The sequence below is a fragment of the Salvelinus fontinalis genome, chromosome 32 (genome assembly GCF_029448725.1).
Source record: "Salvelinus fontinalis isolate EN_2023a chromosome 32, ASM2944872v1, whole genome shotgun sequence".
In the NCBI taxonomy this organism is placed as follows: Eukaryota; Metazoa; Chordata; class Actinopteri; order Salmoniformes; family Salmonidae; genus Salvelinus; species Salvelinus fontinalis.
Genome location: NC_074696.1, coordinates 10,116,295 through 10,187,958, shown reverse-complemented (window position 1 = coordinate 10,187,958; position 71,664 = coordinate 10,116,295). Strand labels below are relative to the sequence as shown.

Below are 71,664 nucleotides of genomic sequence, written 5' to 3'. Positions count from 1 at the left end.
CTATCTTCCTGGTGACTCTCAAAAAACTTGGCTTGACCAGAAACCTAAGGGCTCTTTTAATATGTAACCAGTGGAACCATTGCAGAAATATTGCACAGAAAAAGTATTTAGTTGACACAGCTTCTAAAATGGAGTATTACATCAAGCATTTCATTAATGCAAAACCACTCATGTCATCTGTAGATTGGAATGTCCACAGTGCAAGGTGTTCTACATTGGACGGACAAAGAGATGCCTTCAAGATCGCTTGGCGGAACACAAGTACACAATACAGGTAGGCAATGAAGACTACCCCATGGCAAGACACTACAAGTCCTTACACCATGGCAACCCTGCCTCCCTACAAGCTATGGGTATTGATCATGTTCCGGCCTCAATTAGAAAAGGGGACTGTCTTAAACAGTTAAACCAAAGGGAAAGTTTTTGGATTTACAAACTACAGGCCACTAAGTATCCTGGTTTAAATGAAGATATGGCTTTACAAACTACAGGCCACTAAGTACCCTGGTTTAAATGAAGATATGGCTTTACAAACTACAGGCCACTAAGTACCCTGGTTTAAATGAAGATATGGCTTTACAATCTACAGGCCACTAAGTACCCTGGTTTAAATGAAGATATGGATTTACAAACTACAGGCCACTAAGTACCCTGGTTTAAATGGAGATATGGATTTACAAACTACAGGCCACTAAGTACCCTGGTTTAAATGGAGATATGGATTTACAAACTACAGGCCACTAAGTACCCTGGTTTAAATGAAGATTTCTCACCTTTCCTGTAAGGTCGTGATAGGTCCATTTGCTGTCATCTAGTGGACATTTTGCTCAATTGCCCTCAGCTATGTTTACACTGTTGTTGTTCATGTTTTGCTGTGTTCTAGTGTACTATGGAATATATTGCTTTCTTATTCTTGACACTTCTCCCAGTCATATTTAAGGTTAGAACTACCATTCTAGGCATTCTGATACTATTAGCTTGGAGTTGTATTTTTATGATAACATAGCTACAATATTTCACTTTTTAATGTGTATAGTATTGCTTACTAGGTGTGTCCAATCAATTTTGTAACCCTGACCCTGACCTTAGAGATCCTTATTTATTCTCTATGTTTTGTTAGGTCATGGTGTGACTCGGGTGGGAGAATCTATGTTTTCTATTTCTTTGTTGTTTTTGCCTAGTGTGGTTCCCAATCAGAGGCAGCTGTCTATCGTTGTCTCTGATTGGGGATCATGTATAAGTTGTCATTTTCCGTTTGGGTTTTGTGGGGTGTTATTTTCTGTTTAGTGTCTGTGCCTGACGGAACTGTTCCCGTTCGTTTTTGAATTAGTTATTTTTGTTTGTGTATTTCTTGAAAATAAATCTCATGAACACTTTCCACGCTGTGCTTTGGTCCACTCTTCCTTCCACCGACGAGAGTTACACTCCCTCTTCAAATCAGGGCCAATTGGAAAAGCTGTTCAAAAGAGGACATTGTATTATTTCTTTGTACTCCCTGACGAAGGCCATGCAGCCGAAACGCGTCAGATTTGTTCAACTTTGTTTCTATTGAACATGCCATACTAATAAAGGCATTTTAATGATTTATATGAAGAGTGCCTTGGTCCTCCTTTCTTTTTGATGACCAATTCACACCTTTTACCAAAGAGCACCTTCTATCTACCAAAATATACTATTGTGTACCTTAGTAACGCTTCCCTTCCTCCCCTTTCTATCAGGTTAGTAGGGTTGTAAAATTCCCTGTTTTACCCCAAAAAACCTGGTTGGAATATTCCAGGGAATAGAACATCTGGAATCTTCCAACGAGGGTTTCAGGACGTCAGTCAGCCTGTCTTTTGATTTACATTCCAAACTGAACTGTGATCAGTGAACGATAGTGTGACGTGTGATAGAAGCAACAACAGGTTTGTTTGTTTTACTGCTGGACTGGCTGACGTCGTCCGTGCTAAGCAACACCAGGCCCTGCCATCTTTATTGTTTTGTTTCCCGTTGTCCCCTGGTTCTATTACACTGATGTCATAAACAAGTCCTTGTTCTGACTTGTGGTTTTAACAATAAGCTGTCTGTTTGTGTTTTCCAGTGATCGGTGCATTTCCAGGCAGATTTTGGTGGGGTCATCAGATTCCAGCCTATTGAGTGAATGTGTAATGGTTATCGCGGACACCATTACGCTTACTCGGGGTGACTGCCGACACCATTATGCTGGCTCGGGGTGACTGCCAACACCATTACACTGACTCAGGGTGACTGCTGACACCATAACACTGACTCAGGGTGACTGCCGACACCATAACACTGACTCAGGGTGACTGCTGACACCATCACACTGACTCAGGGTGACTGCTGACACCATTACACTGACTCAGGGTGACTGCTGACACAATTGCACTGACTCGGGGTGACTGCTGACATCACTACACTGACTCAGGGTGACTGCTGACATCACTACACTGACTCAGGGTGACTGCTGACACCATTACACTAACTCTGGGTGACTGCTGACACCATTACACTGACTCGGATGACTGCTGACACCATTACACTGACTCAGGGTGACTGCTGACACCTTTACGCTGACTCGGGTGACTGCTGACACCATTACACTGACTCGGGGTGACTGCTGACACCTTTACGCTGACTCCTGACACCATTACACTGACTCAGGGTGACTGCTGACACCATTATGCTGGCTCAGGGTGACTGATGACACATTACGCTGACTCAGGGTGACTGCTGACACCATTACGCTGACTCAGGGTGACTGCTGACACCATTACGCTGACTCAGGGTGACTGCTGACACCATTACGCTGACTCAGGGTGACTGCTGACATCACTACACTGACTCAGGGTGACTGCTGACACAGTTACACTAACTCAGGGTGACTGCTGACACCATTACGCTGACACCATTACGCTGAATCATGGTGACTGATGACACCATTACGCGGACTCAGGGTGACTGCTGACACCATTACGCTGACTCAGGGTGACTGCTGACACCATTACGCTGACTTAAGGGTGACTGCTGACACCATTACGCTGACACCATTACGCTGACTCAGGGTGACTGCTGACACCATTACGCGGACTCAGGGTGACTGCTGACACCATTACACTAACTCAGGGTGACTGCTGACACCATTACACTGACTCGGATGACTGCTGACACCATTACACTGACTCGGGGTGACTGCTGACACCATTACGCTGACTCGGGTGACTGCTGACACCATTACACTGACTCAGGGTGACTGCTGACACCATTATGCTGACTCAGGGTGACTGATGACACATTACACTGACTCAGGGTGACTGCTGACACCATTACGCTGACTCAGGGTGACTGCTGACACCATTACGCTGACACCATTACGCTGACTCATGGTGGCTGATGACACCATTACGCGGACTCAGGGTGACTGCTGACACCATTACGCTGACTCAGGGTGACTGCGGACACCATTACGCTGACTCAGGGTGACTGCTGACACCATTACGCTGACTTAGGGTGACTGTGGACACCATTACGCTGACTCAGGGTGACTGCTGACACCATTACGCTGACTCAGGGTGACTGCTGACACCATTACGCTGACTCAGGGTGACTGCTGACACCATTACACTGACTCAGGGTGACTGATGACACCATTACGCGGACTCAGGGTGACTGCTGACACCATTATGCTGACTCAGGGTGACTGCTGACACCATTACGCTGACTCAGGGTGACTGCTGACACCATTACGCTGACTCAGGGTGACTGCTGACACCATTACGCTGACTCAGGGTGACTGCGGACACCATTACGCTGACTTAGGGGGACTCACATTCATAAGTCAAACCCATTGAATTGTTTACAACACAACAATGACTCATCAGAGTCCCTCTGGTGCTCACATGTCTTTCAGAGGAACACACACTTTAAGCCTGTTGTGTTGTGAGAGCATTGATGTTTGTTTTCTCTCCCTGTCTCACTAGAATATGTCCCAAAAAGTGCCCACACTTCCTCGCTCTTACTTTGTATTTTCCCTTTGTTTAACTAAGCATGTCAGTTAAGAACAAATTGTTATTTTCAGTGACAGCCTAGGAACAGTGGGTTAACTGCCTTGTGGGTTAGTGGGTTAACTGCCTAACTGCCGTCCCTACGCTCTAACCGATAGGCTACCTGCCGTCCCTACGCTCTAACCACTATGCTACCTGCCGTCCCTACGCTCTAACCAATAGGCTACCTGCCGCCCCTACTCTATAACCAATAGGCTACCTGCCGTCCCTACGCTCTAACCACTAGGCTACCTGCCGTCCCTACGCTCTAACCACTAGGCTACCTGCCGTCCCTACGCTCTAACCAATAGGCTTCCTGCCGTCCCTACGCTCTAACCAATAGGCTACCTGCCGTCCCTACGCTCTAACCAATAGGCTTCCTGCCGTCCCTACGCTCTAACCAATAGGCTACCTGCCGTCCCTACGCTCTAACCAATAGGATACCTGCCGTCCCTACGCTCTAACCACTAGGCTACCTGCCGTCCCTACGCTCTAACCACTAGGCTACCTGCCGGCCCTACACTCTAACCACTAGGCTACCTGCCGTCCCTACGCTCTAACCACTAGGCTACCTGCCACCCCTACGCTCTAACCACTAGGCTACCTGCGGTCCCTACGCTCTAACCACTAGGCTACCTGCCTTCCCTACGCTCTAACCACTAGGCTACCTGCCGTCCCTACGTTCTAACCACTATGCTACCTGCCGTCCCTACGCTCTAACCAATAGGCTACCTGCGGTCCCTACACTCTAACTAATAGGCTACCTGCCGTCCCTACGCTCTAACCAATAGGCTTCCTGCCGTCCCTACGCTCTAACCAATAGGCTACCTGCCGTCCCTACGCTCTAGCCAATAGGATACCTGCCGTCCCTACGCTCTAACCACTAGGCTACCTGCCGTCCCTACGCTCTAACCACTAGGCTACCTGCCGTCCCTACGCTCTAACCACTAGGCTACCTGCCGTCCCTACGCTCTAACCACTAGGCTACCTGCCGTCCCTACGCTCTAACCACTAGGCTACCTGCCGTCCCTACGCTCTAACCACTATGCTACCTGCCGTCCCTACGTTCTAACCACTATGCTAGCTGCCGTCCCTACGCTCTAACCAATAGGCTACCTGCCGTCCCTACGCTCTAACCACTATGCTACCTGCCGTCCCTACGTTCTAACCACTATGCTACCTGCCGTCCCTACGCTCTAACCAATAGGCTACCTGCCGCCCCTACGCTATAACCAATAGGCTACCTGCCGTCCCTACGCTCTAACCAATAGGCTTCCTGCCGTCCCTACGCTCTAACCAATAGGCTACCTGCCGTCCCTACGCTCTAGCCAATAGGATACCTGCCGTCCCTACGCTCTAACCACTAGGCTACCTGCCGTCCCTACGCTCTAACCACTAGGCTACCTGCCGTCCCTACGCTCTAACCACTAGACTACCTGCCGTCCCTACGCTCTAACCACTAGGCTACCTGCCGTCCCTACACTCTAACCACTAGGCTACCTGCCGTCCCTACGCTCTAACCACTATGCTACCTGCCGTCCCTACGTTCTAACCACTATGCTAGCTGCCGTCCCTACGCTCTAACCAATAGGCTACCTGCCGTCCCTACGCTCTAACCACTATGCTACCTGCCGTCCCTACGTTCTAACCACTATGCTACCTGCCGTCCCTACGCTCTAACCAATAGGCTACCTGCCGCCCCTACGCTATAACCAATAGGCTACCTGCCGTCCCTACGCTCTAACCACTAGGCTACCTGCCGTCCCTACGCTCTAACCACTAGGCTACCTGCCGTCCCTACGCTCTAACCAATAGGCTTCCTGCCGTCCCTACGCTCTAACCAATAGGCTACCTGCCGTCCCTACGCTCTAACCAATAGGCTACCTGCCGTCCCTACGCTCTAACCACTAGGCTACCTGCCGTCCCTACGCTCTAACCACTAGGCTACCTGCCGTCCCTATGCTCTAACCACTAGGCTACCTGCCGTCCCTACACTCTAACCACTAGGCTACCTGCCGTCCCTATGCTCTAACCACTAGGCTACCTGCCGTCCCTACACTCTAACCACTAGGCTACCTGCCGTCCCTACACTCTAACCACTAGGCTACCTGCCGTCCCTACGCTGTAACCACTAGGCTACCTGCCGTCCCTACGCTCTAACCACTAGGCTACCTGCCGTCCCTACGCTCTAACCACTAGGCTACCTGCCGTCCCTAAGCTCTAACCACTAGACTACCTTGCCAAGTTGTGTCCCTTATAAATATGCCCCAACAGAGGCAGTTATACCCCAACATTATTTTTGAAACAGGAAGTGACATCTTCTTGATTGCCAGGAACATGATGCTTGGCACAGAACTGACTGGGCAGCTGCCTTTCAAACAGGTAGATATAACATCTAGTCTAGACTAACTGCACCAGCGACAACAGGTTTTGATATTAACGACAACAGGTTCTGATATTAAAGACAACAAGGTCTGAATCACTGCCCCCTCTTCTTACCCTCTCTATCTCTCCCCTCTTTCTCTCTCTCCCTCTCTCCCCTCTTTCTCTCTCTCTATCTCTCTCTCCATCTCTCTCTCCCCTCTCTATCTATCTCTCTCTCCCCTCTTTCTCTCTATCTCTCTCTCCCCTCTCCATATCTATCTCTCTCTCCCCTCTTTCTCTCTCTCCCCTCTTTCTCTCTCTCCCCTCTTTCTCTCTCTCCCCTCTTTCTTTAGCCCAGCAGCATACCACCCTGCATACCACTGCTGGCTTGCTTCTGAAGCTAAGCAGGGTTGGTCCTGGTCAGTCCCTGGATGGGAGACCAGATGCTGCTGGAAGTGGTGTTGGAGGGCCAGTAGGAGGCACTCTTTCCTCTGGTCTAAAAGATATCCCAATGCCCCAGGGCAGTGATTGGGGACACTGTCCTGTATAGGGTGCTGTCTTTCGGATGGGACGTTAAACGGGTGTCCTGACTCTCTGAGGTCATTAAAGATCCCATGGCACTTATCGTAAGAGTAGGGGTGTTAACCCCGGTGTCCTGGCTAAATTCCCAATCTGGCCCTCAAACCATCATGGTCACCTAATAATCCCCAGTTTACAATTGGCTCATTCATCCCCCTCCTCTCCCCTGTAACTATTCCCCAGGTCGTTGCTGCAAATGAGAACGTGTTCTCAGTCAACTTACCTGGTAAAATAACGGTAAAATAAAAATAAATAAAATTCTCTCTCTCCCCTCTTTCTCTCCCCTCTCTATATCTATCTCTCTCCCCTCTCTATGTCTATCTCTCTCCCCTCTTTCTCTCTCTCCCCTCTTTCTCTCCCCTCTCTATATCTATCTCTCTCTCCCCTCTTTCTCTCCCCTCTCTATATCTATCTCTCTCTCCCCTCTTTCTCTCTCGCTCGCCATCTCTCTCCCAGGTGCTCCTCCACTCACTGGTGAGGGATAAGCATGGCAGGAAGATGAGTAAATGTCATCGGCCGTTTAGACGTCATCAGACCTGTCCAGCCAGCCAGCCTAGTCAGACCTGCCCAGCCAGTCAGCCAGCCTAGTCAGACCCGCCCAGCCAGCCAGCCTGGAGATATACAACTTTTTTATGAGTAGCAGAACAATTTATTACAGGGAAGATCAGCAGAGTACTAAATCCTGGCGATGCTGGAAGGACACTACTGTCATAGTATTGATAATCTTGTTCTGGGCTGTAAAAACAACAGGGGGAGAAGGGAGAAGATGGAGGATGTCATGCAGCTGTGAACTTTCCAGTGAAACCTCTAAATTTCAACTTGGCAAACAACCCGTAGTGGAGCTACACAAATTACAAAATGACTTAATCTCACTCTTTCTCTGTCTCTGTCTCTGTCTCTGTCTCTGTCTCTGTCTCAGTCTCTCTCTGTCTCTGTCTCTGTCTCTCTCTGTCTCTCTCTGTCTCTCTCTGTCTCTCTCTGTCTCTCTCTGTCTCTCTCTGTCTCTGTCTCTGTCTCTGTCTCTGTCTCTGTCTCTGTCTCTCTCTCTCTGTCTCTCTGTCTCTGTCTCTGTCTCTGTCTCTGTCTCTCTGTCTCTGTCTCTCTCTGTCTCTGTCTGTCTCTGTCTCTGTCTCTGTCTCTGTCTCTCTCTCTCTCTCCTTCTCAGTGGTTCCAAGAGAAAGTGAAGGAGGCAAACCTTGCCATGGAAGCACAGGTCAGCCATCTTACAAGGCCCAGGGTGAGCTCCTCCCTGCCTGATCTTACAAGGCCCAGGTTACAAGGCCCAGGTTACAAGGCCCAGGTTACAAGGCCCAGGTTACAAGGCCCAGGTTACAAGGCCCAGGTTACAAGGCCCAGGTTACAAGGCCCAGGTTACACGGCCCAGGTTACACGGCCCAGGTTACACGGCCCAGGTTACACGGCCCAGGTTACACGTCCCAGGTTACACGTCCCAGGTTACAAGGCCCAGGGTTAGCTCCTCCCTGTCTTATCTTACAAGGCCCAGGTTACAAGGCCCAGGTTACAAGGCCCAGGTTACACGGCCCAGGTTACACGGCCCAGGTTACACGGCCCAGGTTACAAGGCCCAGGTTACAAGGCCCAGGTTACAAGGCCCAGGTTACAAGGCCCAGGTTACAAGGCCCAGGTTACACGGCCCAGGTTACACGGCCCAGGTTACACGTCCCAGGGTTAGCTCCTCCCTGCCTCTCTCCAGGCTGTTATCTGATGACTCTTTCTGAAGGAGTTGGACAATAGCATGAGCTCCATGATAATGACAAAGCAATTTGTACCTGGGGGAGTTTTTATGTTTCCATAGCTACAATATCACAGTCTCTCATGTTAATGGTTCTGTCTGTCTCTCTCTCTCTCTGTCTATCTGTCCGTCCGTCTGTCAGGCGAGGACATCAGTCTGTCTGTGTTCCAGTGTTGAGCTGTAGACACTTCTGTAACAAGATGTGGCAGACAGTGAGATTCACATTGGATGTAGTGGAGGATAGAGGGGCTGAACAGGGAGCACTGGCACATGGATTAGATTTATACTGTACTGGAACACGAGTAGACATGACAATATTATATCCATATTCACGTCATATTGTCACTTAGTCATGCATTAATGGCAATGGGAAACTAAGTGAAAATGTGACTGAAAGTTAGGATTCGCCCAAGTCTAAAAATGCTGTTATAGCTGGAAATACATCTTAAATGGTTCTCTCTCTCTCCCTCTCATCCCCTACCTCTCGCTCCCTCTCCTCTCAATACAATTTAAAGGGTTTTATTGGCATGGGAAACATATGTTAACATTGCCAAAGCAAGTGAAGTAGATAATAAACAAAAGTGAAATAAACAATGAAAATGAACAGTAAACATTACGCTCACAGAAGTTCCAAAATAATACAGACATTACAAATGTCATATTATGTATATATACAGTGTTGTAACAATGTACAAATGGTTAAAGTACAAAAGGGAAAATAAATCAACATAAATATGGGTTGTATTTACAATGGTGTTTGTTCTTCACTGGTTGCCCTTTTCTTGTGGCAACAGGTCACACATCTAGCTGCTGTGATGGCACACTGTGGTATTTCACCCAGTAGATATGGGAGTTGATCAAAATTGGGTTTGTTTTCAAATTCTTTGTGGATCTGATCACCCCAATCCAAAAAAGGGCTTTATTGGCATGGGAAACACGTTTACATTGTTGTAGCAAATGAAATAGAGAATAAGGGAAATAAACAAATGTTTCAAATGTTATATTATTGGCTTTGTACAGTGCAGTAGAAAATAGTTGAGAAAATAGTTGAAGTATGAAAGGGAAAATAAATAAACAGATAATGTCAGTGGTATTTACAATGTTGGTTGTACTCCACTGGTTGCCCCGTTCCCATGGTAACGGGCCACACATCTTGCTGCTGTGATTACACACTGGGATATTTTGCGTAACAGACGTGGGAGTTAATCAATGTTTGATTTGTTTTCAAATTATTTGTGGGTCTGTGTAATCTGTGGGAAATATGTGTCTCTAATATGGTCATACATTCAGGAAGGTTAGGAAGTGCAGCTCATTTGGCACCTCATTTTGTGGGCAGTGGGCACATAGGCAGACCTGGCTCTCGAGAGAAGACAAGCTATGGCGGCCTCTCTCAATAGCAAGGCTATGCTCAATGAGTCGGTACATAGTCAAAGATTTCCTTAATTTGGGTCAGTCACCGTGGTCAGGTATTCAGCCACTGTGTACTCTCTGTTTAGGGTCAGTCACAGTGGTCAGGTATTCTGCCACTGTGTACTCTCTGTTTAGGGTCAGTCACAGTGGTCAGGTATTCTGCCACTGTGTACTCTCTGTTTAGGGCCAGATAGCATTCTAGTTTCCTCTGTTTTTTTGGTTAATTCTTTCCAGTCTGTCAAATAGTTATCTTTTGGCTTTCTCATCTGCTTTGTCCCTCTCTCTCTTTACAACTCTTCTCTCTTTTATTATTTCTGCTCAACTTCCTGACAGGCACTTCCCTCAGAGGAAGCAGACTTCCCTCTGGTCCAGGAAGAGGTGAGGGTAGCCAGGTTCCTCAGGGCCCAGTGTGGCATGACCAAGGAGAAGTCTGACAGTTAGTCACTGTCACATCAATGGCCCAACTGAAGTCAGCTGGATAGATACATGTTATGTCAATTAGCCTGGTATTGGATAAGTTGACACAACACTTTACTTCATTGATCTCACAGATTTAGTAGTTGACCACACAGAGATTTGAGAGGTGAATTATAACATTGGTTTAATGTGACCATTGCATGTTCTACATAGTTGGCCCTGGAATAACTATTTATTTTTAATTTTATTTCACCTTTATTTAACCAGGAAGGCCAGTTGAGAACAAGTTCTCATTTACAACTGTGACCTGGCCAAGAATAAAGCAAAGCAGTTCGACACATACAACAACAAAGAGTTACACATGGAATAAACAAACATACAGTCAATAATACAGTAGAAAAGGTCTATATACAGTGTGTGCAAATGAGGTAGGATAAGGGAGGTAAGGCAATAAATAGGCCATGGTGGCAAAGTAATTACAATATAGCAATTAAACACTGGAATGGTAGATCTGCAGAAGATGAATGTGCAAGTAGAGATACTTGGGTGCAAAGGAGCAAGATAAATGTCACGCCCTGGCCTTAATATCTTTGTTTTCATTATTATTTTAGTTAGGTCAGGGTGTGACATGGGGAAGTTTGTGTGTTTTTGTATTGTCTAGGGTGTTGTATGGTTTAGAGGGTTAAGGTGTATAGATGGTTTAATGTTGTGTGTAGTTGTCTAGGAAAGTCTATGGTTGCCTGAATGGGTTCCCAATTAGAGACAGCTGGTTTCTGTTGTCTCTGATTGGGAGCCATATTTAAGGTAGCCATAGGCTTTAGTTTGTTGTGGGTAATTGTCTATGGTGAACGTTTGTAGCCTGTGTGTGTGCACTTCGTTTATAGCTTCACGGTCGTTTATTGTTTTGTTAGTTTGTAAGTGTTTTGTTTCGTTTTTTTCTTCTTCACAATAAAAAGAAGATGGCTTATTTTCCACATGCTGCGTTTTGGTCCGTCTCTCCCCCACACGATCGTGACAGAATTACCCACCAACATCGGATCAAGCGGCGTGTAAAGCGGCAACAGGACCCACCTACACAGGATTCTTGGACATGGGAGGAGATACTGGATGGTAAGGGACCCTGGGCACAACCGGGAGAATATCGCCTCCCTCGTGAAGAGCTGGAGGCAGCGAAAGCCGAGAGGAGGCGATATGAGGAGGCAGCACGGAAGCAAGGCTGCAAACCTGTGAGTAATACCCAAAAATTTCTTGGGGAGGGGCTCATGGGGAGTGTGGCGAGTCCAGATGGCAGATCTGCGTCAACTTCCCGTGCTACCCGTGAGGACTCTAAGAAGGAACCTGAGCCAGTCGGGCTGATATTGGAGGTGAGCAATGGGAATGATATAGAGACTGTTAAGGATTTATTGGGGAGGTTGGAAGAGAGTGAAATGAGGGAGCTGCTGTGTTGGTGCGTGAGGCACAAGATCCACCCGACAGAGCATGTGCGGGATGTGATGTTACCTGAGTCAGCTCTCCATGCTCGTCCTGATGTGCGTGCTAACCGTCTGGGAATGACAGTCCCACGAACCAGGCCTCCTGTACGCCTCCCTAGTCCTGCACCTCCTGTATCAGCCCCACGTACTAACTCTCCTGTGACAGTCCCCAGCCCAGTACCACCAGTGCCTCCTCCACGCACTAGCCCTATGGTGCGTGTCTCCAGCCTATTACCACCAGTGCCTAAACCATGCAACAAGCCTCCTGTGTGTCCCCAGAGTCCTGTGCGTCCTGTTGCTGCTCCCCGCACTAGCCCTGAGATGCGTGTCCCCAGTCCGGTACCACCAGTTCCAGCACCACGCACTAGGCCTAATGTGCGCTCCCAGGGTCCAGTATGCCCTGTTCCTTATCCCCGCACTAGCCCTGAGATGCGTGTCCCCAGCCCGGTACCACCAGTTCCGGCACCACGCACTAGGCCTAATGTGCGTCCCCAGGGTCCAGTATGCCCTGTTCCTTCTCCCCGCACTAGCCCTGAGATGCGTGTCCCCAGCCCGGTAACACCAGTTCCGGCACCACGCACCAGGCCTACAGTGCGCCTCAGCCGGCCAGAGTCTGCCGTCTGCACAGCGATGCCTGAACTGCCTGTCTGCCAAGCGCCATCTGAGCCATCCGTCTACCCAGCGCCATCTGAGCCATCCGTCTACCCAGCGCCATCTGAGCCATCCGTCTACCCAGCGCCATCTGAGCCATCCGTCTACCCAGCGCCATCTGAGCCATCCGTCTGCCCCGAGCCATTAGAGCCGCCCGTCTGTCCCGAGCCGTCAGAGCCGTTCGTCAGTCAGGAGCCGCTAGAGCCATTCGTCAGACAGGATCTGCCAGAGCCGCCAACCAGACAGGATCTGCCAGAGCCGCCAACCAGACAGGATCTGCCAGAGCCGCCAACCAGCCATGTGCAGCCAGATCCGCCAGCCAGCCATGAGCAGCCAGATCCGTCAGCCAGCCATGAGCAGCCAGATCCGTCAGCCAGCCATGAGCAGCCAGATCCGTCAGCCAGCCATGAGCAGCCAGATCCGTCAGCCAGCCATGAGCAGCCAGATCCGTCAGCCAGCCATGAGCAGCCAGATCCGTCAGCCAGCCATGAGCAGCCAGATCCGTCAGCCAGCCATGAGCAGCCAGATCCGTCAGCCAGCCATGAGCAGCCAGATCCGTCAGCCCCAGCCATGAGCAGCCAGATCCGTCAGCCCCAGCCATGAGCAGCCAGATCCGTCAGCCAGCCATGAGCAGCCAGATCCGTCAGCCAGCCATGAGCCGTCATCCAGCCAGGATCCGCCAGAGCCGTCATCCAGCCAGGATCCGCCAGAGCCGTCATCCAGCCAGGATCCGCCAGAGCCGTCATCCAGCCAGGATCCGCCAGAGCCAGCCAGCCAGGATCCGCCAGCCAGCCAGGATCCACCAGAGCCAGCCAGCCAGGATCCGCCATCCAGCCAGGATCCGTCCCTCAGTCCGGAGCTGCCCCTTATCCTGGTGCTGCCCCTTATCCTGGTGCTGCCCCTTATCCCGGTGCTGCCCCTTATCCCGGTGCTGCCCCTTATCCCGGTGCTGCCCCTTATCCCGGTGCTGCCCCTTATCCCGGTGCTGCCCCTTAGTCCGGTGCTGCCCCTTAGTCCGGTGCTGCCCCTTAGTCCGGTGCTGCCCCTTAATCCAGTGGGGTTAATGTGGAGGGTGGCCATTTGGAGGAAGCTACGGAGGCGGGTAGTGACTGTGGTGGGGTGGGGACCACGACCAGTGCCGGAGCCGCCACCGTGGACGGAAGCCCACCCAGACCCTCCCCTAGACTGTGTGCTGGTGCGCCCGGAGTTCGCACCTTAAGGGGGGGGTTATGTCACGCCCTGGCCTTAATATCTTTGTTTTCATTATTATTTTAGTTAGGTCAGGGTGTGACATGGGGAAGTTTGTGTGTTTTTGTATTGTCTAGGGTGTTGTATGGTTTAGAGGGTTAAGGTGTATAGATGGTTTAATGTTGTGTGTAGTTGTCTAGGAAAGTCTATGGTTGCCTGAATGGGTTCCCAATTAGAGACAGCTGGTTTCTGTTGTCTCTGATTGGGAGCCATATTTAAGGTAGCCATAGGCTTTAGTTTGTTGTGGGTAATTGTCTATGGTGAACGTTTGTAGCCTGTGTGTGTGCACTTCATTTATAGCTTCACGGTCGTTTATTGTTTTGTTAGTTTGTAAGTGTTTTGTTTTGTTTTTTCTTCTTCACAATAAAAAGAAGATGGCTTATTTTCCACATGCTGCGTTTTGGTCCGTCTCTCCCCCACATGATCGTGACAATAAATAAATAATTACAGTATGGGGATGAGGTAGATTGGATGGGCTATTTACAGATGAGCTATGTACAGGTGCAGTGATCTGTGAGCTGCTCTGACAGTTGGTGCTTAAAGCTAGTGAGGGAGATATGAGTCTCCAGCTTCAGAGATTTTTTTCAGTTCGTTCCAGTTATTGGCAGCAGAGAACTGGAAGGAGAGGTGGCCAAAGGAAGAATTGGCTTTGGGGGTGACTAGTGAGATATACCTGCTGGAGCGTGTGCTACGGGTGGATGCTGCTATGGTGACCAGTGAGCTGAGATAAGGCGGGGCTTTACCTAGCAGAGACTTGTAGATGACCTGGAGCCAGTGGGTTTGGCGACGAGTATGAAGCGAGGGCCAGCCAACGAGATCCTACAGGTCGCAGTGGTGGGTAGTATATGGGGCTTTGGTGACAAAATGGATGGCACTGTGATAGACTGCATCCAATTTGTTGAGTAGAGTGTTGGAGGCTATTTTGTAAATGACATCGCCGAAGTCAAGGATCGGTAGGATAGTCAGTTTTACGAGGGTATGTTTGGCAGCATGAGTGAAGGGTGCTTCTTTGCGAAATAGGAAGCCAATTCTAGATTTAATTTTGGATTGGAGATCCTTAATGTGAGTCTGGAAGTAGAGTTTACAGTCTAGCCAGACACCTAGGTATTTGTAGTTGTCCACATATTCTAAGTCAGAACCGTCCAGAGTAGTGATGCTGGACGGGCGGGCAGGTGCGGGCAGCGATCGGTTGAAGAGCATGCATTTAGTTTTACTTGCATTTAAGAGCAGTTGGAGGCAACGGAAGGAGAGTTGTATGGCATTGAAGCTTGTCTGAAGGTTAGTTAACACAGTGTCCAAAGAAGGGCCAGAAGTATACAGAATGGTGTCGTCTGCGTAGAGGTGGATCAGAGAATCACCAGCAGTAAGAGCAACATCATTGATGTATACAGAGAAGAGAGACATTGGTGTTGTGACCATACCCCTACGTGCAGTGGTGGCCCATGCTTGGAGTCGAGTCACATAGGCATGAATGTAAAATAATACATTATTCACATACCACTGTTGTGTGTCTGTCATCAAAAGATGGCATGCTATATCCTATATAAAAAAAGGCTTTCATTTAAAAGATATCACTTTTCAGGATGAATTGTATATGAGTAAGCACCACCAACAGGCAGTAGCACTACATTATTTACTGGACAAGGTCAAGTCTCTCTGTTTGAAGTGTAATGATATGACTTGTCAACTCTCCTCAATGGATCCAGGGGTGGGGCCAATTTTGAGCGGAGAAAAAAGGTCCAACTGATTGCACTCCGCGTAGGGTTTTGTTTCAGCAGAACACTGCATTTAACTAACCATAGACACAACAGATAGAAAGCAAAAACAACGATTACAACGGTTGTCAGGGTACTTTGTTACTAGGGGAAATTGTAAAGGGGAGGAGGAGGATTGTGGAGGTTGGCCTTACTTAATGAGTCAATCCGGAAGTAGAGTGTATAATTCGGTGTTAAATGAAAAATAACGTCAAGAGCCAGTGAAAAAGACACGGGCTTGGACGGAATTGGTAGGAGAGCAGTGGTGAAGAGGATGGTGATTATCGCAAATTCATCTCGGTGAATTATTTTGTTGATATAAAAAACAACTTAACACATCTAGCTAAATGGCGGATTCGAGGTAGTGAGGGGTGATCGAGCGGAAAATGGGAACTGGACATGCAGTGAGGTACTGACACCGGTGAGAAAAACGGAGAGGAAGAAAAGTGAGAGTGGAGACCACTCATCGATATCAAAGCGGCTTTCCAGAAAGCAGGCAACACGTCCTACAGGGGAAATGACAAAAGGTGACGTGGAAATTGTACTGCTTAGTTGGATAGATAGTTAACGTTAGTTGTCTGAAGTTAACTTAATACATTTGACTCGATGTACCTAGCCAGCTAACTAGCTCGTTATGGAACTAACGTTAACTAGCTAGCATTTGTTTTCTGAAAAACTCGATTTCTGACTTATTAGAATGTGAGCTAGTTAGCATCAACAGTATGTAGATGTTCAGGTATTGTAATTTCCCAAAGATGTTTAAATAGTTGTGGTTGCAATAAGTGTGAATAGCTAGCTGTCCCAGTCATGCAATTAATCACATGCAAGCTAGCTAACGTTACTAGTTCGAAACGTTAAGTCAGTGGGAGCACTAGATTGTTTGCTATTTTTTATTGTGAAATAGTTGTGTAATTTGATCACGTTTGTGTTATTATTCATAAACTATTGTAGGTATTTTCTGATTTTTTTTCCATTCATTTGGCAATGGCGTTTGCCAAGTTGTTGCTTTGTAATTGGCCACGTCTTTGACTGGCAAGCGATAGTCGAGTTATAATGTAGCAAGTTGTCAAAACAAAAGTAGCGAAGTGACACGGATTCATAAGTTGTATTGAGACTGACTTCACGTTTCTTTATCGTTATACTGAAGCCAAGTTTGGTTTAGTAGACTACTCTTCTCTAGGACACTTCCACGTAGTTACTTTAATAACAAACCGAATTCCAGCAATACTACTGAATCAGGTGAACTTTTACTTACAGTGTTTTAACCACTCAGGTACTTAAGTGTCAGAGAGAGAGAGAGAGAGAGAGAAAGGCGGGGTATGTTAAATAGGAGGTTAGAGTATCCAATGGCCTGTTCCTTTTGAGGGAGAGCAACAATCCCCTCCCATTTCTTTTCTCCCACCTCATTTCCCATCCTCCCCCTGCCTTTAAACCTTCATGATTTGTTTGAAGAGACACTGGAGAACTAGACTGCTCTGTTTCAGGTACTGAAGAACAATACTTTTGTTCACCTTTTGGGATCTCCTTTCAAACCTTTTTCTTCTCTGGCTTTTGTGTAACTAGTCTCTTACAATGCTACCATAGATTGTCAAATGATTGCCACCTCCCTGTTTTATTTCCATCTTTGATGTTTGTCTACCCATAAGTCTATGCTGTCTACTCCTCTGTCCTCAAACCTCAACACCTCTAGTGCAGTACCTCCTCTCGTTCTTTTAGTTTTTCCCTCCATTGCTCCATGCCCTCGTTCTCTCACGCTATAGCTGTCTAGTGTTGCAATCTTACCGTGTCTAGGTGTTTGAAGCCATGTGTTTTCAGATGTAATGGTTAACTGTGTGTGTGTGTGGTGTGTGTGTGTGCTAGTGAGTGTCAGATGGAATAGTCATAGCTCTTAGTGTTCTCATGGTCAGATGGTGAGCTGGGTAGATTAGTCTCTCCAGCTCTGTTGAATTTGTTGCTCACCGATTTCCCCTCTAATAGTGATGGGGAACAATCAATAATTACATATTGGTATATTATTTTTGACGATGTATCGTTTTGACAGTATCGCCATATTTTTGGGGGGCGCTAGTTTGCGGTATCTGCACCAAAACTCCAGTATTTTTCCTTCATAGCTTGTTTTTTTTAATCTTCTTTTTAAAGGGATACTTTGGGATTTTGACAATGAACTCCTTTATCTCCTTCCCCAGAGTCAGATGAACTCCTTAATGCTGGGGAAGTAGATAAAGTGCCTCATTGCCAAAATCCCAAAGTATCCCTTTTTAAATAGGGAGCCAATTTGTTTTCAGCACTTATTTCCATGACTGATCAACTTGTTTTCCATTGTCTAGTCCCTCTGCAGCAGACATATGGTGAGCAATATGTTCGGAACATCCACTTGCAATAAAATCACAGTAATAGAATCGCAATACATATAGAATCGGCACAAACATTTTTGTTTGTTTGTGATAATGTCGTATCATGAGGTCCCTGGCAATTCCAGCCCTACTCTCCAGTCTACATTTCCTGAAAAGTAGAAAGTGGGTATAAGCATCAGTTAGTTAGCCTAGTATTTCCTGTGAACAAAGCATGGAGGACAAGTGTTAAAGTTGCAGGCTACAGCAGCACATTACTCATCCAGACTGGGACATCTACTCTGAGAAGCTAGTTTTGTATTTAGTCCGATTGACATACTTACAAGATTATTGTTCTTGTGATCACCTGTAATTGGTTTAGACACCTCGCCTGTTGAAAGTCTCCTGTTAGGATATACAGTGACCTCTTTCTCCCAACCTGGACTCAATCAATCCCCGTATCTAAGCCTCACGAGGCCATCCTTCATAAATGGCATCTGGAAACCCTTCTGCCCATGTCTCTCTGCTACATTGTGTTCTCAGTATCTGTAACCCCCATTTCTTTCTGTCCTCCCTCTATAGAGCGTATTGTCTGTTCAGAAGGGCATTTCAGGATGTAGGTCAGTTAAGGGAAAGGGTTCTCTTGGATACACTAAATAGTTAAACTATTAGCACAGATTTGGTAGATATTTGACCATGAGTTTCCACACATGTTTTCTGTGATATCTAGGCCTATTTTATGGAATTTGACTGTCATTTCAACACATTCTCAGTCATTGAAAGCTGCCCAGATATTGCAAACACTGTTGGCTAGATCCCTGACCTGGTTATGAAGCTTGGATATTATTTGGTCAGCTTGCCTTTTTAAGGCTGGATGTTTTTTGTTGCTGTTGAAATGCTCACTCCGCAAGTATTTACAGCATTTGTAAAACCAAGGAGAAGAGGTGACTGGTTTTAGTTTAGTTTATTAATTCGACCATTTAAAAAAAAAAAAAAAAAAAGCACACATAACTTAAAAGCTATACATGCACATAAATAAAATCATGGAGGATAACACACAATAAAGTCTGGGACTTATTTCCATTGTGGTCCTCTTGAGACAAGATGGCTATACAAGATCGAACACAGTACGGCAGTGAAATAATACAACAAAAACATAAAAGAAGAACATCTATCATCATTCCAGTTACATCATAGGGGTTATTCATATGGGCATAGAGGACATCAAACATATTTTTACTTTATTTTTTAAAGCTGTCCAGAGAGGACGTTGTTTTTATAGGCAGAGGCAACTCATTCCATTCTGAGGCTTCAGTATACAAGACAGTACCTTTCCCAGCATTACTCCTGAACCTGTATAAGCACACATCAGCAACACCTGATCTGGTGCTGTGATTGTGTGCATCCCTAAGACGAGGAATGTAATCACTTAAATATCTGGGCGCAGGACCATAAGTACTCCTGTAAACCAAACCTAGTCTAATCTGGGACACCCTAGCCTCAACAGGCAGCCAGTTTAGTTCCTGAAAGCAGCTCATGCCTATGTGAGTACGTGGACTCACCTTCAATACTACCCTGAGCCCAGAATAAGTTGATATCTGGAGTAGAGGTCGACCAATTAATCGGAATTGCCGATTTCAAGTTTTCATAACAATCGCAAATCGGTATTTTTGGGCGCCAATTTTTATTTTTTATACACTGCTCAAAAAAATAAAGGGAACACTTAAACAACACAATGTAACTCCAAGTCAATCACACTTCTGTGAAATCAAACTGTCCACTTAGGAAGCAACACTGATTGACAATACATTTCACATGCTGTTGTGCAAATGGAATAGACAAAAGGTGGAAATTATAGGCAATTAGCAAGACACCCCCCAATAAAGGAGTGATTCTGCAGGTGGTGACCACAGACCACTTCTCAGTTCCTATGCTTCCTGGCTGATGTTTTGGTCACTTTTGAATGCTGGCGGTGCTCTCACTCTAGTGGTAGCATGAGACGGAGTCTACAACCCACACAAGTGGCTCAGGTAGTGCAGCTCATCCAGGATGGCACATCAATGCGAGCTGTGGCAAGAAGGTTTGCTGTGTCTGTCAGCGTAGTGTCCAGAGCATGCAGGCGCTACCAGGAGACAGGCCAGTACATCAGGAGACGTGGAGGAGGCCTTAGGAGGGCAACAACCCAGCAGCAGGACCGCTACCTCTGCCTTTGTGCAAGGAGGAGCACTGCCAGAGTCCTGCAAAAGGACCTCCAGCAGGCCACAAATGTGCATGTGTCAGCATATGGTCTCACAAGGGCTCTGAGGATCTCATCTCGGTACCAATTCTAAAGTCACAAAGCGCGTCCACTATAACGTGACGAAATGTCCAAAAGTTCCATAAAAGTCAGTAGAAACATGTCAAACGATGTACTGAATCAATCTTTAGAATGTTGTTAACATACATCTTGAATAACGTTCCAACCGGAGAATTAGATTGACTTCAGTTGAGCGATGGAACGGAGCTGCCTATCACGTGAACGCGCGTGGTCAATGCATGGTCAGCTCGTGGCAGTGGTGAATCATTCCTGTCTCCTTCGGCCCCCCTTCACATTAGATTCATCAGACAAAGTTCTATTGACTGTTGACATCTATTGGAAGCCGTAGGAAGGGAAATCTCATCAATATCTCGCTGTGATTTCAATGAGAGCTTGGTTAAATCTGCCACCCTCAGAAAAAATCCAAACAGGAAGTGGAACTTCTCAGGTTTTTGCCTGCCATATGAGTTCTGTTATACTCACAGACATAATTCAAACAGTTTTAGAAACTTCAGAGTGTTTTCTATCCAATACTAATATGCAAATATTAGCAACTATGACTGAGGAGCAGGCTGTTTACTCTTGGCACCTCTGTGCACCTTTCATCCAAGCTACTCAATACAACCCTGCAGCCATAAGAAGTTAACTTATTCATACATTTGCTCATGTACAATTCTCTCCATGATCTTTGATGTTACACAGAGGATAGATACAGGCCTATAATTCCCAGGGTCAGACTTTATCCCCTTCTTATACAGAGGTATAACTTTAGCTTGTTTCATGTCCCTGGGAAAGGTACCTTGTTCAAGAGAGAGATTAACAATATGCGTAATACAAGGGCCAATTTGCTCAGCAGAATCTATTAGAAACCTTGCAGGAATATTATCCAGGCCTGTGGCTTTGGAGCATTTAAGCTCTGCCAGCATACTGACTATTTTGGCTGTTTGCTACCTTTGCAAAAGAAAAAGAGTTTGGCTGAACCCCTAACTCTACATAATACTTCTCGACTTGGTTGCTTCCATACAAACCATAAATAATGCTTCTGGTGCCAGGTTTGTGTGAGCTCTGAGGGGAAAGCTTGAGTCTCTTTTTTAAAAATCGTCATCATATTGACTTTGTGTGGTACGCTCTTCTCTCAAACCACTTATTAGAGTGGGTTGCATAAGTAATAACTCCGAAGATTTGACTGAACTAAGGTAAGAAGTCATATGTGTGTTTATGACTAAGTTCCTTCACTTTTTAAAACTAGACAAATCAACGGTGAGAGCTAATATGTACCGGGTGTGTGACACGTGTTCTAGGTATAAGCCTAATCCTACCATCTGGTACGAACACTGTTCAGACAGGAAAACATTCAGTTGTCCTGAAGGGAAGTTTTAAAATGTTTTTAATGTAGGCTAAACGATAGTCGAATCAGCGTGATGTGCATGGATGGACCTAGTCAGCCAGGCTAGAGACAAGGATAAGGGATTTACGAAGCTACGTAAGACTTGAGATGCACCCCGACAAGTACGTCTACTGATATAGTGTACGTTCTGTCCCTCTGGTCCCTACCTCTGGTCCCAAACTCTGGTCCCTCTATTCCCTAACTCTGGTCCCTAACTCTGGTCCCTCTATTCCCTAACTCTGGTCCCTAACTCTGGTCCCTCTATTCCCTAACTCTATTCCCTAACTCTGGTCCCTCTATTCCCTAACTCTGGTCCCTAACTCTGGTCCCTCTATTCCCTAACTCTGGTCCCTAACTCTGGTCCCTCTATTCCCTAACTCTGGTCCTTAACTCTGGTCCCTCTAGTCCCTAACTCTGGTCCCTAACTCTGGTCCCTCTAGTCCCTAACTCTGGTCCCTAACTCTGGTCCCTCTAGTCCCTAACTCTGGTCCCTAACTCTGTCCCTCTGGTCCCTAACTCTGTCCCTCTGGTCCCTAACCCTGTCCCTCTGGTCCCTAACTCTGGTCCCTCTAGTCCCTAACTCTGGTCCCTAACTCTGTCCCTCTGGTCCCTACCTCTGGTCCCAAACTCTGGTCCCTCTGGTCCCAAACTCTGGTCCCTCTATTCCCTAACTCTGGTCCCTCTATTCCCTAACTCTGGTCCCTCTATTCCCTAACTCTGGTCCCTCTATTCCCTAACTCTGGTCCCTCTATTCCCTAACTCTGGTCCCTCTATTCCCTAACTCTGGTCCCTCTATTCCCTAACTCTGGTCCCTCTATTCCCTAACTCTGGTCCCTAACTCTGTCCCTCTGGTCCCTAACTCTGTCCCTCTAGTCCCTAACTCTGGTCCCTAACTCTGGTCCCTAACTCTGGTCCCTAACTCTGGTCCCTAACTCTGGTCCCTAACTCTGGTCCCTAACTCTGGTCCCTAACTCTGGTCCCTAACTCTGGTCCCTAACTCTGGTCCCTCTAGTCCCTAACTCTGGTCCCTAACTCTGGTCCCTAACTCTAGTCCCTAACTCTGGTCCCTCTAGTCCCTAACTCTGGTCCCTAACTCTGGTCCCTAACTCTGTCCCTCTAGTCCCTAACTCTGGTCCCTAACTCTGTCCCTCTAGTCCCTAACTCTGGTCCCTAACTCTGTCCCTCTGGTCCCCAACTCTGTCCCTCTGGTCCCTAACTCTGTCCCTCTGGTCCCCAACTTTGTCCCTCTAGTCCCCAACTCTGTCCCTCTAGTCCCCAACTCTGTCCCTCTAGTCCCTAACTCTGTCCCTGCAGACTGACTGTCCATATGCAGGTTTAATACCTTGTTAGGGGGATTCATGGGCAGGAAACTGCTTCCAGCTCCAATATGCCCTTTGGGAAATTAGTCTGTGTGTCCCAAATTGAACCGTATTCAGTGCACTACTTTGACCATGTATTCCCTATATAGGGAATAGGGTACCATTTATGATGCATAAAGGCTTTGGTGGTAGCAGCAGGGTGGTGTTAGAAAATGGATGTGTGCCATGAATAATAATGATATAAACCAGGGATGGGGCGACTGGTGGCCCGCTGGCTTTTTGTTTCATGGAACTCAGTCTCAACTTATTGTTGATAGTTAGAATAATAGAATGCACCAGGTGCCATTTTCCACATGTGGTTGTGCATCAGCAGTTTCTCTCTGATGTCAGGCAGTCAGCTAGGTTTCCATCCAACTGGCAACAGATTTCTCATGCGAGTGTTCTAAAATCCGCATAAAAAAACAATATGTACATTTTCTCACCATCAAATTGACTTGTTGCAGATAGAAGGGTGTGCTTAACGCAGTGCGAGGTTGGCGGGGCCAAAAGGCTAGAGTCGGCTCTGACTGCGTGTGTGGGTACACAGACCCGCGAGTCATGGCGGCTCCTCATTAGTTTGTGTGGCCCCCCCCTAACCCCATCAAAGTTGCCTCTCTAGTGTATGTTCCTTATCTGGAGAAACCTGCTGGTGGTGAACCATAACCAGAGATCCTCCTACAATGAGTCCCAGATGGCACCCTATTCCCTATACAGTGCACTACTTTTGACCAGGTTCCATAAGGGACCACAGGGTTCTGATCAATAGTAGTGCACTATATAGGGACTACAAAGCCATTTGGGATAACACCCTGACGGTGTGTTTCCCTGGAGGCTGAAACTGCTAGTGCTGATGTGCTGTGTTTGTTTCCATCAACAAAGAGACAGAAAGGTATCAAGGTGAGATCCATTTAGGGTAGTGTTAGGTTGGAGTGTGGTATCGAGCTCCTCAGAAACACTGCCTTTTGGATGCTGGCTGGTATACATTTTGTTATCTCAGAGACTCCCTGTGGAGCTGGCTGGGTGAATTAAATGATTTGGATATAGCACACAGGGTCCCTTTAGTTACTGTCCAGCTAACAAGCTTTTAAAAAGATCTCCATTGAATATGGATGGCCATGGCATTATGTTTCTGGACTTTACAGTTGGGTTTAAAACCACACACATGTGATACTCGGGCTGAAACGCCCTGTTCCTCTGGGATACTCGGGCTGAAAGCCCTGTTCCTCTGGGATACTCGGGCTGAAACGCCCTGTTCCTCTGGGATACTCGGGCTGAAACGCCCTGTTCCTCTGGGATACTCGGGGCTGAAACGCCCTGTTCCTCTGGGATACTCGGGGCTGAAACGCCCTGTTCCTCTGGGATACTCGGGGCTGAAACGCCCTGTTCCTCTGGGATACTCGGGGCTGAAACGCCCTGTTCCTCTGGGATACTCGGGGCTGAAACGCCCTGTTCCTCTGGGATACTCGGGGCTGAAACGCCCTGTTCCTCTGCGATACTCGGGGCTGAAACGCCCTGTTCCTCTGGGATACTCGGGTTGAAACGCCCTGTTCCTCTGGGATACTCGGGTTGAAACGCCCTGTTCCTCTGCGATACTCGGGCTGAAACGCCGTGTTCCTCTGCGATACTCGGGCTGAAACGCCCTGTTCCTCTGGGATATTTGGGCTGAAACGCCCTGTTCCTCTGCGATACTCGGGCTGAAACGCCGTGTTCCTCTGGGATACTCGGGGCTGAAACGCCCTGTTCCTCTGCGATACTCGGGGCTGAAACGCCCTGTTCCTCTGCGATACTCGGGGCTGAAACGCCCTGTTCCTCTGCGATACTCGGGGCTGAAACGCCCTGTTCCTCTGGGATACTCGGGCTGAAACGCCCTGTTCCTCTGCGATACTCGGGCTGAAACGCCCTGTTCCTCTGCGATACTCGGGCTGAAACGCCGTGTTCCTCTGCGATACTCGGGCTGAAACGCCGTGTTCCTCTGCGATACTCGGGCTGAAACGCCGTGTTCCTCTGGGATACTCGGGCTGAAACGCCGTGTTCCTCTGGGATACTCGGGCTGAAACGCCGTGTTCCTCTGGGATACTCGGGGCTGAAACGCCCTGTTCCTCTGCGATACTCGGGGCTGAAACGCCCTGTTCCTCTGCGATACTCGGGGCTGAAACGCCCTGTTCCTCTGCGATACTCGGGGCTGAAACGCCCTGTTCCTCTGCGATACTCGGGGCTGAAACGCCCTGTTCCTCTGCGATACTCGGGGCTGAAACGCCCTGTTCCGCTGCGATGCTTGGGCTGAAATGCCCTGTTCCTCTGCGATACTCGGGCTGAAACGCCCTGTTCCGCTGCGATGCTTGGGCTGAAATGCCCTGTTCCTCTGCGATACTCGGGGCTGAAACGCCCTGTTCCTCTGGGATACTCGGGGCTGAAATGCCCTGTTCCTCTGCGATACTCGGGGCTGAAATGCCCTGTTCCTCTGCGATACTCGGGGCTGAAACGCCCTGTTCCTCTGCGGTACTCGGGCTGAAATGCCCTGTTCCTCTGCGATACTCGGGCTGAAACATCCTGTTCCTCTGCGATACTCGGGCTGATGGGTACATAATATGGTAATTATTTAAGCTGTACCCTGATCCTAATAAAGGTAGTGAAAAGGTAAGCTACTCCAGTACTAAACTTGACAGCTTGATTCAGAGGCGTACCACACAAAATCGTGGCCATCAATGATGAGGCAACAGCCCCTACTGAACGGTTTGGCGAGTGTTTCTGAATCTGCTGATGATACAACTTCTAGATAATATAAGCTAGTTGTATTCTATAAGGGACTACTGTGTGTTTTGTGATCGTATGGTGTTTGTTTATTTCAGACACTGATGTGGAAAAATGAAAATGTAAATTGAAATGTACCCTTCTCTCTCCCTCTCTTTTTCAGGGTGATGGCCGAGGGATAACGGCAAGGACTCTCAGCCCCTCCACCCCTTCCACCCCCTTTCTTATTTTTTATCTTATCCAAACACCTCTCTCCTCTCCCTGTTTAAATTTTATTTTTTTACTTTCCTGTTTTTCTCAATTTTCCGTTGAGCCAACTCACTCTCCTGCTCCTCTATTTAATGGAGGACAGCCAAGCCGATAACAACAAAGCACGTCTCCATCTCCGTCCAGCAATAGAAGTTCTGGATCGTTCTCCTGTCGTGTTATTGATGACAAAATGATTGGATGAGAAGTAAGGATCATATGATTGGACCTCAGTTCTCTCCACCCCTATTGGACAACGTTTTTTCTTTGTTTTCTTTGGACCCTATTGGCTGTTTGTCACTTCAACACTGTCCCACCTCAACTGTTTTCTTTTCCTCACTGTAGTCCATCCTCTGATGTCATTGGGCCATGGTTCGCAAGAGAGGCTCCCTTATCTTGTGTGGAGCTTTCCTATTCGTCGCCTGCAATGGCTTGCTTCTCCTGTTCCTTTGGGGACGAACTCCCATTGGTCGCTTTGGGGAAGGGGGCGGGGCTGAACCAGGGGGGCGGGAAGAGTGGGGTGTGGCCAAAATAAAAGGGGGTGGGACTAATCTGGCTGGCGAGGTGATCCGATTGGCCGAAGAGGTAGAATCGGAACTCGAGACCCAGAAGGAACTTCTGAAGCAGATTCAGAGTCACAGGTCACTATGGGAAAAGAGGAAAGGGATGGGAAAAAGACAGACGGATGGAGGGAAGGTAGAAAATAAAGAGGAGGAACACAAACCGATACCACAGTTGTCTGCAGTACCTCCAACGGATGATTCAGAGAACAAGGACCAAAGTCAAGAGGAAAATACACCGGAATTGATCATTACAGCGGTCCAAAACCCTGAAGTAGACACAAAACTGGACAATGAAATAAAAGAGCTGACCGACTACACCAAATTGGAAGTCACCGTCATCAGCCCACAAGTTGTCATTCCCATATTGGTCATCGCCTGTGACAGAGTGACTGTGAAAAGGAGTCTTGACAAGTTGATCCAATACCGCCCCTCTGCAGAACTCTACCCAATCATAGTTAGTCAGGACTGTGGCCATGCTGAGACAGCCCAAGTGATTGGCTCATATGGCAGTCAGGTGACCCACATTAGCCAACCAGACCTCTCGAACATCCGGGTACGGCCGGAGCACAGAAAGTTCCAGGGCTACTATAAGATTGCCAGACACTACCGCTGGGCCCTCAACCAGGTGTTCAACACACTCTCTCACTCCACCGTAGTGATCGTGGAAGATGACTTGGAGGTGAGTGAACAGTAACTGAAATACATACACCTCTGTCTGCATGCACTGTAATTGAGGAATAGATTTAAAATGCATCTCAGTCTGAATGTGTTTGAAAACGTTGATTAGAAGTGTCTGAGTTGCTGGTGATTTTGCATGATGTTCAATAGAAGATGAATTCAGTCAGTGAAATTAACTGAAATCCCTGCTTGTCACCAAGGCATTGATGTGAAGCGTCAAGACTTTTTAGTGACTTGCATGAGGCTCTGTATAAGTAGTCCTAGCTGATTTATCCACTGCTGCCTTTTCAGTTGCCCTCTCCAACCCTGGTATAATGGTTTGTAGTTGCCCTCTCCAACCCTGGTATAATGGTTTGCAGTTGCCCTCTCCAACCCTGGTATAATGGTTTGCAGTTGCCCTCTCCAGCCCTGGTATAATGGTTTGCAGTTGCTCTCCAACCCTGGTATAATGGTTTGCAGTTGCCCTCTCCAACCCTGGTATAATGGTTTGCAGTTGCGCTCTCCAACCCTGGTATAATGGTTTGCAGTTGCCCTCTCCAACCCTGGTATAATGGTTTGCAGTTGCCCTCTCCAGCCCTGGTATAATGGTTTGCAGTTGCCCTCTCCAACCCTGGTATAATGGTTTGCAGTTGCTCTCCAGCCCTGGTATAATGGTTTGTAGTTGCTCTCTCCAGCCCTGGTATAATGGTTTGCAGTTGCCCTCCAGCCCTGGTATAATGGTTTGCAGTTGCCCTCTCCAGTCCTGGTATAATGGTTTGCAGTTGCCCTCTCCAGCCCTGGTATAATGGTTTGCAGTTGCCCTCCAGCCCTGGTATAATGGTTTGCAGTTGCCCTCCAGCCCTGGTATAATGGTTTGCAGTTGCCCTCTCCAGTCCTGGTATAATGGTTTGCAGTTGCCCTCTCCAACCCTGGTATAATGGTTTGCAGTTGCCCTCCAGCCCTGGTATAATGGTTTGCAGTTGCCCTCTCCAGTCCTGGTATAATGGTTTGCAGTTGCACTCTCCAGCCCTGGTATAATGGTTTGCAGTTGCACTCTCCAGCCCTGGTATAATGGTTTGCAGTTGCCCTCTCCAACCCTGGTATAATGGTTTGCAGTTGCCCTCTCCAACCCTGGTATAATGGTTTGCAGTTGCACTCTCCAGCCCTGGTATAATGGTTTGCAGTTGCACTCTCCAGCCCTGGTATAATGGTTTGCAGTTGCACTCTCCAGCCCTGGTATAATGGTTTGCAGTTGTCCTCTCCAGCCCTGGTATAATGGTTTGCAGTTGCTCTCCAACCCTGGTATAATGGTTTGTAGTTGTCCTCTCCAACCCTGGTATAATGGTTTGCAGTTGTCCTCTCCAACCCTGGTATAATGGTTTGCAGTTGTCCTCTCCAACCCTGGTATAATGGTTTGCAGTTGTCCTCTCCAGCCCTGGTATAATGGTTTGCAGTTGCTCTCCAGCCCTGGTATAATGGTTTGCAGTTGTCCTCTCCAACCCTGGTATAATGGTTTGCAGTTGCCCTCTCCAGCCCTGGTATAATGGTTTGCAGTTGCCCTCTCCAACCCTGGTATAATGGTTTGCAGTTGCCCTCTCCAGCCCTGGTATAATGGTTTGTAGTTGCTCTCCAGCCCTGGTATAATGGTTTGCAGTTGCCCTCTCCAGCCCTGGTATAATGGTTTGCAGTTGCTCTCTCCAGCCCTGGTATAATGGTTTGCAGTTGCCCTCTCCAGCCCTGGTATAATGGTTTGCAGTTGCCCTCTCCAGCCCTGGTATAATGGTTTGCAGTTGCACTCTCCAACCCTGGTATAATGGTTTGTAGTTGCCCTCTCCAGTCCTGGTATAATGGTTTGCAGTTGCTCTCTCCAGCCCTGGTATAATGGTTTGCAGTTGCCCTCTCCAGCCCTGGTATAATGGTTTGCAGTTGCCCTCTCCAGCCCTGGTATAATGGTTTGCAGTTGCACTCTCCAACCCTGGTATAATGGTTTGTAGTTGCCCTCTCCAGCCCTGGTATAATGGTTTGCAGTTGCTCTCTCCAGCCCTGGTATAATGGTTTGCAGTTGCCCTCTCCAGCCCTGGTATAATGGTTTGCAGTTGCCCTCTCCAGCCCTGGTATAATGGTTTGCAGTTGCACTCTCCAACCCTGGTATAATGGTTTGCAGTTGCCCTCTCCAGCCCTGGTATAATGGTTTGCAGTTGCCCTCTCCAGCCCTGGTATAATGGTTTGCAGTTGCCCTCTCCAACCCTGGTATAATGGTTTGTAGTTGCCCTCTCCAGCCCTGGTATAATGGTTTGCAGTTGCCCTCTCCAGCCCTGGTATAATGGTTTGCAGTTGCCCTCTCCAGCCCTGGTATAATGGTTTGCAGTTGCCCTCTCCAACCCTGGTATAATGGTTTGCAGTTGCCCTCTCCAACCCTGGTATAATGGTTTGCAGTTGCCCTCTCCAGCCCTGGTATAATGGTTTGCAGTTGCTCTCCAACCCTGGTATAATGGTTTGCAGTTGCCCTCTCCAGTCCTGGTATAATGGTTTGTAGTTGCTCTCCAGATGGTATAATGGTTTGCAGTTGCCCTCTCCAACCCTGGTATAATGGTTTGCAGTTGCCCTCTCCAGCCCTGGTATAATGGTTTGCAGTTGCCCTCTCCAGCCCTGGTATAATGGTTTGCAGTTGCCCTCTCCAACCCTGGTATAATGGTTTGTAGTTGCCCTCTCCAGCCCTGGTATAATGGTTTGCAGTTGCCCTCTCCAGATGGTATAATGGTTTGCAGTTGCCCTCTCCAACCCTGGTATAATGGTTTGCAGTTGCCCTCTCCAGCCCTGGTATAATGGTTTGCAGTTGCCCTCTCCAGCCCTGGTATAATGGTTTGTAGTTGCCCTCTCCAGTCCTGGTATAATGGTTTGCAGTTGCCCTCTCCAACCCTGGTATAATGGTTTGTAGTTGCCCTCTCCAACCCTGGTATAATGGTTTGCAGTTGCCCTCCAGCCCTGGTATAATGGTTTGCAGTTGCCCTCTCCAGCCCTGGTATAATGGTTTGCAGTTGTCCTCTCCAGCCCTGGTATAATGGTTTGCAGTTGCTCTCCAACCCTGGTATAATGGTTTGTAGTTGTCCTCTCCAACCCTGGTATAATGGTTTGCAGTTGTCCTCTCCAACCCTGGTATAATGGTTTGCAGTTGTCCTCTCCAACCCTGGTATAATGGTTTGCAGTTGTCCTCTCCAGCCCTGGTATAATGGTTTGCAGTTGCTCTCCAGCCCTGGTATAATGGTTTGCAGTTGTCCTCTCCAACCCTGGTATAATGGTTTGCAGTTGCCCTCTCCAGCCCTGGTATAATGGTTTGCAGTTGCCCTCTCCAACCCTGGTATAATGGTTTGCAGTTGCCCTCTCCAGCCCTGGTATAATGGTTTGTAGTTGCTCTCCAGCCCTGGTATAATGGTTTGCAGTTGCCCTCTCCAGCCCTGGTATAATGGTTTGCAGTTGCTCTCTCCAGCCCTGGTATAATGGTTTGCAGTTGCCCTCTCCAGCCCTGGTATAATGGTTTGCAGTTGCCCTCTCCAGCCCTGGTATAATGGTTTGCAGTTGCACTCTCCAACCCTGGTATAATGGTTTGTAGTTGCCCTCTCCAGTCCTGGTATAATGGTTTGCAGTTGCTCTCTCCAGCCCTGGTATAATGGTTTGCAGTTGCCCTCTCCAGCCCTGGTATAATGGTTTGCAGTTGCCCTCTCCAGCCCTGGTATAATGGTTTGCAGTTGCACTCTCCAACCCTGGTATAATGGTTTGTAGTTGCCCTCTCCAGCCCTGGTATAATGGTTTGCAGTTGCTCTCTCCAGCCCTGGTATAATGGTTTGCAGTTGCCCTCTCCAGCCCTGGTATAATGGTTTGCAGTTGCCCTCTCCAGCCCTGGTATAATGGTTTGCAGTTGCACTCTCCAACCCTGGTATAATGGTTTGCAGTTGCCCTCTCCAGCCCTGGTATAATGGTTTGCAGTTGCCCTCTCCAGCCCTGGTATAATGGTTTGCAGTTGCTCTCCAACCCTGGTATAATGGTTTGCAGTTGCCCTCTCCAACCCTGGTATAATGGTTTGCAGTTGCCCTCTCCAGCCCTGGTATAATGGTTTGCAGTTGCCCTCTCCAGATGGTATAATGGTTTGCAGTTGCCCTCTCCAACCCTGGTATAATGGTTTGCAGTTGCCCTCTCCAGCCCTGGTATAATGGTTTGCAGTTGCCCTCTCCAGCCCTGGTATAATGGTTTGTAGTTGCCCTCTCCAGTCCTGGTATAATGGTTTGCAGTTGCCCTCTCCAACCCTGGTATAATGGTTTGTAGTTGCCCTCTCCAACCCTGGTATAATGGTTTGCAGTTGCCCTCCAGCCCTGGTATAATGGTTTGCAGTTGCCCTCTCCAGCCCTGGTATAATGGTTTGCAGTTGTCCTCTCCAGCCCTGGTATAATGGTTTGCAGTTGCTCTCCAACCCTGGTATAATGGTTTGTAGTTGTCCTCTCCAACCCTGGTATAATGGTTTGCAGTTGTCCTCTCCAACCCTGGTATAATGGTTTGCAGTTGTCCTCTCCAACCCTGGTATAATGGTTTGCAGTTGTCCTCTCCAGCCCTGGTATAATGGTTTGCAGTTGCTCTCCAGCCCTGGTATAATGGTTTGCAGTTGTCCTCTCCAACCCTGGTATAATGGTTTGCAGTTGCCCTCTCCAGCCCTGGTATAATGGTTTGCAGTTGCCCTCTCCAACCCTGGTATAATGGTTTGCAGTTGCCCTCTCCAGCCCTGGTATAATGGTTTGTAGTTGCTCTCCAGCCCTGGTATAATGGTTTGCAGTTGCCCTCTCCAGCCCTGGTATAATGGTTTGCAGTTGCTCTCTCCAGCCCTGGTATAATGGTTTGCAGTTGCCCTCTCCAGCCCTGGTATAATGGTTTGCAGTTGCCCTCTCCAGCCCTGGTATAATGGTTTGCAGTTGCACTCTCCAACCCTGGTATAATGGTTTGTAGTTGCCCTCTCCAGTCCTGGTATAATGGTTTGCAGTTGCTCTCTCCAGCCCTGGTATAATGGTTTGCAGTTGCCCTCTCCAGCCCTGGTATAATGGTTTGCAGTTGCCCTCTCCAGCCCTGGTATAATGGTTTGCAGTTGCACTCTCCAACCCTGGTATAATGGTTTGTAGTTGCCCTCTCCAGCCCTGGTATAATGGTTTGCAGTTGCTCTCTCCAGCCCTGGTATAATGGTTTGCAGTTGCCCTCTCCAGCCCTGGTATAATGGTTTGCAGTTGCCCTCTCCAGCCCTGGTATAATGGTTTGCAGTTGCACTCTCCAACCCTGGTATAATGGTTTGCAGTTGCCCTCTCCAGCCCTGGTATAATGGTTTGCAGTTGCCCTCTCCAGCCCTGGTATAATGGTTTGCAGTTGCTCTCCAACCCTGGTATAATGGTTTGCAGTTGCCCTCTCCAACCCTGGTATAATGGTTTGCAGTTGCCCTCTCCAGCCCTGGTATAATGGTTTGCAGTTGCTCTCCAACCCTGGTATAATGGTTTGCAGTTGCCCTCTCCAGTCCTGGTATAATGGTTTGTAGTTGCTCTCCAGATGGTATAATGGTTTGCAGTTGCCCTCTCCAACCCTGGTATAATGGTTTGCAGTTGCCCTCTCCAGCCCTGGTATAATGGTTTGCAGTTGCCCTCTCCAGCCCTGGTATAATGGTTTGCAGTTGCCCTCTCCAACCCTGGTATAATGGTTTGTAGTTGCCCTCTCCAGCCCTGGTATAATGGTTTGCAGTTGCCCTCTCCAGATGGTATAATGGTTTGCAGTTGCCCTCTCCAACCCTGGTATAATGGTTTGCAGTTGCCCTCTCCAGCCCTGGTATAATGGTTTGCAGTTGCCCTCTCCAGCCCTGGTATAATGGTTTGTAGTTGCCCTCTCCAGTCCTGGTATAATGGTTTGCAGTTGCCCTCTCCAACCCTGGTATAATGGTTTGTAGTTGCCCTCTCCAACCCTGGTATAATGGTTTGCAGTTGCCCTCCAGCCCTGGTATAATGGTTTGCAGTTGCCCTCTCCAGCCCTGGTATAATGGTTTGCAGTTGTCCTCTCCAGCCCTGGTATAATGGTTTGCAGTTGCTCTCCAACCCTGGTATAATGGTTTGTAGTTGTCCTCTCCAACCCTGGTATAATGGTTTGCAGTTGCCCTCTCCAGCCCTGGTATAATGGTTTGTAGTTGCCCTCTCCAGTCCTGGTATAATGGTTTGCAGTTGCCCTCTCCAACCCTGGTATAATGGTTTGCAGTTGCCCTCTCCAGCCCTGGTATAATGGTTTGCAGTTGCCCTCTCCAGCCCTGGTATAATGGTTTGTAGTTGCCCTCTCCAGTCCTGGTATAATGGTTTGCAGTTGCCCTCTCCAACCCTGGTATAATGGTTTGTAGTTGCCCTCTCCAACCCTGGTATAATGGTTTGCAGTTGCCCTCCAGCCCTGGTATAATGGTTTGCAGTTGCCCTCTCCAGCCCTGGTATAATGGTTTGCAGTTGTCCTCTCCAGCCCTGGTATAATGGTTTGCAGTTGCTCTCCAACCCTGGTATAATGGTTTGTAGTTGTCCTCTCCAACCCTGGTATAATGGTTTGCAGTTGTCCTCTCCAACCCTGGTATAATGGTTTGCAGTTGTCCTCTCCAACCCTGGTATAATGGTTTGCAGTTGTCCTCTCCAGCCCTGGTATAATGGTTTGCAGTTGCTCTCCAGCCCTGGTATAATGGTTTGCAGTTGTCCTCTCCAACCCTGGTATAATGGTTTGCAGTTGCCCTCTCCAGCCCTGGTATAATGGTTTGCAGTTGCCCTCTCCAACCCTGGTATAATGGTTTGCAGTTGCCCTCTCCAGCCCTGGTATAATGGTTTGTAGTTGCTCTCCAGCCCTGGTATAATGGTTTGCAGTTGCCCTCTCCAGCCCTGGTATAATGGTTTGCAGTTGCTCTCTCCAGCCCTGGTATAATGGTTTGCAGTTGCCCTCTCCAGCCCTGGTATAATGGTTTGCAGTTGCCCTCTCCAACCCTGGTATAATGGTTTGCAGTTGCCCTCTCCAGCCCTGGTATAATGGTTTGCAGTTGCTCTCCAACCCTGGTATAATGGTTTGCAGTTGCCCTCTCCAGTCCTGGTATAATGGTTTGTAGTTGCTCTCCAGATGGTATAATGGTTTGCAGTTGCCCTCTCCAACCCTGGTATAATGGTTTGCAGTTGCCCTCTCCAGCCCTGGTATAATGGTTTGCAGTTGCCCTCTCCAGCCCTGGTATAATGGTTTGCAGTTGCCCTCTCCAACCCTGGTATAATGGTTTGTAGTTGCCCTCTCCAGCCCTGGTATAATGGTTTGCAGTTGCCCTCTCCAGATGGTATAATGGTTTGCAGTTGCCCTCTCCAACCCTGGTATAATGGTTTGCAGTTGCCCTCTCCAGCCCTGGTATAATGGTTTGCAGTTGCCCTCTCCAGCCCTGGTATAATGGTTTGTAGTTGCCCTCTCCAGTCCTGGTATAATGGTTTGCAGTTGCCCTCTCCAACCCTGGTATAATGGTTTGTAGTTGCCCTCTCCAACCCTGGTATAATGGTTTGCAGTTGCCCTCCAGCCCTGGTATAATGGTTTGTAGTTGCCCTCTCCAGTCCTGGTATAATGGTTTGTAGTTGCCCTCTCCAGTCCTGGTATAATGGTTTGTAGTTGCCCTCTCCAGTCCTGGTATAATGGTTTGCAGTTGCCCTCTCCAGCCCTGGTATAATGGTTTGCAGTTGCTCTCCAGCCCTGGTATAATGGTTTGCAGTTGCTCTCCAACCCTGGTATAATGGTTTGCAGTTGCTCTCCAGCCCTGGTATAATGGTTTGCAGTTGTCCTCTCCAACCCTGGTATAATGGTTTGTAGTTGCCCTCTCCAGTCCTGGTATAATGGTTTGCAGTTGCCCTCTCCAGCCCTGGTATAATGGTTTGCAGTTGCCCTCTCCAGCCCTGGTATAATGGTTTGCAGTTGCTCTCCAACCCTGGTATAATGGTTTGCAGTTGCCCTCTCCAGCCCTGGTATAATGGTTTGTAGTTGCTCTCCAGATGGTATAATGGTTTGCAGTTGCCCTCTCCAACCCTGGTATAATGGTTTGCAGTTGCCCTCTCCAGCCCTGGTATAATGGTTTGCAGTTGCCCTCTCCAGCCCTGGTATAATGGTTTGCAGTTGCCCTCTCCAACCCTGGTATAATGGTTTGCAGTTGCCCTCTCCAACCCTGGTATAATGGTTTGCAGTTGCCCTCTCCAGCCCTGGTATAATGGTTTGCAGTTGCTCTCCAACCCTGGTATAATGGTTTGCAGTTGCCCTCTCCAGTCCTGGTATAATGGTTTGTAGTTGCTCTCCAGATGGTATAATGGTTTGCAGTTGCCCTCTCCAACCCTGGTATAATGGTTTGCAGTTGCCCTCTCCAGCCCTGGTATAATGGTTTGCAGTTGCCCTCTCCAGCCCTGGTATAATGGTTTGCAGTTGCCCTCTCCAACCCTGGTATAATGGTTTGTAGTTGCCCTCTCCAGCCCTGGTATAATGGTTTGCAGTTGCCCTCTCCAGCCCTGGTATAATGGTTTGCAGTTGCCCTCTCCAGCCCTGGTATAATGGTTTGCAGTTGCCCTCTCCAACCCTGGTATAATGGTTTGCAGTTGCCCTCTCCAACCCTGGTATAATGGTTTGCAGTTGCCCTCTCCAGCCCTGGTATAATGGTTTGCAGTTGCTCTCCAACCCTGGTATAATGGTTTGCAGTTGCCCTCTCCAGTCCTGGTATAATGGTTTGTAGTTGCTCTCCAGATGGTATAATGGTTTGCAGTTGCCCTCTCCAACCCTGGTATAATGGTTTGCAGTTGCCCTCTCCAGCCCTGGTATAATGGTTTGCAGTTGCCCTCTCCAGCCCTGGTATAATGGTTTGCAGTTGCCCTCTCCAACCCTGGTATAATGGTTTGTAGTTGCCCTCTCCAGCCCTGGTATAATGGTTTGCAGTTGCCCTCTCCAGATGGTATAATGGTTTGCAGTTGCCCTCTCCAACCCTGGTATAATGGTTTGCAGTTGCCCTCTCCAGCCCTGGTATAATGGTTTGCAGTTGCCCTCTCCAGCCCTGGTATAATGGTTTGTAGTTGCCCTCTCCAGTCCTGGTATAATGGTTTGCAGTTGCCCTCTCCAACCCTGGTATAATGGTTTGTAGTTGCCCTCTCCAACCCTGGTATAATGGTTTGCAGTTGCCCTCCAGCCCTGGTATAATGGTTTGCAGTTGCCCTCTCCAGCCCTGGTATAATGGTTTGCAGTTGTCCTCTCCAGCCCTGGTATAATGGTTTGCAGTTGCTCTCCAACCCTGGTATAATGGTTTGTAGTTGTCCTCTCCAACCCTGGTATAATGGTTTGCAGTTGTCCTCTCCAACCCTGGTATAATGGTTTGCAGTTGTCCTCTCCAACCCTGGTATAATGGTTTGCAGTTGTCCTCTCCAGCCCTGGTATAATGGTTTGCAGTTGCTCTCCAGCCCTGGTATAATGGTTTGCAGTTGTCCTCTCCAACCCTGGTATAATGGTTTGCAGTTGCCCTCTCCAGCCCTGGTATAATGGTTTGCAGTTGCCCTCTCCAACCCTGGTATAATGGTTTGCAGTTGCCCTCTCCAGCCCTGGTATAATGGTTTGTAGTTGCTCTCCAGCCCTGGTATAATGGTTTGCAGTTGCCCTCTCCAGCCCTGGTATAATGGTTTGCAGTTGCTCTCTCCAGCCCTGGTATAATGGTTTGCAGTTGCCCTCTCCAGCCCTGGTATAATGGTTTGCAGTTGCCCTCTCCAACCCTGGTATAATGGTTTGCAGTTGCCCTCTCCAGCCCTGGTATAATGGTTTGCAGTTGCTCTCCAACCCTGGTATAATGGTTTGCAGTTGCCCTCTCCAGTCCTGGTATAATGGTTTGTAGTTGCTCTCCAGATGGTATAATGGTTTGCAGTTGCCCTCTCCAACCCTGGTATAATGGTTTGCAGTTGCCCTCTCCAGCCCTGGTATAATGGTTTGCAGTTGCCCTCTCCAGCCCTGGTATAATGGTTTGCAGTTGCCCTCTCCAACCCTGGTATAATGGTTTGTAGTTGCCCTCTCCAGCCCTGGTATAATGGTTTGCAGTTGCCCTCTCCAGATGGTATAATGGTTTGCAGTTGCCCTCTCCAACCCTGGTATAATGGTTTGCAGTTGCCCTCTCCAGCCCTGGTATAATGGTTTGCAGTTGCCCTCTCCAGCCCTGGTATAATGGTTTGTAGTTGCCCTCTCCAGTCCTGGTATAATGGTTTGCAGTTGCCCTCTCCAACCCTGGTATAATGGTTTGTAGTTGCCCTCTCCAACCCTGGTATAATGGTTTGCAGTTGCCCTCCAGCCCTGGTATAATGATTTGTAGTTGCCCTCTCCAGTCCTGGTATAATGGTTTGTAGTTGCCCTCTCCAGTCCTGGTATAATGGTTTGTAGTTGCCCTCTCCAGTCCTGGTATAATGGTTTGCAGTTGCCCTCTCCAGCCCTGGTATAATGGTTTGCAGTTGCTCTCCAGCCCTGGTATAATGGTTTGCAGTTGCTCTCCAACCCTGGTATAATGGTTTGCAGTTGCTCTCCAGCCCTGGTATAATGGTTTGCAGTTGTCCTCTCCAACCCTGGTATAATGGTTTGTAGTTGCCCTCTCCAGTCCTGGTATAATGGTTTGCAGTTGCCCTCTCCAGCCCTGGTATAATGGTTTGCAGTTGCCCTCTCCAGCCCTGGTATAATGGTTTGCAGTTGCTCTCCAACCCTGGTATAATGGTTTGCAGTTGCCCTCTCCAGCCCTGGTATAATGGTTTGTAGTTGCTCTCCAGATGGTATAATGGTTTGCAGTTGCCCTCTCCAACCCTGGTATAATGGTTTGCAGTTGCCCTCTCCAGCCCTGGTATAATGGTTTGCAGTTGCCCTCTCCAGCCCTGGTATAATGGTTTGCAGTTGCCCTCTCCAACCCTGGTATAATGGTTTGCAGTTGCCCTCTCCAACCCTGGTATAATGGTTTGCAGTTGCCCTCTCCAGCCCTGGTATAATGGTTTGCAGTTGCTCTCCAACCCTGGTATAATGGTTTGCAGTTGCCCTCTCCAGTCCTGGTATAATGGTTTGTAGTTGCTCTCCAGATGGTATAATGGTTTGCAGTTGCCCTCTCCAACCCTGGTATAATGGTTTGCAGTTGCCCTCTCCAGCCCTGGTATAATGGTTTGCAGTTGCCCTCTCCAGCCCTGGTATAATGGTTTGCAGTTGCCCTCTCCAACCCTGGTATAATGGTTTGTAGTTGCCCTCTCCAGCCCTGGTATAATGGTTTGCAGTTGCCCTCTCCAGCCCTGGTATAATGGTTTGCAGTTGCCCTCTCCAACCCTGGTATAATGGTTTGCAGTTGCCCTCTCCAGCCCTGGTATAATGGTTTGCAGTTGCCCTCTCCAGCCCTGGTATAATGGTTTGTAGTTGCCCTCTCCAGTCCTGGTATAATGGTTTGCAGTTGCCCTCTCCAACCCTGGTATAATGGTTTGTAGTTGCCCTCTCCAACCCTGGTATAATGGTTTGCAGTTGCCCTCCAGCCCTGGTATAATGGTTTGCAGTTGCCCTCTCCAGCCCTGGTATAATGGTTTGCAGTTGTCCTCTCCAGCCCTGGTATAATGGTTTGCAGTTGCTCTCCAACCCTGGTATAATGGTTTGTAGTTGTCCTCTCCAACCCTGGTATAATGGTTTGCAGTTGTCCTCTCCAACCCTGGTATAATGGTTTGCAGTTGTCCTCTCCAACCCTGGTATAATGGTTTGCAGTTGTCCTCTCCAGCCCTGGTATAATGGTTTGCAGTTGCTCTCCAGCCCTGGTATAATGGTTTGCAGTTGTCCTCTCCAACCCTGGTATAATGGTTTGCAGTTGCCCTCTCCAGCCCTGGTATAATGGTTTGCAGTTGCCCTCTCCAACCCTGGTATAATGGTTTGCAGTTGCCCTCTCCAGCCCTGGTATAATGGTTTGTAGTTGCTCTCCAGCCCTGGTATAATGGTTTGCAGTTGCCCTCTCCAGCCCTGGTATAATGGTTTGCAGTTGCTCTCTCCAGCCCTGGTATAATGGTTTGCAGTTGCCCTCTCCAGCCCTGGTATAATGGTTTGCAGTTGCCCTCTCCAGCCCTGGTATAATGGTTTGCAGTTGCACTCTCCAACCCTGGTATAATGGTTTGTAGTTGCCCTCTCCAGTCCTGGTATAATGGTTTGCAGTTGCTCTCTCCAGCCCTGGTATAATGGTTTGCAGTTGCCCTCTCCAGCCCTGGTATAATGGTTTGCAGTTGCCCTCTCCAGCCCTGGTATAATGGTTTGCAGTTGCACTCTCCAACCCTGGTATAATGGTTTGTAGTTGCCCTCTCCAGCCCTGGTATAATGGTTTGCAGTTGCTCTCTCCAGCCCTGGTATAATGGTTTGCAGTTGCCCTCTCCAGCCCTGGTATAATGGTTTGCAGTTGCCCTCTCCAGCCCTGGTATAATGGTTTGCAGTTGCACTCTCCAACCCTGGTATAATGGTTTGCAGTTGCCCTCTCCAGCCCTGGTATAATGGTTTGCAGTTGCCCTCTCCAGCCCTGGTATAATGGTTTGCAGTTGCTCTCCAACCCTGGTATAATGGTTTGTAGTTGCCCTCTCCAGTCCTGGTATAATGGTTTGTAGTTGCCCTCTCCAGTCCTGGTATAATGGTTTGTAGTTGCCCTCTCCAGTCCTGGTATAATGGTTTGCAGTTGCCCTCTCCAGCCCTGGTATAATGGTTTGCAGTTGCTCTCCAGCCCTGGTATAATGGTTTGCAGTTGCTCTCCAACCCTGGTATAATGGTTTGCAGTTGCTCTCCAGCCCTGGTATAATGGTTTGCAGTTGTCCTCTCCAACCCTGGTATAATGGTTTGTAGTTGCCCTCTCCAGTCCTGGTATAATGGTTTGCAGTTGCCCTCTCCAGCCCTGGTATAATGGTTTGCAGTTGCCCTCTCCAGCCCTGGTATAATGGTTTGCAGTTGCTCTCCAACCCTGGTATAATGGTTTGCAGTTGCCCTCTCCAGCCCTGGTATAATGGTTTGTAGTTGCTCTCCAGATGGTATAATGGTTTGCAGTTGCCCTCTCCAACCCTGGTATAATGGTTTGCAGTTGCCCTCTCCAGCCCTGGTATAATGGTTTGCAGTTGCCCTCTCCAGCCCTGGTATAATGGTTTGCAGTTGCCCTCTCCAACCCTGGTATAATGGTTTGCAGTTGCCCTCTCCAACCCTGGTATAATGGTTTGCAGTTGCCCTCTCCAGCCCTGGTATAATGGTTTGCAGTTGCTCTCCAACCCTGGTATAATGGTTTGCAGTTGCCCTCTCCAGTCCTGGTATAATGGTTTGTAGTTGCTCTCCAGATGGTATAATGGTTTGCAGTTGCCCTCTCCAACCCTGGTATAATGGTTTGCAGTTGCCCTCTCCAGCCCTGGTATAATGGTTTGCAGTTGCCCTCTCCAGCCCTGGTATAATGGTTTGCAGTTGCCCTCTCCAACCCTGGTATAATGGTTTGTAGTTGCCCTCTCCAGCCCTGGTATAATGGTTTGCAGTTGCCCTCTCCAGATGGTATAATGGTTTGCAGTTGCCCTTTCCAACCCTGGTATAATGGTTTGCAGTTGCCCTCTCCAGCCCTGGTATAATGGTTTGCAGTTGCCCTCTCCAGCCCTGGTATAATGGTTTGTAGTTGCCCTCTCCAGTCCTGGTATAATGGTTTGCAGTTGCCCTCTCCAACCCTGGTATAATGGTTTGTAGTTGCCCTCTCCAACCCTGGTATAATGGTTTGCAGTTGCCCTCCAGCCCTGGTATAATGGTTTGCAGTTGCCCTCTCCAGCCCTGGTATAATGGTTTGCAGTTGCCCTCTCCAGCCCTGGTATAATGGTTTGTAGTTGCCCTCTCCAGTCCTGGTATAATGGTTTGTAGTTGCCCTCTCCAGTCCTGGTATAATGGTTTGTAGTTGCCCTCTCCAGTCCTGGTATAATGGTTTGTAGTTGCCCTCTCCAGTCCTGGTATAATGGTTTGTAGTTGCCCTCTCCAGTCCTGGTATAATGGTTTGCAGTTGCCCTCTCCAGCCCTGGTATAATGGTTTGCAGTTGCTCTCCAGCCCTGGTATAATGGTTTGCAGTTGCTCTCCAACCCTGGTATAATGGTTTGCAGTTGCTCTCCAGCCCTGGTATAATGGTTTGCAGTTGTCCTCTCCAACCCTGGTATAATGGTTTGTAGTTGCCCTCTCCAGTCCTGGTATAATGGTTTGCAGTTGCCCTCTCCAGCCCTGGTATAATGGTTTGCAGTTGCCCTCTCCAGCCCTGGTATAATGGTTTGCAGTTGCTCTCCAACCCTGGTATAATGGTTTGCAGTTGCCCTCTCCAGCCCTGGTATAATGGTTTGTAGTTGCTCTCCAGATGGTATAATGGTTTGCAGTTGCCCTCTCCAACCCTGGTATAATGGTTTGCAGTTGCCCTCTCCAGCCCTGGTATAATGGTTTGCAGTTGCCCTCTCCAGCCCTGGTATAATGGTTTGCAGTTGCCCTCTCCAACCCTGGTATAATGGTTTGCAGTTGCCCTCTCCAACCCTGGTATAATGGTTTGCAGTTGCCCTCTCCAGCCCTGGTATAATGGTTTGCAGTTGCTCTCCAACCCTGGTATAATGGTTTGCAGTTGCCCTCTCCAGTCCTGGTATAATGGTTTGTAGTTGCTCTCCAGATGGTATAATGGTTTGCAGTTGCCCTCTCCAACCCTGGTATAATGGTTTGCAGTTGCCCTCTCCAGCCCTGGTATAATGGTTTGCAGTTGCCCTCTCCAGCCCTGGTATAATGGTTTGCAGTTGCCCTCTCCAACCCTGGTATAATGGTTTGTAGTTGCCCTCTCCAGCCCTGGTATAATGGTTTGCAGTTGCCCTCTCCAGATGGTATAATGGTTTGCAGTTGCCCTCTCCAACCCTGGTATAATGGTTTGCAGTTGCCCTCTCCAGCCCTGGTATAATGGTTTGCAGTTGCCCTCTCCAGCCCTGGTATAATGGTTTGTAGTTGCCCTCTCCAGTCCTGGTATAATGGTTTGCAGTTGCCCTCTCCAACCCTGGTATAATGGTTTGTAGTTGCCCTCTCCAACCCTGGTATAATGGTTTGCAGTTGCCCTCCAGCCCTGGTATAATGGTTTGCAGTTGCCCTCTCCAGCCCTGGTATAATGGTTTGCAGTTGCCCTCTCCAGCCCTGGTATAATGGTTTGTAGTTGCCCTCTCCAGCCCTGGTATAATGGTTTGCAGTTGCTCTCCAGTCCTGGTATAATGGTTTGCAGTTGTCCTCTCCAGCCCTGGTATAATGGTTTGCAGTTGTCCTCTCCAGCCCTGGTATAATGGTTTGCAGTTGCCCTCTCCAGCCCTGGTATAATGGTTTGCAGTTGCCCTCTCCAACCCTGGTATAATGGTTTGCAGTTGCCCTCTCCAACCCTGGTATAATGGTTTGCAGTTGCCCTCTCCAACCCTGGTATAATGGTTTGCAGTTGCCCTCTCCAACCCTGGTATAATGGTTTGCAGTTGCTCTCCAGTCCTGGTATAATGGTTTGCAGTTGCTCTCCAGCCCTGGTATAATGGTTTGCAGTTGCCCTCTCCAACCCTGGTATAATGGTTTGCAGTTGCTCTCTCCAGCCCTGGTATAATGGTTTGCAGTTGCCCTCTCCAACCCTGGTATAATGGTTTGTAGTTGCCCTCTCCAACCCTGGTATAATGGTTTGCAGTTGCTCTCTCCAGCCCTGGTATAATGGTTTGCAGTTGCTCTCTCCAGCCCTGGTATAATGGTTTGCAGTTGCCCTCTCCAGTCCTGGTATAATGGTTTGCAGTTGCACTCTCCAGCCCTGGTATAATGGTTTGCAGTTGCACTCTCCAGCCCTGGTATAATGGTTTGCAGTTGCCCTCTCCAACCCTGGTATAATGGTTTGTAGTTGCCCTCTCCAGTCCTGGTATAATGGTTTGTAGTTGCTCTCCAGATGGTATAATGGTTTGCAGTTGCCCTCTCCAGCCCTGGTATAATGGTTTGCAGTTGCTCTCCAGCCCTGGTATAATGGTTTGCAGTTGCCCTCTCCAGTCCTGGTATAATGGTTTGCAGTTGCCCTCTCCAGCCCTGGTATAATGGTTTGCAGTTGCTCTCCAACCCTGGTATAATGGTTTGCAGTTGCCCTCTCCAGCCCTGGTATAATGGTTTGCAGTTGCCCTCTCCAGCCCTGGTATAATGGTTTGCAGTTGCCCTCTCCAACCCTGGTATAATGGTTTGCAGTTGCCCTCTCCAACCCTGGTATAATGGTTTGCAGTTGCCCTCTCCAGCCCTGGTATAATGGTTTGCAGTTGCCCTCTCCAACCCTGGTATAATGGTTTGCAGTTGCCCTCTCCAGCCCTGGTATAATGGTTTGCAGTTGCCCTCTCCAACCCTGGTATAATGGTTTGCAGTTGCCCTCTCCAGCCCTGGTATAATGGTTTGTAGTTGCCCTCTCCAACCCTGGTATAATGGTTTGTAGTTGCCCTCTCCAACCCTGGTATAATGGTTTGCAGTTGTCCTCTCCAGCCCTGGTATAATGGTTTGTAGTTGCTCTCCAACCCTGGTATAATGGTTTGTAGTTGCCCTCTCCAGCCCTGGTATAATGGTTTGCAGTTGCCCTCTCCAGCCCTGGTATAATGGTTTGCAGTTGCCCTCTCCAGCCCTGGTATAATGGTTTGCAGTTGTCCTCTCCAACCCTGGTATAATGGTTTGCAGTTGCCCTCTCCAACCCTGGTATAATGGTTTGCAGTTGCTCTCTCCAGCCCTGGTATAATGGTTTGCAGTTGCCCTCTCCAACCCTGGTATAATGGTTTGCAGTTGCCCTCTCCAGCCCTGGTATAATGGTTTGCAGTTGTCCTCTCCAACCCTGGTATAATGGTTTGCAGTTGCCCTCTCCAGCCCTGGTATAATGGTTTGCAGTTGTCCTCTCCAACCCTGGTATAATGGTTTGCAGTTGCCCTCTCCAACCCTGGTATAATGGTTTGCAGTTGCTCTCTCCAGCCCTGGTATAATGGTTTGCAGTTGCCCTCTCCAGCCCTGGTATAATGGTTTGCAGTTGCTCTCCAACCCTGGTATAATGGTTTGTAGTTGCACTCCAGCCCTGGTATAATGGTTTGCAGTTGCCCTCTCCAGCCCTGGTATAATGGTTTGCAGTTGCCCTCTCCAACCCTGGTATAATGGTTTGTAGTTGCTCTCCAGCCCTGGTATAATGGTTTGTAGTTGCTCTCCAGCCCTGGTATAATGGTTTGCAGTTGCCCTCTCCAGCCCTGGTATAATGGTTTGCAGTTGCCCTCTCCAACCCTGGTATAATGGTTTGTAGTTGCTCTCCAGCCCTGGTATAATGGTTTGCAGTTGCCCTCTCCAGCCCTGGTATAATGGTTTGCAGTTGCCCTCTCCAACCCTGGTATAATGGTTTGTAGTTGCTCTCCAGCCCTGGTATAATGGTTTGCAGTTGCCCTCTCCAGCCCTGGTATAATGGTTTGCAGTTGCCCTCTCCAGCCCTGGTATAATGGTTTGTAGTTGCTCTCCAGCCCTGGTATAATGGTTTGTAGTTGCCCTCTCCAGCCCTGGTATAATGGTTTGCAGTTGCCCTCTCCAACCCTGGTATAATGGTTTGCAGTTGCCCTCTCCAGCCCTGGTATAATGGTTTGCAGTTGCCCTCTCCAACCCTGGTATAATGGTTTGCAGTTGCCCTCTCCAGCCCTGGTATAATGGTTTGCAGTTGCCCTCTCCAACCCTGGTATAATGGTTTGCAGTTGCCCTCTCCAACCCTGGTATAATGGTTTGTAGTTGCCCTCTCCAGCCCTGGTATAATGGTTTGCAGTTGTCCTCTCCAGCCCTGGTATAATGGTTTGCAGTTGCCCTCTCCAGCCCTGGTATAATGGTTTGCAGTTGCCCTCTCCAGCCCTGGTATAATGGTTTGCAGTTGCCCTCTCCAGCCCTGGTATAATGGTTTGCAGTTGCCCTCTCCAGCCCTGGTATAATGGTTTGCAGTTGCCCTCTCCAGCCCTGGTATAATGGTTTGCAGTTGCCCTCTCCAGCCCTGGTATAATGGTTTGCAGTTGCCCTCTCCAACCCTGGTATAATGGTTTGCAGTTGCCCTCTCCAACCCTGGTATAATGGTTTGCAGTTGCCCTCTCCAGCCCTGGTATAATGGTTTGCAGTTGCCCTCTCCAACCCTGGTATAATGGTTTGCAGTTGCCCTCTCCAGCCCTGGTATAATGGTTTGCAGTTGCCCTCTCCAGCCCTGGTATAATGGTTTGCAGTTGTCCTCTCCAGCCCTGGTATAATGGTTTGCAGTTGTCCTCTCCAGCCCTGGTATAATGGTTTGCAGTTGTCCTCTCCAACCCTGGTATAATGGTTTGCAGTTGCCCTCTCCAACCCTGGTATAATGGTTTGCAGTTGTCCTCTCCAGCCCTGGTATAATGGTTTGCAGTTGCCCTCTCCAGCCCTGGTATAATGGTTTGCAGTTGCCCTCTCCAGCCCTGGTATAATGGTTTGTAGTTGCCCTCTCCAACCCTGGTATAATGGTTTGCAGTTGTCCTCTCCAACCCTGGTATAATGGTTTGTAGTTGCCCTCTCCAACCCTGGTATAATGGTTTGCAGTTGCCCTCTCCAACCCTGGTATAATGGTTTGCAGTTGCGCTCTCCAACCCTGGTATAATGGTTTGTAGTTGCCCTCTCCAACCCTGGTATAATGGTTTGCAGTTGCCCTCTCCAGCCCTGGTATAATGGTTTGCAGTTGTCCTCTCCAGCCCTGGTATAATGGTTTGCAGTTGCCCTCTCCAACCCTGGTATAATGGTTTGTAGTTGCCCTCTCCAACCCTGGTATAATGGTTTGTAGTTGTCCTCTCCAGCCCTGGTATAATGGTTTGCAGTTGCCCTCTCCAGCCCTGGCATAATGCCAAAAGCTTAAGCGCTTAGACACCAGTAGCGTTTGCTGGCCGAGAGTACTTAGCACCTCTGAACGTATTCGTGAACCAAGTCCGCACTGATCTTTACATGTAGAATCGCGTGGAAAATGTTGCCAGTCAGACGTCTACCACGTCTGGTTCCTAAAACACAGAGCTGAGCGATCAGCAGACAAACACACTAACTTCTTTTAAGGGCACTGACGACCCTGTGGCCTGCAACAAAACATGAAGCGCTCTGTTTGCAGAACTAACCTTAAACACCCCCCCCCCCCCCCCCCCCCCACTGCGTGTCTGAAGATGCCCTCTCCCTCTGCTTATTCAGTACTTTCCATTGTATGCAGGCCATGGAAGAAGTGGGACATTTTACATCAGCTTCCAGGAATTGTGTTCAGATCCTCGTGACATGTGACAGTGTATTATGATGCTGAAAGGTGATGGCAGCGGATGAATGGCACGACAATGGGCCTCAGGCCATCGCTAAAATTGTGTTGGTTGTCTAGTTTATGCCTGCCCATACCATAACCCCACCGCCATTATGGGGCACTCTGTTCACAATGTTGACATCTGCAAACCGCTCTCCCACACCACGCCATACACGCTGTCTGCCCGGTACAGTTGAAACGGGTGTTCATCCGTGAAGAACACACGTCTCCAGTGTGCCAGTAACTTTTTCGACGGTGGGCATTTACCCACTGAAGTGGGTTTACGACGCCGATCTGCAGTCAGGTCAAGACCCTGGTGAGGACGATGAGCACGCAGATGAGCTTCCCTGAGACGGTTTCTGACATTTTGTGCAGAAATTATTAGGTTGTGCAAATCCACAGTTTCATCAGCTGTCCAAGTGGCTGGTCTCAGACGATCCCGCAGGTGAAGAAGCTGGATGTAGAGGTCCTGGGCTGGCGTGGTTACACATGGTCTGTGGTTGTGAGGACTGTTGGTCGTACTGCCATATTCTCTAAAACAACGTTGGTGGTGGCTTATAGTAGAGAAATGAACATTCAATTCTCTGGCAATAGCTCTGGTGGATATTCCTGCAGTAAGCATGCCAATTGCACCCTTCCTCAACTTGAGACATCTGTAGCATGTGACAACTGCACATTTTTAGTGGCCTTTTATTGTCCGCAGCACAAGGTGCACCTGTTTAATGATCATGCTGTTTAATCAGTTTTGATATGCCACACCTGTCAGGTAGACGGATTATTTTGGCAAAGGAGAAATGCTCACGAACACAGATTTAATAAAATTTGTGCCCAACATGTTTGAGAAATAAGTATTTTGTGTGTATGGGAAATTTCTGGGATCTGATATTTCAGCTCATGAAAAATGGGACCAACACTTTACATGTTGTGTTTTGTATATTTTTTGCTCAGTGTAATTAAAATCTTTGGGATCATGACGATGAAAGTGGATCCTATAATGTTCATTTACACAGAACATTCATTGGATAACCTGAAACAGAGCTTTCCTCACTGAAACATTTAACATTTTGTAGCCAGCAATTTGGCTTGGCTCCAGCCTATTGATATAGTCTAATTACTAGTCTATTGTGACCAGTGGTAGGACTGCCACTTGGGATCTTTCACTGTGTTCTGTGAAGACCCAAGGAATTGTCAGTCATTTGTAAATCACTCCCCTAAACATTAGTATATAGGCTATGCCATTTAGCAGATGTTTCTGTCCAAAACGACATAGTCATGCATAATTGTTTCATATGGATAACCCCAGCGGGAATCGAACCCATGATCTTGCTCTACCAACTGTGCCAGAGGGGAGGAGTCGGGGGGGGCAGAGGGGAGGAGTCGGGGGGGGCAGAGGGGAGGAGTCGGGGGGGGGGCAGAGGGGAGGAGTCGGGGGGGGGGCAGAGGGGAGGAGTCGGGGGGGGGGCAGAACAGAGGGGAGGAGTCGGGGGGGGGGCAGAACAGAGGGGAGGAGTCGGGGGGGGGGCAGAACAGAGGGGAGGAGTCGGGGGGGGGGCAGAACAGGTCTCAATGTGTCTAATTCAGTGGACAGCTGTAATCCTGGTTGGTCTTCCCAGATTAGCACATTTAACTGATTAGTGGATTAACCAACGTTGGCACCTAGCAGAGAGGGGTGATGGGAAGGATCCCTAAATCCTGCTCGGTTCGTTCCGTCCCCCATCAAATCAGACCAAGGTTGTGTCCCAAATGGCACCCTGTGGGCCCATAGGGCTCTGGTCAAAAGTAGTGCACTATATAGGGCTCTGGTCAAAAGTAGTGCACTATATAGGGAATAGGATCCCATTTGAGTAGCAGACGAAGTGAAACAGCCAGCTGGGTGAACAAATGGTCTGGGGGGGGGGACGTCAGACAGAATTCTGCACCAGAAGTGTAATGAGAGTTACAGGAAATGGCTAAAACAACAGAACTGTCCTGAGTCACCAGTTTTAAAGCTTTTAGGCTAAACCCCCCCCCCCCCCCCCCCCCCCCCCCCCACTCCCCTACCCCCCAGAGAGAGAGAGAACAGTTACTGGGAACTGTGTCCACTTATGTAACTGTTCCTGCAGATGCTGACAAAGACAAATGTATCATGTTTTTGGCAAGTCATTTCGTGTTGACATACCATTTGGCATTGTATTAATCAGCCAAACATTTGACTGGTCGTTCCTTGAGGCCCATATGGGTGTTTTTATCAGGCCTGCTCGAGTTTTATTTTGGTCCTTTGCTTGTTTTGCATAGATTCATACAGCAGATGCAGTTTTCTAACCTGGGTGCCAGTCTGTTTCTGGTCTGTTTTTTATAAATAAATAGCCTGGGTGCCAGTCTGTTTCTGGTCTTTTGCCAACTCTTTATGTTTGGCATGACATAGAGTTGAAATGATGGCACAAACAGATCTGGGTCCAGGCTAGCAGTTGTCAGTGATCATAAATAGTAATGAAGGCTAATGTATATACTTATTTTAATGATTGTTTCTTATCACTGGAGGAGAGCCTACTAAGTTGTCACTGTAACAACAGTTTACTAATCACATGACTCTCTCTCCAAGGTGGCCCCAGACTTCTTTGAGTACTTCCGTGCCCTCCACCCCATCTTGACCTCTGACCCCACCCTGTGGTGTGTGTCTGCCTGGAACGACAACGGCAGGGAGGGGCTGGTGGACCCTGGGAAGGCAGACCTCCTCTACAGGACAGACTTCTTCCCTGGGCTGGGCTGGATGCTGCTGAAGGACGTCTGGGCAGAACTAGAGCCCAAGTGGCCCACGGCATTCTGGGACGACTGGATGCGTCACCCCGAGCAGCGTAAAGAACGCTCCTGCATCCGTCCAGAGATCTCCAGAACTATGACCTTCGGACGCAAGGGTGTCAGCTTGGGTCAGTTCTTTGACCAGTATCTGCGTTATATTAAACTCAACACTGACTTTGTGCCTTTCACCAAACAGGATCTGTCTTACTTGATGAAGGAGAACTTTGACGTGAACTTTGTGAAGCAGGTTTACAGCGCCCCCCTGATTAAGGTGGAGGAGTTGCAACAAGGCGGTGGTTTGACGGGAACTGGTCCGTACCGGGTGCAATATTCCACCCGGGACAATTTTAAGGTTCTTGCCCGTAACTTAGGGGTGATGGATGACTTTAAATCGGGGGTTCCCCGTGCGGGTTACAGGGGTGTGGTTAGCTTCCTGTCCCGTGGACGACGGGTCTTCTTGACCCCACCTGAGGGATGGACAAAGTACAACGTCAGCTGGAGCTGAAAGGTTTGGACAGGACTTAGTGCGAATGTTATCGAAGACGGACTCGACAGAGAGGAACACCCTCTCAAACCAAAAAGAAAACAAGGTAACCTGAAGGAACTGAAGCTAAACAGACCGGTGGGTGAAAGGATTGGATATGTGTGATAGAGTAAGACACTCGTTTTATGAGTGAAAAACTGAATGCAGTGTGACACAGGGCAACACCCAGGCAGTGAAACCACAGCACGTCTCACAGAAATGACAAACCATTTAATGCTTGGTTGTTCTCCTGTTAGAGCTGGAACACTTTATGGTAGGGGTGTCAATCATTCCATGGAGGGCTTAGTGTTTTTTTTTTATAATGACCTAGACGACCAGGTGAGGGGAGTTCCTTACTGAGACCTAGACGACCAGGTGAGGGGAGTTCCTTACTGAGAACTAGACGACCAGGTGAGGGGAGTTCCTTACTGAGAGCTAGACGACCAGGTGAGGGGAGTTCCTTACTGAGACCTAGACGACCAGGTGAGGGGAGTTCCTTACTGAAACAACCAGGTGAGGGGAGTTCCTTACTGAGACCTAGACGACCAGGTGAGGGGAGTTCCTTACTGAGAGCTAGACGACCAGGTGAGGGGAGTTCCTTACTGAGACCTAGACGACCAGGTGAGGGGAGTTCCTTACTGAGACCTGGACGACCAGGTGAGGGGAGTTCCTTACTGAGACCTAGACGACCAGGTGAGGGGAGTTCCTTACTGAGAGCTAGACGACCAGGTGAGGGGAGTTCCTTACTGAGACCTAGACAACCAGGTGAGGGGAGTTCCTTACTGAGAGCTAGACGACCAGGTGAGGGGAGTTCCTTACTGAGACCTAGACGACCAGGTGATGGGAGTTCCTTACTGAGAGCTAGACGACCAGGTGAGGGGAGTTCCTTACTGAGAGCTAGACGACCAGGTGAGGGGAGTTCCTTACTGAGAGCTAGACGACCAGGTGAGGGGAGTTCCTTACTGAGACCTAGACGACCAGGTGAGGGGAGTTCCTTACTGAGAGCTAGACGACCAGGTGAGGGGAGTTCCTTACTGAGAGCTAGACGACCAGGTGAGGGGAGTTCCTTACTGAGACCTAGAAGACCAGGTGAGGGGAGTTCCTTACTGAGACCTAGACAACCAGGTGAGGGGAGTTCCTTACTGAGACCTAGACGACCAGGTGATGGGAGTTCCTTACTGAGACCTAGACGACCAGGTGAGGGGAGTTCCTTACTGAGACCTAGACGACCAGGTGAGGGGAGTTCCTTACTGAGACCTAGACAACCAGGTGAGGGGAGTTCCTTACTAATTAGTGACCTTAATTCGTCAATCAAGTACAAAGGAGTAGTGAAAACCCCCAGACACTCGGTCCTCCGTGGAATGAATTTGACACGTGGTTTACGGTTTGCTTCAACGTGATGTCTTAAACCTAAAGTTTGATTACATGGATTTGGAGGCCTCAGACTTGCTTTTTGTGTTGTTTTTTCCCTGTGTCACCAGATCTTAAAAGATTCAAATGGCTCCCTATATACTGCACAACTTTTGACCAGGAACCATAGGGCTGTAGTATAAAGTAGTGCAGTATATAGGGATCCATTTAGGACAGCCGCTGTCTACATTCTATTCACAGATGTCTACTTTAAAAGAACTTGCAGTATTCCACTCACTCAAAGTGAATGAATGAGGTCGAAATATTAGTTAGACTGGTATTAAACTTTTATCATAAATATATAATCTGATTTATTCTTAAAATGGAAAAAAAGTATCATGATTTTTTTGGGAGGGGGAAATACTATTTTGGGAATGATTTATTTGTCTCTTGTAAATGGTTTATAAAGAGATGATCCTACAAATAAATGATCAGAGATTCATACATTGCCTTGCAGCGAGCCAGTTTAACACACTGTAGCGCTTACCCCAAATGGCACCATATTTCCTATATAGTGCACTACCTTTGCCCAGAACCCTATGGGCCCTGGGCAAAAGAAGTGCACTATAAAGGAAATAGGGTGCCATTTAGGACTTCAATATACTTTAGTCCTTTTTCAAAATGAATGATCGGTTTTAATTCCATGACATTCAAACGGTGGTCTGCTACAATTGGGTTTGTTGAAGAAACAAAAAAACTATGATTACATGTTTTCTTGATTTACGTGATTGGGTGTAACTCGGTGATATGTGAAGGGTGATTTTTAATTCATGTACTTGATTTAGTTCTGGGGTGATTGATTGTCAGAAAGATCGATTCATATGTCCTATATGGTGATGTGTAAGAACCACTGCCTGATGCGTTTTATAACTTGAATACGTTGCAAATAAAACTGACTATTTTGCTATTTGTCCACATATCCGTTGTGTCTTATCTTTTGAGTGTCCGCTAATGTTTTTGGATCTGGGTTTTATTGTTGCTGGTAATTTTCCAACAATCGTTTCCCGCTTGTGCCCGTAACCTCCCGTCCATGTCACAAATGGCACCCTATTCCGTATAGTGCACTATTTTAGAACAGAACCCTATGGGGTATTTGGGACTCAATCTAAGCTACCCCTCACTTCCTTTTAGAGTGCACTCTTCTCCTGTTGACTTCCTGACCGGTCTTGCTTCCTGTTTCACAAACACTGGTCTGATTTATTATTTTTTTTTTAACACTTTTTACAATCCAGAATAGAAGAGAACAATTGACTCAGTGAGTAGATTTAGACTAGGAGACCATTGATGACAGTATTTAAGACACTTGGCTGATCAACTGTGGCTCCCTAAAAATATTTGCTTACTCAGACTTATGTACGTAGACTCTCCGAATCAAGCCGGAGTGTCCGAGGCTAGTTAGTTCAATACCTCCAGCTTAGTACATTTTATATTAAATTATTTAGCTTTTTGTCCATTACTTATATAGGTTAGCTATGATGAAGCATGGACAGACCTGTAGGATTGTCACGCGTCTGCCAAAAGACGTGCTAGCACCTCTGAACAGAATACCTGTCATAATTTGCAAACCGATTTGTACATTTAGAAACGGGAGAAAATGACAGCGGTTTGTCCCTATAACACAGTGCTGACAGATAATTGGACTGGTTAGGTTTCTGCTTTAGGCTAAGGGCTACTGTACAGTCGTGGTCAAACGTTTTGAGAATGACACAAATATTAATTTTCACAGTCTGCTGCCTCAGTTTGTATAATGGCAATTTGTATATACTACAGAATGTTATGAAGAGTGATCCGATTAATTGCAATTAATTGCAAGGTCCCTCTTTGCCATGCAAATTAACTGAATAAAAAAAAAACATTTCCACTGCATTTTAGCCCTGCCACAAAAGGACCAGCTGACATCATGTCAGTGATTCTTTCGTTAACACAGGTGTGAGTGTTGATGAGGACAAGGCTGGAGATCACTCTGTCATGCTGATTGAGTTTGAATAACAGACTGGAAGCTTCAAAAGGAGAGTGGTGCTTGGAATCATTGTTCTTCCTCTGTCAACCATGGTTACCTGCAAGGAAACACGTGCCGTCATCATTGCTTTGCACAAAAAGGGCTTCACAGGCAAGGATATTGCTGCCAGTAAGATTGCACCTAAATCAACCATTTATCGGTTAATCAAGAACTTCAAGGAGAGCAGCTCAATTGTTGTGAAGAAGGCTTCAGGGCGACCAAGAAAGTCCAGCAAGCGCCAAGACCGTCTCCTATAGTTGATTTAGCTGCAGGACCAGGGCACCACCAGTACAGCGCTTGCTCAGGAATGGCAGCAGGCAGGTGTGAGTGCATTTGCACGCACAGTGAGGCAAAGACTTTTGGAGGATGGTCTGGTGTCAAGAAGGGCAGCAAAGAAGCCACTTCTCTCCAGGAAAAACATCAGGGACAGACTGATATTCTGCAAAAGGTACAGGGATTGGATCACCATCTATAATAATATAATAATATAACACACTGGGCCAGAGATCACCATCTATAATATATAATTATATCACACACTGGACCAGAGATCACCATCTATAATATATAATAATATCACACACTGGACCAGAGATCACCATCTATAATATATAATAATATCACACACTGGACCAGAGATCACCATCTATAATATATAATAATATCACACACTGGACCAGAGATCACCATCTATAATATATAATAATATCACACACTGGACCAGAGATCACCATCTATAATATATAATTATATCACACACTGGACCAGAGATCACCATCTATAATATATAATAATATCACACACTGGGCCAGAGATCACCGTCTATAATAATATCACACACTGGACCAGAGATCACCATCTATAATATATAATAATATAACACACTGGGCCAGAGATCATCATCTATAATAATATCACACACTGGACCAGAGATCACCATCTATAATATATAATAATATCACACACTGGGCCAGAGATCACCATCTATAATATATAATAATATCACACACTGGACCAGAGATCACCATCTATAATATATAATAATATCACACACTGGACCAGAGATCACCATCTATAATATATAATAATATAACACACTGGGCCAGAGATCACCATCTATAATAATATCACACACTGGGCCAGAGATCACCATCTATAATAATATCACACACTGGGCCAGAGATCACCATCTATAATAATATCACACACTGGGCCAGAGATCACCATCTATAATATATAATAATATCACACACTGGGCCAGAGATCATCATCTATAATAATATCACACACTGGGCCAGAGATCACCATCTATAATAATATCACACACTGGACCAGAGATCACCATCTATAATATATAATAATATAACACACTGGGCCAGAGATCACCATCTATAATATATAATAATATCACACACTGGACCAGAGATCACCATCTATAATATATAATAATATCACACACTGGACCAGAGATCACCATCTATAATATATAATAATATCACACACTGGGCCAGAGATCACCATCTATAATAATATCACACACTGGACCAGAGATCACCATCTATAATATATAATAATATCACACACTGGACCAGAGATCACCATCTATAATATCACAGTTTGGCCGGGGGGGATTTAATTGGCGCATCGCGCTCTAGCGACTCCTTGTGGTGGGCCGGGCGCCTGCAGGCTGACCTCGGTTGTCATTTGAAAGGTGTTTCCTCCAACACATTGGTGCGGCTGGCTTCCGGGTTAAGCGCTGTAAAAAAGTGCGGTTTGGCGGTTCATGTTTCGGGGGACGCATGACTCGACCTTCGCCTCCCGAACCCGTTGGGGAGTTGCACCGATGAGAAAAGATCGATTCATCATCATAACAAGAAAAAGGCTTCATTGGAATCACTATGGCTGCTCCACTTGACATAAGATCGATTCATCATCATAACATACAAACACATTCATTTAGCCACTAATTTGGCCCCGTCTGCCTAATTAAACAATGACAGAACAGTCTGCCAGTTAGATGTGCTATGTGATTAAATCAGGGACATCATTTACTGTGAGGCACTACTACATAGATAGAAGTCATCAATATACATTTAATATAGATTAACCTTAAGTTTATTACATACTGTAATCAATTGGCTTTCAATATGTAATCAATCTGATACATTGTTTTTGAATATTTTTTCCATTTAGCAGACGTTCTTGTCCAGGTTAAGTGCCTTGCTTAAAGGCACATCGACAGATTCTTCATGTAGTCACCTTTCGGTTACTGGCCCAATGCTCTTTACTGCTAGGCTACCTGCCGACCCATATTTACTGAACAAAAAATATAAATACGCACAAAAAGAGTATTTCTCTCAAATTTTATGCACAAATTGTTTACATCCCTGTTAGTGAGCATTTCTCATTTATCAAGATAATCCATACACCTGACAGGTGTGGCATATCAAGAAGCTGATTAAACAGGAAGATCATTACACAGGTGCACCTTGTGCTGGGGACAATAAAAGGCCACTCTAAAATGGGCAGTTTTGTCACAAAACAATGCCACAGATGTCTCAAGTTTTGAAGGCACGTGCAATTGGCATGCTGACTGCAGGAACGTCCACCAGTGCTGTTGCCAAATAATGGAATGTTAATTTATCTACCATAAGCCGCCTCCAACGTTGTTTTAGAGAATATGGCAGTACGTCCAACAACCGCAGACCAGGACATCCACATCCGGCTTCTTCGCCTGGGGATCGTCAGAGGGGAGAGGGGGCTGCTGAGGAGCACTTCTGTCAGTAATAAAGCCCTTTTGTGGGGAAAAACTCCTGATTGGTTTGGCCTGGCTCCCCAGTGGTTGGGCCTGGCTCCCCATTGGTTGGGCCCGGCTCCCCAGTGGTTGGGCCCAGCTCCCCAGTGGTTGGACCTGGCTCTCAAGTGGGTAGTCCAAAGCCCTCCCAGGCCCAACCATGTGAAATCCATAGATTAGGGTCTAATGAATTTATTTAAATTGACTGATATCCTTATATGAACTGTAATTCAGTAAAAATCATTGAAATTGTTGCATGTTGCGTTTTTATTTTTGTTCAGTATATAGTTAGAATTATATTGTTAATTTTAGAATCCAAACTGTCCTCAGTTCGCTCATTGTCCAATTAGGATCATAGCACTTAATTAGGATCATAGCACTTAATTAGGATCATTACACTTAATTAGGATCATAGCACTTAATTAGGATCATAGCCCTCAATCAGGATCATAGATCTTAATTAGGATCATAGCACTTAATTAGGATCATAGCACTTAATTAGGATCATAGCACTTAATTAGGATCATAACACTTAATTAGGATCATAGCACTTAATTAGGATCATAGCACTTAATTAGGATCAAAGCACTTAATTAGGATCATAGCACTTAATTAGGATCATAGCACTTAATTAGGATCATAACACTTAATTAGGATCATAGCACTTAATTAGGATCATAGCACTTAATTAGGATCATAGCACTTAATTAGGATCATAGCACTTACCTTCAGAAAGCTAAGAGAAAGTACAGTTCCCTGACTGAATGCCTGATTTAGAGGAGGGTAATCTACAGTAATACACTAGTCAACTAGTCTCCCTGACTGAATGCCTGATTTAGAGGAGGGTAATCTACGGTAATACACTAGTCAACTAGTCTCCCTGACTGAATGCCTGATTTAGAGGGTAATCTACAGTAATACACTAGTCAACTAGTCTCCCTGACTGAATGCCTGATTTAGAGGGTAATCTACAGTAATACACTAGTCAACTAGTCTCCCTGTCTGAATGCCTGATTTAGAGGGTAATCTACAGCAGTCAACTAGTCTCCCTGTCTGAATACCTGACTTAGAGGAGGGTAATCTACAGTAATACACTAGTCAACTAGTCTCCCTGTCTGAATGCCTGATTTAGAGGAGGGTAATCTACAGTAATACACTAGTCAACTAGTCTCCCTGTCTGAATGCCTGATTTAGAGGGTAATCTACAGTAATACACTAGTCAACTAGTCTCCCTGTCTGAATGCCTGATTTAGAGGGTAATCTACAGTAATACACTAGTCTCCCTGTCTGAATGCCTGATTTAGAGGAGGGTAATCTACAGTAATACACTAGTCAACTAGTCTCCCTGTCTGAATGCCTGATTTAGAGGAGGGTAATCTACAGTAATACACTAGTCAACTAGTCTCCCTGTCTGAATGCCTGATTTAGAGGGTAATCTACAGTAATACACTAGTCAACTAGTCTCCCTGACTGAATGACTGATTTAGAGGGTAATCTACAGTAATACACTAGTCTCCCTGACTGAATGACTGATTTAGAGGAGGGTAATCTACAGTAATACATCAGTAAACCTAGTCTGAGGTGAGTATTGCTGACCCTGTCTGTCTCTCTCTGACATCTCTCATTCACCCAGTCTGTCCTCTCAATCCCAGTTACTGAAGAATGTAATTCACTCAAAGGCATGTCAGTCAGTCAAACACAGCCTCCTTTCTCCAACTGTAGACTATGTGTTTGAAGATGCTGCTTCTGTTAGTGTGTGTGTTACTGTTGAATATTTTCCCAGTATTTTACAAAATGTTCCATCCTGAGAATAAAATCAAATCAAAAATCAGACGGGAACCAGCACTGCGTTTTAATTGGTGTGCAAGCAGACGACTTGCCATGTCCATAGTAGGTACCACGTGAATGCAATAGTAACCGTTCTGCATCTGTAGTGGACAAGAGACTGAATTCAGATAGTAAATTCAAGCGTTGTTTATATTAGCTCTGGAGATGGCGTCAGGGCATATTGATGGTCTGAGTTAAGGATGGCTTTAGTGACTTCTTCTAGTTTAGCTTTCCGAGTTTTGTTTAAATGAGAAGAATAAGAAACTAATTTATCCTCTAAGATAGAGCCTTAAGTGATTCCCATAAGAGAGATTGTGAGGTTGAGCTTGTCTGATTGGAAAAAAGGAAATGATCAATAGAAGTGGAGATAACGTTAAGTCTGCAATCAGACAGGAGAAGAGAATTGAATCTCCAGAGAGGAGTACGAGTTTGTCCTAATAAGACTATGTCGAGGGCTAAAGGTCCATGGTCAGAAATTACAATGGGTAAATATTCAGAAGAGGTGACATTTTGGAAGTAACTTATGTTCAATAAAGAAATAGTCAATACGAGAGAAAGAATGGTGTACATGTGAAAAGAAAGAATATCAATCAATCAATCAATTTTATTTTATATAGCCCTTCGTACATCAGATAATATCTCGAAGTGCTGTACAGAAACCCAGCCTAAAACCCCAAACAGCTAGAATGCAGGTGTAGAAGCACGGTGGCTAGGAAAAACTCCCTAGAAAGGCCAAAACCTAGGAAGAAACCTAGAGAGGAACCAGGCTATGAGGGGTGGCCAGTCCTCTTCTGGCTGTGCCGGGTGGAGATTATAACAGAACTATGCCAAGATGTTCAAAAATGTTCATAAGTGACAAGCATGGTCAAATAATAATCATGAATAATTTTCAGTTGGCTTTTCATAGCTGATCATTAAGAGTTGAAAAACAACAGGTCTGGGACAGGTGGCGGTTCCATAACCGCAGGCAGAACAGCTGAAACTGGAATAGCAGCAAGGCCAGGCGGACTGGGGACAGCAAGGAGTCACCACGGGCGGCAGTCCCGATGCATGGTCCTAGGGCCCAGGTCCTCCGAGAGAAAGAAAGAGAGAAGGAGAAAATTAGAGAGAGCCAAGATTTTCAAAATGTTCATAAATGACAAGCATGGTCAAATAATAATCAGGAATAAATCTCAGTTGGCTTTTCATAGCCGATCATTAAGAGTTGAAAACAGCAGGTCTGGGACAGGTAGGGGTTCCATAACCGCAGGCAGAAGAGTTGAAACTGGAATAGCAGCAAGGCCAGGCGGACTGGGGGCAGCAAGGAGTCACCACGGCCGGTAGTCCCGACGTATGGTCCTAGGGCTCAGGTCCTCCGAGAGAAAGAGAGGAGAAAATTAGAGAGAGCCAAGATTTTCAAAATGTTCATAAATGACAAGCATGGTCAAATAATAATCAGGAATAAATCTCAGTTGGCTTTTCATAGCCGATCATTAAGAGTTGAAAACAGCAGGTCTGGGACAGGTAGGGGTTTCGTAACCGCAGGCAGAAGAAAGAATACTCTCTTGCCTGGGAATTCTGAAATCTCCAGGGATCTGTACACCCATTCTGAACCATAAAATCTGAGAAGGACTTTGATATAGCAGGAGACATAGTTCTGGGGTTAGAGTGGTCTGAAGACGGGCTATTAACACAATTCAGATCCCAGCCAAATATCAAAAGATGGGTGTTCAGAGAAGGGATTTTACCCAGCAACCCATTGGCAAATTCAACATCATTACAATTGGGAGCATATACATTGACCAATACTAAAGGTGTGTGCCAAATAAATATCTCCCATTACTGTCTGAAATGACATAGTAGTAGAGAAGTGTATTCTTTTACTAACCAAAATTGCAACCCGTCTGGCTTTGGAGTTAAAGTCTGAATGGAAAACCTGACTAAACCTGGAGTTTTGTAGCCTTGAGTGATCTTTAATGCGTAAATGGGTCTCTTGTAAAAATACCACATCTGCTTTTAGCTTTTTCAAATGAGAGAAGACCCTAGACCTCTTGACAGGATTGTTCATTGCCTTAGTATTCGAAGATAAAAACTTCATAGGATTAGGCCGCCCTATAGTACTATTATTAGCGTTGTTAGCCATCTAAAATATTGAAATGAAAAAGGTGTGAAAACAGACCAAACATTTGCAAAGATAACAGAGAAAACTGATGGAAAAAAGCAGGGCATGCAAAAAAAGCAGGGCCTGCAAACTATTACAGACTACAAAGGGAAGCACAGCCGAGAGATGCCCAGTGACACGAGCATACCGGACGAGCTAAACTACTTCTATGCTCGCTTTGAGGCAAATAACACTGAAACATGCATGAGAGCAACAGCTGTATCGGAAGACTGTGTGATCACGCTCTCCGCAGCTGATGTGAGTAAGACCTTTAGACAGGTCAAAATTCACAAGGCTGCAGGGCCAGACGGATTACCAGGACGTGCACTGTGAGCATGCGCTGAACCAACTGGCAAGTGTCTTCACTGACATTTTCAACCTTTCCCTGTCCGAGTCTGTAATACCAACATGTTTTAAGCAGACCACCACAGTGCCTGTGCCCAAGAACAGTAAGGTAACCTGCCTAAATGACTACCGACCCGTAACACTTACGTCTGTATCCATGAAGTTCTTTGAAAGGCTGGACATGACTCACATAAACACCATCATCCCAGAAACCCTAGACCCACTCCAATTTGCATACCACCCCAACAGATCCACAGATGATGCAGTTGCACTCCACACTGCCCTTTCCCACCTGGACAAAAGGAACACCTATGTGAGAATGCTATTCATTGACTACAGCTCAGCGTTCAACACCATCGTTCCCTCAAAGCTCATCAATAAGCTCAGGACCCTGGGAATAAACACCTCTCTCTCTGCAACTGGATCCTGGACTTCCTGACGGGCCGCTCCCAGGTGGTGAGGGTAGATAACAACACATCCGCCACGCTGATCCTCAACACAGGGGCCCCTCAGGGGTGCGTTCTCAGCCCCCTCCTGTACTCCGTGTTCACTCACAGCCAGGCACGACTACAACACTATCATTCAATTTGCCGATGACAACAGTGGTGGGCCTGATCACCGACAACAACGAGACAGCCTATAAGGAGGAGGTCAGAGACCTGGCCGTGTGGTGCCTGGACAACAACCACTCCCTCAGCGTGATCAAGACAAAGGAGATGATTGTGGACAACAGGAAAATGAGGGCCGAGCACGCCCCCATTCTCATCAACGGGGCTGCAGTGGAGCAGGTTGAGAGCTTCAAGTTCCTTGGCGTCCACCAACAAACTAACATGGTCCAAGCACACCAAGACAGTTGTGAAGAGGGCAAGACAAAACCTATTCCCCCCCTCAGGAGACTGAAAATATTTGGCATGTGTCCTCAGATCCTCAAAAGGTTCTACAGCTGCACCATCGAGAGCATCCTGACTGGTTGCATCACTGCCTGGTATGGCAACTGCTCGGCCTCCGACCGCAAGGCACTACAGAGGATAGTGCGTACGGCCCAGTACATCACTGGGGCCAAGCTTCCTGCCGTCAAGGACCTCTATACCAGGCGGTGTCAGAGGAAGGCCCTGAAAATTGTCAAAGACTCCAGCCACCCTAGTCATAGACTGTTCTCTTTGCTACCACACAGCAAGTGGTACCGGAGCGCCAAGTCTAGGTCCAAGAGGCTTCTAAACAGCATGTAAATAAAGTATCTGTTTTATTATTTCTAGAAATTTCTAGAAACTAGTTTTTGCTTCGTCATTATGGGGTATTGTGTGTAGATTGATGTGGAAAAATTGTATTTAATCAATTTTAGAATAAGGCTGTAATGTAACAAAAGGGGAAGGGTCTGAATACTTTCTGAATGCACTGTATAGGGCTATATATCAATCTAGAACAGGATGATCTATATTGGATGCAATTTGAATGGAGTTGATGGAGAGAGAGAGGAAGACTGCGAGAGAGTGCTCACGGGTTCACTGATTTAATGCAACGATATTCAAGTTAAAGGCTGTTTTAAAAATCTGCAGCTGCAATTTAAAAAAAATGATCTTTACAATATAAAAATAAGTTAACCCCAGAAAGCCAGATGGAGATGGGTAAAATAGAACCGCATCCGGTCTTTATATTACTGGAGCATAGACTATGCTGCACTAAATGCAGGCCTATCTGTCACAAGAAAGAAAAAGTTGCCATGATGAGATGATAGGTCTACATGCATGGTGAACTGCTCTCCATACTGAGATGAGCTGTCTGTCCCCACCGTGCATGGTGAACTGCTCTCCGTGCTGAGATGGGCTGTCTGTCCCCACCCTGAGATGGGCTGTCTGTCCCCACCATGCATGGTGAACTGCTCTCCATACTGAGATGGGCTGTCTGTCCCCACCCTGAGATGGGCTGTCTGTCCCCACCCTGAGATGGGCTGTCTGTCCCCACCATGCATGGTGAACTGCTCTCCATACTGAGATGGGCTGTCTGTCCCCACCATGCATGGTGAACTGCTCTCCATACTGAGATGGGCTGTCTGTCCCCACCATGCATGGTGAACTGCTCTCCATACTGAGATGGGCTGTCTGTCCCCACCATGCATGGTGAACTGCTCTCCATACTGAGATGGGCTGTCTGTCCCCACCCTGAGATGGGCTGTCTGTCCCCACCATGCATGGTGAACTGCTCTCCATACTGAGATGGGCTGTCTGTCCCCACCATGCATGGTGAACTGCTCTCCATACTGAGATGGGCTGTCTGTCCCCACCCTGAGATGGGCTGTCTGTCCCCACCATGCATGGTGAACTGCTCTCCATACTGAGATGGGCTGTCTGTCCCCACCCTGAGATGGGCTGTCTGTCCCCACCCTGAGATGGGCTGTCTGTCCCCACCATGCATGGTGAACTGCTCTCCATACTGAGATGGGCTGTCTGTCCCCACCCCGAGATGAGTTGTCTGTTCCCACCCCGAGATGGGCTGTCTGTCCCCACCCCGAGATGGACTGTCTGTCCCCACCCCGAGATGGGCTGTCTGTCCCCACCCCGAGATGGGCTGTCTGTCCCCACCCCGAGATGGACTGTCTGTCCCCACCCCGAGATGGACTGTCCCCACCCTGAGATGGGCTGTCTGTCCCCACCCCGAGATGGACTGCCTGTCCCCACCCTGAGATGGACTGCCTGTCCCCACCCTGAGATGGGCTGTCTGTCCCCACCCTGAGATGGACTGTCTGTCCCCACCCTGAGATGGGCTGTCTGTCCCCACCCCGAGATGGACTGTCTGTCCCCACCCCGAGATGGGCTGTCTGTCCCCACCCCGAGATGGACTGTCTGTCCCCACCCTGAGATGGACTGTCTGTCCCCACCCTGAGATGGACTGCCTGTCCCCACCCTGAGATGGGCTGTCTGTCCCCACCCCGAGATGGACTGTCCCCACCCTGAGCGTTGATGATTCGTAGTGCAGAGACCGTAGAGAAACCAGAGTTAGACCTTGTGTATAATTTAACAGTTCAATTTCACGCCATGCTGTTCATATAAATCATTTATTATAATTGACCGGTTTCTCGCAGTTATTTATCCTGGGAAAAGGGATCGGTTTTGGTCAGTAAAATCACAGTAAATCTCGGTAACCGAGTTCCCACCATTCAACCTTTGTGTGTGTGTGTGTGTGTGTGTGTGTGTGTGTGTGTGTGTGTGTGTGTTTTTTCCAGGTCTTGGATGCTTGTGAGAGTATGAGGGTTTATGTAGTATTTAGTTGTGTGTCTAATATCCATGATCATGTAGTTAGAATGTGTCAACTATAAACACTATTAGAATGTTTGCTTTCAGAATGGACATGTTGGTAGGCTGTACTAAGGACGTTATATAATGGTACTTCCTCGTTTACAGACAAAGGCTTTGAGAAAGTTGGATGTTTCTCTGCTTTTTGTCTATCTCTCATGAGATTACAATGCTCTTCCATCCACTTCAAGCATTTCTGAGTTACCTCACAGATTCTAGATTCATTGTAACAACGAGACGGCTCTGTGTACCGTCTCTATCTACAGTCACATTTCCCTCTTCCTCTCTACTCTCCTGCTTCGGTCTTCCGCAAACTACACCTCCTTAACATTCCTCTCTCGGGGGGGCGCTAGAGAGCGTGCTATGGAGTAGACGTGCTTTGCTAGAGCTCCGCTCTATTTCAAAACAAATTAGTATTTATCTTAACCTCTCACAACCTATAACTTCAAACAAATATGACAAAGGGAAAAGGCACCAAAAAAGGGGGCGCTAAACAAGATAATTAGAATGAGATAGACAATGAACCAATTTCAACGTCGCCGACCCACGAGGAGCTAGCTGAAGAGGCTAGCTTCCAAGAGTTCCCCACAGATCCTACAAAGTGACATACTGGCTGCCATAAACACACTAAGCAAGAAGGTGGACACAAGGTTGGCTGATATCTCAAAGAGTATTGGGACTTTGGCCGAAACTATGAAGGCAACTAAGGGAAGGGTGCATGACGTTGAGCAGACGACAGTCGATCACGAGGCCAGGCTACAGGACATAGAGAGACATTTACATTTACATTTAAGTCATTTAGCAGACGCTCTTATCCAGAGCGACTTACAAATTGGTGCATTCAAGAGACAGTGCGCAACGTTCAAAAAGGACAACAAAACACTGAAGGCCCGACTGGAAATGCTCGAGTCGCATTCAAGACGCCAGAACATCCGTATATGTGGGATCCAGGAGGACACTGAAAGGGAAACCCACTGAAATTGTCTCGGAGCTGATACTGGCATTGCTGGGGAGTGAACACTTCAAAACGACCATCCTGATCGACCGCGCACACAGATCACAGGCAACGAAGCCGGCCAAGGGCGGGCCACCAAGGCCATTCATTGTACGGCTGCACTATCCCAAGACCAGGGATCTCATCCTCAAGCTGGCTAGTCAAAAGTTCCCCCTTAACTACAACGGAGCCAGGGTGTCTTTCTACCCAGATCTTACCTTGGAGGTGAGGAACCAACGGAAAGAGTATGATGAGGTACGCAACAAATGCAGGGCGGCCAACATCCGATATGGATTCCTCTTCCCAGCCCGGTTTAAGGTGACAGTCGAGGGATCAACACGTACGTTTGACAACCCAAAAGAGGCCGATCTGTTCTTGACAAGCAAGCTCCCCGGCTGAGGATGCAGAACGGCTGTGTCAGCCGGCTAAATGGCCAAATACAGGCCAGGAATGTGTGTGAATTGAATTTCCAGCCTATGTCTTTTCGATCAGAAGATCAGAAATTGGGACTTATATGATTGGTGAGAGGTTGTGGCTAACATAGCATTGTTTAGCATGTCATGTTTTAGCGCCACTCACCCACTAACGTGAGAGTTAAGTTAAGTGTTATTTAATATTAGTTTATATGCGGAGCATCTATAGACGACGAGTTAGTTCAAGCTGTATGTCTAGACACCCTAAGGTTTGTGTGTTAGTCAAGGAGTGCTTCATTTGGGGAAGTCACTCAGTAAAGGGACGGGAGGAGGGACGGGAGGGGGGATGGGGTCTGTGCTTTATGTTCACGTTTATTAATACAGGTGGCATGACAAGCTCCCGCACGGCGGGACGTTTTTCTTCTGGGTTTTGTTTGACAGCAACAATATGCTCTAAAATAAGAAATGCCACATAGTGACAGAGCACAGAGTAGACCAGGTGGAATAAAGATCGTCAGTTGGAACTGTAATGGATTAGGGCATGTCGTGAAACGAGCTAAGGTTTTTTCTCATCTTAAATCACTGGGTGCTGACATAGTGCTTCTTCAAGAAACTCATATTAAACGCTCTGCTCAGGCCAAGCTACGAGTCGGCTGGATCGGTCAAATATACCAGTCTAACTTTGATGCAAAAGCGAGAGGGGTAGCAATCCTGATAAGGAAAAACATTCCTTTTGTTTACTCCACCTCGATTTCAGATCCTAATGGTCGGTATATTATTGTGGCTGGTACACTGAATTCGAAACCAATAACCTTGGTCCATTTATATGGACCCAACTTCGATGATCCATTATTTTTTCAAAGGGTATTTAAGGCCATACCAAATATCTCGGATACAAGTGTTATTGTTGGAGGTGACTTTAACTGTACGTTAGATCCTCTTTTAGATAAACAGCTATCAAGGTCACTTCAACAATCAAATGCCAGTGTCTGTCTAAATACATTGATGACAAACCTTAACAATGTCGATATTTGGAGACTGACGTACCCAACAAAGAGGGATTATTCTTTCTTTTCATAAATTCATAAATCATATTCCAGAATTTACTATTTTTTTGTTGGACTCCAAACTAATTTCAGCAGCTGAGTCGGTTACCTATCAACCCATTCTAATTATGGACCACTCTCCTCTGTCCATGGTGCTGAAACTCGACAATATGTCGACAGGTCGGCGACCGTGGCGCTTAGACGCATACCTGTTGAAAGATGAGGCTTTTTGTCAGTACTTGAAAGAGCAGATTGCCCTTTTCCTCAGAACTAACGACACGGGGGATGTTGACGACTCCACCCTTTGGTAATCTCTGAAGGCTGTGATTAGAGGTTACATTATTTCTTATACATCAGAGAGGAAGAAACGCGCCAATACTAGGCTGAGAGAAATTGAAAGAGAGTTAGGGGAACAGGAGAACGTTTTTAGGACGAATTCGTATACAGTCCTTGAGAAGATCACAAAGTAAAAATATGAATAGAATACCATCCTTTTGAAACAGGTGGGCTCTTTACTTGCTAGAACGCAACAAAGTTATTTTGAACTGGGGGACAAACCACATAAATTATTAGCAAGACAGCTAAGGTATGTACAGGCTGTAACGTTCTTCGTCGGGCGAAAGACAGGAGGACCAAGATGCAGCGTGGTGAGTATTCATTTTAATAAGAATACAACGAACAAAACGACAAAGTGAACGAAAACGTAACAGTCCCGTATTTTGAACACAAACACAGGAACACAGGAACAATCACCCACAACCCACAAAGACAAAACAGGCTACCTAAATATGGCTCCCAATCAGAGACAACGACTAACACCTGCCTCTGATTGAGAACCATATCAGGCCAAACACAAAGAAACAGACAAACTAGACATACAACATAGAATGCCCACTCATATCACACCCTGACCAAACAAAACATACAACGCAAACCTATGGTCAGGGCGTGACACAGGCATCTAGAGCTATTCACAAAATAAAAGACAAGGGTACAATAGTAACAGATCCGCAGGATATTAATAAATGCTTTGCACAGTTTTACTCAGAGCTATACCAATCAAAATGCGATGCTACTGATCCACAAACTATGGAACGCTTTCTCGCTGAATGTGAACTTCCTAAACTAGATAGAGGGGCAGCTGCTGCACTCGATGCAGGGATAACCTTAGAGGAAATTAACACAGCGATAGCACAATTTCCAAACAGCAAGGCCCCTGGGCCCGATGGATATGTAATAGAATTCTATAAGAGAAGTACTGCGCTAGTCTATCTCCACTTATGTTGCCAATGTTTCAACAAGCCAAAGAAAATGCCAAACTCCCAAAAACACTGTACGAGGCTACACTAGCACTGATCTTGAAAAAAGATAGAGATTCCATGGAGATGTCGTCGTATCGCCCCGTGTCGTTACTCCCCATAGAAAACAAGGTGTTGACAAAGTTATTGGCAAACCGATTGAAAAAATATATTTCCGACATCATACACCTTGACCAGACAGGTTTTATCCCGGGCCGACATATATACTACAATTTGAGAGACGCCTTTTCAACGTAATGTATCATGATCATAAGGTTGAGGCAGTGGTAATAGCTCTTGATGCAGAGAAGGCGTTTGATCAGATTGAGTGGAAGTATATGATGTCGGTTCTGGAGCATTTTGGGTTTGGAAAGGAATTATTCATTGGATAAGAATTATTTATGCACACCCAATGGCGTCCGTGGTGACCAATCAGGAAATGTCGCAGTCATTCCGCCTGTTCAAGGGGTGCCGACAGGGGTGCCCTATTTCGCTTGCTACTCGCATTCGGGCATGTGCCGATATAGTTAAAATATAGTTCAAATAAAAGACACACAGCACAAAATTTCCCAAAATGCAGACGATGTTCTTTTGTTTTTGTCCAAGCCTAAAACTTCTATTCCACCCTTACTTAACTTGATAAACACATTTGGCTCCTTCTCTGGCTACAAGATAAACTGGCAAAAAAGTGAGTTGATGCCAATATCACGGCCTGTGGATATGCCATTTCTGCAATCTACCCCGTTTAGAACAGTGAGGGACAAGTTCACAAGCCTTGGCATTGTAGTGACAAGAGACCTTGATCAGCTATTGAAAGCGAATTGGGACATGAAAATATATCAGCTTAAACAAAATATAGATTTTTGTAAAACTCTGCCTATTTCCTTGGTTGGTCGTATAAACGCTATTAAAATGGTTGTCCTACCCAGGTTTCTTTACCTCTTCCAATGTCTACCCAATGTCATACCACGAAGCTATTTTAAGAAACTGGATTCAACTCCATGTTTATGGGATAACAAGGCAGCCAGAATTTCAAAGAAGCATTTATGCAAGTACAAGATAGAGGGGGGCTTTGGCCTTCCTCACTTCAAACTGTATTATTGGGCTGCTAATCTGAACATTGTGTCTTTCTGGAGGGAAAGTTTACCTGCGATGAGACAGAAGGATATGCCTTCATGGCTTTTGATCGAGCCTCTGTCAACGTTCCTCACTCCCTGCACTTGTTAATAGCCCATCATATGTGAAAAAAGACACGTACGACTCCAATCCAGTCATTTGTCATAACTACAATAAATTAACTACATTAGATAGGTTGATCCTTGTTTGGATCTGGAAACAGATGAGGGATTTTCTTAACATACCCACTGTTTACATAGACAGCCCGATTAGGCTGAATCATGCTTCCCACCCTGCATTGGATGATGTGGTGTTTTCACAGTGGAGGGAGAAGGGGCTCACAACAATTGGTAATCTATACATAGATGGTCAGTCAGCTTCATTTCAACAATTACAGGGAAAGTTCAACATGCCAACAACACATGTTTTCAGATTCCTCCAAATCAGGAATTTCTTAAGGACACATATCCCACAGTATGGCATGAAGCCAAATAGTCCTACATTAGATAGCTTGATCCTTGTCAAACCCCATTCAAAAGGGTCGGTCTCTAGACTGTATGATGTGCTACAGGCCCACATAGAGGTATCCACAGACACCATTAAAAGGGCTTGGGAACAAGAACTTGGTTCAGAAATCTCAGATGAGGACTGGATAGAAGCTCTCAGATGAGGACTGGGTAGAAGCTCTCAGGAATATAAACCACAGTTCAGTGAATGCCAGACACAACCTTGTACAGTTTAAGGTGATACACAGGTTACACTACTCAAAAGTAAAACTGCATAAAATATTCCCGGACACCTCACCACTGTGTGAGAGGTGCAAGCAGGAGGAGGGGACGTTGACCCACTTATTCTGGACATGCCCTAAGTTACCTGCTTACTGGGCTCTCATTTTTGATGACTTATCTAAGGCCTTTGATAGAGTTCTAGCCCCAGACCCATTGATCGCTCTGTTTGGTACAGTTGATGGGAATAACCAGGAAGGGAAAGCTGTCTCTCTTTGTACTCTATTAGCCAAAAGGCTCATATTGCAATTTTGGAAATTGGAGACTGTACCTACCTTTGAAATGTGGTTACGGGATTTAGGAAATGTAATACATATGGAAAAGATTCGATACACTACCTCCAATAGAAGTCCAGTGTTTTACAGAATATGGCAGCCGATACTGGATAAATGGTCTAGTCCCGCTTCATAACTGGGCTGACGATCTGCTGCTACTCTGTGCTGTACTACACTCAATATTTATTTTTGGCTTAACTACACTGCTGTAATGACTATATGCTGTCTTCTTATACATGTACCACCTAATAGGATTTAGTTTTATTTTGTGTATGTGTGAGTTAACTTTTGTTTTGTCCTCTACATTGGCCATCCCATCCAACAGTACAATGAATGTCATTGTTTGTATTGCTGTCTTTTTTATTTTATTTTTATTGGAAAATAATAAACATATTATAAAAAAAAAAAAAACATTCCTCCCTCTCTCTCTCTCTCTCTCTCCTTTCTTTATGTCCAGGTGTTCTGTCTTGGTATTGCCTCTGTCTGGACAGTGGGCTGTGACCCCTTCTGTCTGGACAGTGGGCTGTGACCCCTTCTGTCTGGACAGTGGGCTGTGACCCCTTCTGTCTGGACAGTGGGCTGTGACCCCCTCTGTCTGGACAGTGGGCTGTGACCCCTTCTGTCTGGACAGTGGGCTGTGGCCCCTTCTGTCTGGACAGTGGGCTGGGACCCCCTCTGTCTGGACAGTGGGCTGTGACCCCTTCTGTCTGGACAGTGGGCTGTGACCGCCTCTGTCTGGACAGTGGGCTGTGACCCCTTCTGTCTGGACAGTGGGCTGTGACCCCTTCTGTCTGGACAGTGGGCTGTGACCCCCTCTGTCTGGACAGTGGGTTGTGACCCCTTCTGTCTGGACAGTGGGCTGTGACCCCTTCTGTCTGGACAGTGGGCTGTGACCTCTTCTGTCTGGACAGTGGGCTGTGACCCCTTCTGTCTGGACAGTGGGCTGTGACCCCTTCTGTCTGGACAGTGGGCTGTGACCCCCTCTGTCTGGACAGTGGGCTGTGACCCCTTCTGTCTGGACAGTGGGCTGTGACCCCTTCTGTCTGGACAGTGGGCTGTGACCCCTTCTGTCTGGACAGTGGGCTGTGACCCCTTCTGTCTGGACAGTGGGCTGTGACCCCTTCTGTCTGGACAGTGGGTTGTGACCCCTTCTGTCTGGACAGTGGGCTGTGACCTCCTCTGTCTGGACAGTGGGCTGTGACCCCTTCTGTCTGGACAGTGGGCTGTGACCCCCTCTGTCTGGACAGTGGGCTGTGACCCCTTCTGTCTGGACAGTGGGTTGTGACCGCCTCTGTCTGGACAGTGGGCTGTGACCCCTTCTGTCTGGACAGTGGGTTGTGACCCCTTCTGTCTGGACAGTGGGCTGTGACCCCCTCTGTCTGGACAGTGGGCTGTGACCCCCTCTGTCTGGACAGTGGGCTGTGACCCCCTCTGTCTGGACAGTGGGCTGTGAGCCCTTCTGTCTGGACAGTGGGCTGTGACCCCTTCTGTCTGGACAGTGGGCTGTGACCCCTTCTGTCTGGACAGTGGGCTGTGACCCCCTCTGTCTGGACAGTGGGCTGTGACCCCCTCTGTCTGGACAGTGGGCTGTGACCCCTTCTGTCTGGACAGTGGGCTGTGACCCCCTCTGTCTGGACAGTGGGCTGTGACCCCTTCTGTCTGGACAGTGGGCTGTGACCCCTTCTGTCTGGACAGTGGGCTGTGACCCCCTCTGTCTGGACAGTGGGCTGTGACCCCTTCTGTCTGGACAGTGGGCTGTGGCCCCTTCTGTCTGGACAGTGGGCTGGGACCCCCTCTGTCTGGACAGTGGGCTGTGACCCCTTCTGTCTGGACAGTGGGCTGTGACCGCCTCTGTCTGGACAGTGGGCTGTGACCCCTTCTGTCTGGACAGTGGGCTGTGACCCCTTCTGTCTGGACAGTGGGTTGTGACCCCTTCTGTCTGGACAGTGGGCTGTGACCTCCTCTGTCTGG

The 71,664-nt window shown here is 47.4% G+C and overlaps 1 protein-coding gene across 5 annotated transcripts; it reads left to right on the top strand.

Annotated features, from left to right (window-relative positions):
- Positions 1-15,691: 15,691 nt before the first annotated feature.
- On the top strand, positions 15,692-52,290 carry LOC129830701 (alpha-1,3-mannosyl-glycoprotein 2-beta-N-acetylglucosaminyltransferase-like). 5 transcript variants are annotated; one of them, XM_055893321.1, is made up of 4 exons: positions 15,692-16,217; positions 25,976-26,266; positions 26,404-27,300; positions 49,242-52,290. In XM_055893321.1, exons 3-4 carry the CDS (start codon positions 26,428-26,430, stop codon positions 49,941-49,943), a joined length of 1,575 nt encoding a protein of 524 aa, XP_055749296.1. In that variant the 5' UTR covers positions 15,692-16,217; positions 25,976-26,266; positions 26,404-26,427; the 3' UTR covers positions 49,944-52,290. The 5 variants fall into 5 exon arrangements, 3 of the variants coding, with proteins under 3 accessions (XP_055749296.1, XP_055749294.1, XP_055749295.1); XR_008755625.1 differs by having other exon boundaries at positions 15,693-16,217; positions 25,976-27,300; positions 49,242-50,444; positions 50,511-52,290; XR_008755624.1 differs by having other exon boundaries at positions 15,693-16,217; positions 25,976-27,300; positions 49,242-50,444; positions 50,475-52,290.
- Positions 52,291-71,664: the final 19,374 nt, after the last annotated feature.

Bases quoted from the DNA above. Each gene is read 5' to 3' on its own strand.
- LOC129830701 (XM_055893321.1), top strand. From the start codon at position 26,428: ATGGTTCGCAAGAGAGGCTCCCTTATCTTGTGTGGAGCTTTCCTATTC. The intron at 27,301-49,241 runs GTGAGTGAACAG...TCTCTCTCCAAG, and splicing joins TCGTGGAAGATGACTTGGAG to GTGGCCCCAGACTTCTTTGA.